Source organism: Acinonyx jubatus, chromosome E1 (genome assembly GCF_027475565.1).
Source record: "Acinonyx jubatus isolate Ajub_Pintada_27869175 chromosome E1, VMU_Ajub_asm_v1.0, whole genome shotgun sequence".
NCBI lineage: Eukaryota > Metazoa > Chordata > Mammalia > Carnivora > Felidae > Acinonyx > Acinonyx jubatus.
In genome coordinates this window covers 19,358,661-19,429,057 of record NC_069397.1, presented here as the reverse complement: position 1 = coordinate 19,429,057, position 70,397 = coordinate 19,358,661, and the positions used below count along the sequence as shown (strand labels likewise).

The window sequence follows — 70,397 nt, the reverse complement described above, 5'->3', positions numbered from 1 at the left end:
TAGGATCATCGCCTAAAATATTTTGGGTCAGAAAAATCTTGTTAACTTAGATTTAAGTTTGAAAAATTCTCAGAAACTATAAATTGTTTGTATACATTTGCAGATCTAGAAATCACTTATTTTTGAAAATCTGGCAGCAAATCAGAAAGCACAAGTAAAAAGTAGGACAAAGCCAATGCTGTGTTAAGTGAACTGAATGGTAAATAAACTATTTTATACTTCGAAGGAGACTAAGTTTATTAGTGAACAAGGGCCAGGAATCCAATTTGTGAAGATAACTGGAGATTATACATATGACTCCTTGGCTCTGAAACACTCTCCTGAATATAATAGGTTCTAGAGGCCTGAAGAAAAGAAAAAAGAAAAATCTTTGTGATCTTCTGATGATTACTAAACCTATGAAATCATGAAATATATGATTTCTGTCTAGCCTATAGCTCATTACATCTTTCAAGTATATTTTTCCACTGCCTTATACTCTAATACCTCCATTTATTTTTCATATTATTTCCATGACATTTCTTCCATTCACATTTGTAAATACTTCACAAACTTAGCAGCATATACTTTAATATTTCCACCTTTCCCATACACTGATAGCTTAAAGAAATCCTTTGTCGGTTCACTCTGAAATTTTTGTCCTTAACCGAATAAACCAGCAGTTTGTTCTGAGGACATCTCTTTTCACTTAAAAAAAAAAAAAGAGAGAGAGAGGGGTGCCTGGGTGGCTCAGTCGGTTGAGCGTCCCACTTCAGCTCAGGTCATGATCTCATGGCTGGAGAGTTCGAGCCCCATGTCAGGCTCTGTGCTGACAGCTCAGAGCCTGGAGCCTGCTTCAGATTCTGTGTCTCCCTCTCTCTCAGCCCCTAATCCAGTCACGTTCTGTCTCTGTCTCTCTCAAAAATAAATAAACATTTAAACAAATTTTTTTTTAAAAAGAGAGATTAGCAGTCTTCAAAATGAACTCTTTTTTTTTACCTTTAGGGCTTGTGATGAGAAAGCATATAATGCTTAACAAAACAAAAATCCCAACCCACTAGTAGACCTAAAACACAAGGAAAGACAAACTGAGTTTTTCCTTGGCAGATCCCCCATGCTGAATTAGTCATTTGCTAGGCATTCCTATAGTACTTGTGCATGGTGTGTGTGTGTGTGTGTGTGTGTGTGTGTGTGTGTGTGTGTGTGTGTTTTACGGTACTTATCACATTCAATAGTATGTAAGTTTTTCTTCTCCTACACTGGGAGTATCTCAAAGAAAGGAAATGTGTATTATTCATCCTTGTATCCTCACTCTCTTGGTTAAAACCTTGCTTATAGCAGATGCCTGATCAATATTTGTTTAATAGACAAGTAGGAAAGGTGGAATGTGAATTGAGGGTTGACTGTTGAGGTTTTCAGTAGGCAGAGAAACAACAAAGAGTTTCACTTAGGGAAGTAATGTGATCAGAACTGTGTTTAAATTACTCTGATTTGATTTTACTATGTTAGGGACCATGATTTTTTACTTTGAAGCAGTAGTTTGCAGGAACTGGCTCCTACCAGTTTGGAAAAACCAATTGTTGATTTTTCAGGAATTTTGCAAGCCATTTGTTAAACACAGTCATTATTAAAAGTTCAATTATATAAAGCTACAATTAAATATATTAAAAACAAAAGTAATAAGTACTAAAAACTTCTCACTTCCAAATTACTCTCCTACATATATTATCTATGTTCTTGAGATTATTTGTCTGTGGTGTGTATATGGTAGAAACACTAATACACTACCATGCCTCACTTCCAAGTCTGCATTCAGTGATGTCATTTGGTAGCTTGCAAATCAACCATGGTGGAAGTATTTACACTATGGAAATGGGCAAACAAGGCTTTTTCCTCCCCTTCTAAGAGCTGGTTGTTAGACATTTACTAGCACACCATTATTTAGAAGACAAAATGGAAAATAGAAGATGAAGAGTTTAGAAATAGAGTTGAGAAAATTTGCAGACAATAAACAGAGCAAGGAGAAGTGAAAGAAAAAACGATTGAGAGGATTAGAATTATTTACAGATCCCAGGATACAAATAACAGGAATTTGTGAAAGTGAGAACAGAGGCACCTGGGTGGCTCAATCAGTTAAGCACTGGACTTCGGCTCAGGTCATGATCTCATGGTTGGTGGGTTTAAGCCTCGTGTCGGGCTCTGTGCTGACTGCTCAGAGCCTGGAGCCTGCTTTGGATTCTGTGTCTCCCTCTCTCTCTGCCCCTTCCCTGCTCGCACTCTGTCTCTCTCTCTCAAAAATAAACATTGAGAAAGTGAGAATGGAAAAGATGGGTGGGCAATAGAATAGGATAGAGCACAGATGTGTAGAGGGGAGAGATCTCATGAAGAATGCAAAGGAAAAATAAAGTAATGCAAGAAATTTGCCAGAACTGAAGGGCAAAAGTTTCTAAATTAAAAGGGTCTGTGAGTGTCTACCAAAATGAATGAAAATATCCATATCAAGGCATATCATTGTGTATTTTCAAAACATCAAAGATAGAAGATAAAGCTTCCAGAAATAGTAATAACAATAGAGTAATACACAAAGGTATATGGGTCATGTACAAAAGTAAGAATTTCATTAGAATTGTCAGCAGTAAAATTGGAAGGTAGAAGACAATTCACGGTTCTAAGAAAAAATGAATTCCAACCTAGAATTATATACCCAAACAAATGATCACATCACTCAAGTGAGGAGGTCAAATAAACATATGTTCAGATTTGCAAAATCTCAACAAAAAAAATCTCCTTTACACCCATTCTCAGGAAGCTACCGGTGGACTGGCTGTACCAAATGACAGAGAAAAACAAAACTCGGGATCCAAGGACACAGGGCTCCCAAAATGAAGCAAGGAAAATTCCCAGGATGATGATGAAGGGAAATCCCAAAACAACAGCTGTGCAGTTGGCCTAGAGAGCAACACTTAAGATTGGAATGGGAGGAATAGTTCCAAGGGGGGAAAAACACAACACACACACACACACACACACACACACACACACACACACAAAAACAGACGTATTACCTGAAGAGTTTGAATGAATGGAAATTTACAGTTATGGTACAGCACTGGGAAAAAAAAATTAGTGACAGATACATAGAAAGCTTACAAAGAATCGAGACAATGATTAACCGCAGGGAAAAGAAAAAGTCTGATGAGAAAGATATCATCGTAGTGTATGACACAGACCCGCTGTACAAAGTATTTTCAAATGCATTCTAACGTACATTAAAAATTGTTCAACCCACATTCTCGAGGACGGTTTGGGGAGGATGGAGGAGGATGAGTGTGTGTAGGGGAGGGGACGGTTGACGAAAGACCAGTGAAAGTATACTACATTTCGTCGAAACAGACAGACCGCCACCCCCCAAACAAAGGAAATTTCCCTCGGAAACTGCTTAAGTCCTGGACCCCCTCAGCCCAATAAAGGACTTAAAGAGGGGTCAGGGGAACGTGGGCGGGGATTGGTGGAGCGGTTTCCGAGGAGCAAGGCTGCGGGAGTGTGGGCCCAGCCCCCCACCTTCGAGAATGGGGGGCGGAGGTGCTCCCAGGCGCCCCAGCCGCGGGAGCCGGGAAACCCGAAGCCCGGAGCCCGCCCCATGCCGCAGGCCCAGCGGCCGCGACCTGGCCCGCCTCCCACCGGGAATCTGTTGCTTGGGGCCGAGGCTGTCGAGTCGCGCTGGGGCTGCGGGCGCCGAGTGGCCGCGGAGAGGAGGCCGGGGCCGAGGTCGGCGCCCGCTCCGCGCGAGTGCTGCCGCCCTGTCGAGCGCCCGCGGTACACTTCCAAAGGGCCGCGGCGGGAGCGCCGGCTAGCGTCCGCTGCCGCCCCCAGAGCCCTGGCCCCTCGGCTAAACCCAGACGGCCTGACGTCCCCCATTCCCCCTCCTTCCTCAACCGCCGCCGCGACCCCGCGACCTCAATCCCCGAGCCCTGGCCGGGACCCGCGCCCGCGCCCCCGCCCGCCGACCGCCACCCCCCTCCCTGACCGGACCCTGCTTCTCGCCCTCCGCACCCACCCCCGCCCCTCGCCCCACGATCGCTACCCTTGCCTCAGGCTCCGGCCCTCCTCCCGAAGTCTGACCTTCGCCCTCCTGACCCCAGCCCTCGCCACCCCCGCACCTCGCCCCTCGCCCTAAACCCCACTTGCTCCCAACTCTGACCTTCGTCCCCTCCCTCCCGGTCCTCGCCACCGATTCTGTCTGACCCCTGACCCCAAACCGGATCCCCCAACCCCGACCCTGGCCCTCTCCCTGCAGCCCAAGTCCTTGCCTGCGACCAGGGCCTTCGCCTCAGACCCTCCTCCCTCACGCCCCAACCCTGGCCCTCGCTCCCCGACACTTGCCCCCCCCCCCCAACCCAGCTGTCACCCCCGGACTCCGACTCTTGGCGTGCGACACGGCCCTGGCCCCGTGATCCCGGCCCGGTGCCTCTTGACCCCGACCCTTGCCTCCCTGGCTCTCGCCATCGCCCCATCCTCGCTCTCAGACCCTGACCGCCGCCCCCGACGCGCAGCCCGAGAAGGGTCTGGGAGGAAGGCCGGGAACCGAGGCCCGGCCGGGCCGGGGGAGGGTGGTTTCTCAGCCCTGGCCAGGCTAGTTACCGCAGCGGTCGTGCTGGAGACTCAGAGTGAGCGAAGAGAGGGGACCCGACCCAGGTTTCAACCTGAGAAGGGAGGGTGACCCGGTGAAGCACAGAGGGACGCAGGGAGTTGACGGTAGAGTGGGGTTTTGGTTACATTGTTAAATCTGCACAACGCACCGGTTATTCATTTGGAAATACAGGGCGGTAAACCAGCAGACCTAGCTTTAAAAAGTTCCAAGTGGTTGCACTGGAGAGTTATAATAGGAGGGAGGGGACGAGTGGGGTAGGGGAACGCTGTTTTTCTTTACAAGTTTTAGAGCACTATTTTTATTTTTAAACTAGTTAACTAAAAAAAAAGGGGTGGGGTGGGAGAGGAACCGTTAGTGACCTTCAGTAACCCCCAAGCCTAGATCTCCCAGCAGGCTCCCCCTCTTTCTAGCTGTGTGACCTTGGGCAAGCCACTTCACCTCTGGAACCCCGGTTTGCTCATCTGTTAAATGAAACTTGACCCACCTAACAAAGTTGCTATGAGGATTAGTGACAAGGTAGGCAAAAGTGCTTGGTCAGAGCCTCTGATGGGTACAAACTAGTTGTTCAATGAACCTTATGAATGAAGTTATTTTAGAATGAATAAAGGAGTTTGTAGCCAAAAGCGGCCTCTCACCCACAATACCTGGGTGCTGAAGGGCTGGAGTGGATGTGATCCAATTTGAATGTGGGTTTTTGAGCAGACCAAGGCTGTAAAGGAGAGAGCAATAATAGAGCTGCTTGTGTGAACAACTTGAGGTCTTTTTAAATGTTAATTTGTACCTGGACAGCTCCCAGGTTGTGGAGGCTTGGGGTGAGATGGGGAGAAAAGAGAGGATTTGCGAAAGAGACAGAATATGCCCTATTTATTATGGGTATTTTATTAGGAAACAGATAAGTTAGGGAGTGAAGTTACTCACTTTACAAAGTGTTCTTTATATATAAAACAGATCAAAAGTCCCTTAAGGCAGAATCTTCTCTGGTGTTTAAAAACGATAATGTATAAACAAAAGCTGAGATATTTCAAGCAATTGCTGTGAAGTGTCAATCTGAAGTTAAGATAAAATAAAATAAGATAAAAACAGAGAGGGAAGCAAACCCTAAGAGACAATAACTATAGGGAACAAACGGAGGTTTGGCGGAAGGGGGGGTGGGTGAGGGGATGGGGTAAATCGGTGATGGGCATTGAGGGGGGCACTTGTAATGAGCACTGAGTGTTATACGCAAGCGTTGAATCAATAAATTCTACCTCTGAAACTAAAATAAAAATAAAAATAAAAATAAAGCAAATTTTCATTTTAATACTTGAAGCAACTCTAAAAAGATGATGGAGCTAGGATTTGAAACAGAATTTGATTCTGAAGCCTCTTTCACTTTTCTTTTCTATGCAATTATTTTATTTAAATAGAAATCACAAACATAATTCATCTTAATACTCAATGGTATACCAATACTCAATTTATACCAATGTAAATTTCCTATTCCACTTCTCAGAGGTGACCACCATGTGAATGGTTTGGTGGGCAATCCTCCAAGCTTTTTTTTTTTTTGCTCATAACACATCTAGACACACATTTAAAATGGATTGTACAATAACTACTGTTCTACAACTTGCCTCTTTTAGATTAACAATGTATAATTCATCTTATTTCATACACTCCTCATTCTCTTTAATAGTTGCATAGTATACCTGTGTACAAATGTACTATAATTTATTTAACCACTTGGCTGATAGGCAGTTGAGGGTCTTTCCAATGTTTTGCTGTTACAAACATTACTTCAGTTACCTTCCTTATACTTCTGTTTGTGCACTTTTGTTAGTACTTCTGTAGGAGAGATTTGTAGATGTCCGATTGCTGAGCCTTAAGACATGTATATTTAAAATGTTGGTAGAACTTGCGAAAATGTACCCAAATAAAGCTGGTGGTCTTAACCGTTGTGCCCCACTGCCTCTGGGAGCAGAGCAGCGAGTGCATTTTGAAATAGCCGGCTTTCTCTGTGGTAGTGACAGCTGTGTGGACCCACAGGGGAGGGCTACTAATGGAGAAGGAAAAAGAAAAAGATTGTGACCAAGTCTTTGAAGCAGAAAGCCCTTTTTCCTTAGGTGCTTTGTGTTTACCGTCGCCAATGGTATTCACTGAAACGTAACAGGGGAACTTTAGGTTTGTGGCTCTCTTTTGGTCCATAAATCCTCACTTTTTCAAAGAATGCAGCATTTGAATTTCCGACAGTATATTGCTTTTGTAATAAGACTGATAAATAAAAGATTGTGAAAAGTGACCGAATGATAATCTATTGCTGTAAATCCAGAGTTTCAAATTTGTTTAAAGCAAGGTACACGCACGCTGTAAGTGGATTCTAGCTTGCCAATAGAGTATGACTTTAAGGGAAACCAAATGGCTCCAAAGAGAACATCCCCCCCCCCCACCCCCAAGCTTCTTAATAAATGCTCAAATCTCCAAGGGTTAATTGCCAAAGGCTTTGAAGAACATGTCAAATCTATCATTTGGTAGAAAATATTCTCACTCTTCTATATGTGACAGCAAGTGTATGAACTAAGAACTTAGTCAAGGTTGAGGGTTGTAAAGAATAGAGACAGTCTCTTAAGGCACCCTAAGCAATTGGGTGTTATTGTAAGTTGATACAGAGAACAAGAAGGATCTTCAAGAGAACTGTATTCAAAACATTTCAAAATGGGACCTCAATTGCATGACTTTGTCCCTCCAAGTTGCTATTATTATTACTACTTTAATCTTGAGAGAGAGAGAGAGAGGGAAAGAGCATGAGCAGGGGAGGGACAGAGAGAGAGGGAGACACAGAATCTGAAACAGGCTCCCGGCTGCCAACACAGATCCTGATGCTCAAACCCGTGGACCGTAAGATCATGACCTGAGCCGAAGTCGGATGCTTAACCAACTGAACAACGCAGGCTTCTCTCCAGTGCTCTTATTAATGGGGTTCAGTGACTATCCATTTTCTCTTAGGTACTGTGTTCCCACCCTACTCCCCCCCTTCACTCTGTGTACCTTTTCCATATTTCCTAGTTTCTGCCTCCTTACCACTTTGCCTTGCCAAGTTCCTCAAGCTTCTATCTCTGACTCATGGATTCTCTTTGGTTTTAACTCATATGTTCACATCACGTAATTCTCTTTTTTCCTCTTAATTCAGAGTCCAAAGAGGGAGAGTTAAGTTAGCCCAGTTCATCTTTTCATGCCAAGTTTTTGACCAGCCAACAGACTGATTGTCTTTGAATCAGGAGCTTACTTATAGTCTGACCAGTAGTGGCAAATTGTCCAGGGTCAGGTGGTAAGAAAAAAAATAGCTGTGGGCAGACAGGTTTCCTTTAAGAAGGGTTCTGGGCACATTAAACACGGTGGGTGACTTTCATACCAGGTGTTATGCATAATGTAGCATTGCTTCTTTTCAGTGAATGTTTATTGAGTACCTAATGTTTTCCATCGCTAGGTCCTAGGGACTTCAAACATAAGTAAAATACTAGTTCTCTCTCCTACGGCAGTCATAACAATATGAAGGCATATAAAAAGACGTAAGTTGCAATACAAAGAAGTGCAACTATACAAACGTTCATTTATTCAACAAATATGTAATGAGCACGTATTGCATGCCTAACTCCAGATTCAGCAGCAAACAATTTCAGCTCCTTGGTGTTTATGTTTTAATGTTTGTGTGAAGAGAGACAATAAACACTACTATATTGTAGATGGTGATCAGTGATATGGAGGGGGAAAAAGCACGTAGAATAAGGGTTGTTGAGGGTGGAAAGTGCAACTTTAAATATGAATGGCGTCCTTGAGAGAGTGACATTTGAGAAAGATCTGAAGGAGTTGAGGGAATGAGCCTTGAATTTATCTGGGATAGAGGATTCCAGAGAGAATTCCGGCCAGTGCAAAGGCCCTGTATTGCCACATTGCCATGCTGAGGGGATACCAAGGAGGCCAATGTATCTGGAGTGGGAAATAAGGTCAGAGAGGAAAGGGAGGGGCAGGGCACCAGACCATATGGGACTTTGTAGGCAGGTGAAAGGATTCTAGTTTTCACTCTGAGTTAAGAAGCCACTGTAGGGCTACGAGCAAAGTGATGTGGTCTGACTTAGATTTTAACTTTGGCTGCTGTTAAGAATAGATTTCTGTTAAGAATAGGCTCAAGAGGGGCACCTGGATGACTCAGTTGGTTGGCCACCTGACTCTTGATTTCAACTCAGGTCATGAGCTGAGGGGTGTGGGATCGAGCCCCATGTCAGGCTCCGCACTGAACAGGGAGACCAGTTGGGGCCATAGCAATAACCCAGGTGAAAATTAACAGGAGTTTGTACTAGGACAACAGCAGTAGCAATGATGGGGAGAAGTCATAGTCTGACTATATTCTGTAGAACCGATAGGATTGCTGACAAATTAGATGTGGAGGCAGGGACAACTCCCAGGCTTTGGCCTGAAAAAATAGAATGGAATTGCCATTAACCAAGATGGAGAAGATAATAGCAGGAGCAGGTTTGGAGGGAGAGCATCAGCAGCTTGGTTTTGCACATACTAATTTTGAAATGCCTGTAAGATCTCCAAGCAGAGATGCTGAGTAGGCAGTTGCATATACTGGCATGAGTCTGGGGTTCAGGGGACAGTTATGGATTGGCGCTATAAAATTGACTGTCCAGGGGCGCCTGGGTGGCTCAGTCGGTTGAACGTCCGACTTCAGCTCAGGTCACAATCTCACGGTTCCTGGGTTCGAGCCCTGCGTCGGGCTCTGTGCTGACAGCTCAGAGCCTGGAGCCTGCTTTGAATTCTGTGTCTCCCTTCTCTCTGTGCCCCTCCCCCGCTCATGCTCTGTCTCTCTCTGTGTCTCAAAAGTGAATAAAGATTAAAAAAAAAATTAAAATTGACTGTCCAGGGGCACCTGGGTGGCTCAGTCAGTTAAGCGTCTGACTTCAGGTCAGGTCATGATCTCGCGATTTGTGGGTTCGGGCCTGGAGTTGGGCTCTGTGCTGACAGCTCACAGCCTGGAGACTGCTTCGGATTCTGTGTCTCCCTCTCTCTATTTGCCCCTCCCCTGCTCACGCTGTCTCTCTCTCTCTCTCTTCCTCAAAAATAAATCCTTTTTTTTTTAAATTGGCTGTCAAATGTGGCAGGCACTAGCTACATGTGGCAATTTAAATGTAACTTCATCAAATGAAATAAAAAATTTAATTTCTCTGTTGCTCTAGCCAGATTTCAAGTACTCAATAGCTTACATGAGGCTCAGGGCTACTGTATTGGACAGTGAAGACATAAATATTTCCACGATCACAGAAATTTTTATTGGACAGCACCTTAGATGACATTTGATGTTATGAGGCTGGATAAGATCACCTAGAGAATTAGTGAGGGGAGGTGGTGAAAGGATTCAGAGACTGAACCCTTTACATAAATGGATATAAGTACACAAATCTGTGGCGATGGTAGGATAGTGAGGTGTCAAGGGCAGGCTTCCTTTTTTTTTTTTTTTTCATGGACTAAATGGGGACTAGGACACAAGACATTCCAGAGTAGGGAATAGTGTATTTTAAAAGAAGTATAAAATAGCATGCGTGGTATGGTGGGGAACTATAAGAAAGCTGGCATTTCTGGAGCAAGGCCATATTATTTTAGTATAGTTAAACACACACACGTACACACACACACACACACACACACACACACACACACACAGAACTCTAAACCTCTTCTTTGCTTAAACAATTTGGGACTGATCATGAGGTGCTGAGGCTAATCAGTTCAGGTCTAATTGGAGGGCAAAATGAGAAGGGTAAAAAAATTTCCTCATCAACTTGTAAATTGTGAGCAAAAATGGATGTGAGAATTAAATTTAGGGAAATGGATATTTACCTCAGAACAGATACTATTTCTTCCAGTGATAAAAAATTAAGTGTGATGTTCACTCTCAATTTTTTGAAGCTTTGTTCGATAAAGACCTGAGAGTTACTTCAGCAGGGAGTGGGTTTCTATCTGGAGTGGGGGCAAACTGAAAAAAAAGTTGACGTACCTAATCAGCTATGGCTTTGATGAAATGTACTCATACACAATCGCCAAGCCCCATCCTGGAAGCCAATCATTTCAGAACATGTTTTTCCAAGATGTCAGTTTGTTTTAATAGTACGTTGCTAACCCCAAACTACCATATTCTTGGTTTTCTTTTTGTTATTCTTTTTTTTTCAAGTTTGCAAAAAGCAATAACTAAGCCACAAGAAAAAACCCACAAAAATGCTGTTCTCCAATTAAAAGAAACTCTTTCCATTTACATGTGTTTTGAACTAGAATAACCTAAAATTAAAAAAAAAAAGATTTCATTAGAATAAAAAAAAAAACTTTTCAAAGTAGACTCTATTAGAATCTCACGTTGTCATTCTATGCTCCTGCAGTTAAAGACTATGTCATTATTTCCATTATACTTACCTCCTAATTTTCAGGGCTTATTAGCCCGGCTGTAAAAACTTGCTCCAGTTGAAACTTGGCAAGCTGACAAGGCTGCGTGCCAGAAGTAATTTACTATCCAGTGTGGTTTGCAAAGTAAAAGAAGCTATATATAATAGAAAAAGAAATGAAAAGTTCCTGGTTCCAAATATTTTAATGTGTGTAATGTGTGTCACCTCAAACTTTTCAGCTTTTGTTGTTAGCAACGTGAGATAACATGAAAGGTTTGAAAAGTACAGATGCTTTGCATTCACATGAAATTGAGGGCTCCGATGTTCTTAGGCATCAAAGACCAGTCTGTGTCTATCACTTCTGCTTGACTTTGAAGTCTACCCAGAGCTCTGTGAGGGGAGAAGCAGGCAGGGGACTTCGAACAAGGTAGGGGGATGGGATTCCAGGTGTCACACCTCTCATTATCACTGACATTAGGTACCTCTCTTTATCTAATAATAATGATCATCATCATAATAATAATGGAAAAAAAAAGAGAGTGTTCCTTTCTTGTTTTTAATCGCTGAGCTGTCCATGAACTTAATCTTCGTGAATATTCTAAGGAATGGATAATTCTAAGGAAAAGTTCAAGTTTATTTTGAAGTTTACATGTAAGTACTTTGGGGACAAGAATAGATGTTTTAACTTGATCTGCAAATTCTGGCTACTGTTCATTTGTCAGAGTCCTTAAGACATTGTCTTGGGACCCTAAGTGAGACACCCTCTTCTCTATTTTCCAAACTGGCTCATAAGCACTGTAATGAGGTCAAATGTTTCTCCAGCATGAGGTGAGTAACATACACCTTTCTGAAATTAATCTTACATGACAATCTGGAAAAAAATCACAAAAGTTTATATTAAAACAAATATTAAGGGCGCCTGGCTGGCTCAGTCAGTAGAGCATGTGGCTCTTGATCTCAGGGTTGTGAGTTCAAGCCCCACATTGGGTGTGGAGATTACTTAAAAAGATGAAATCTTAAAAAAAAGAAATTGTGAACAAAAAAATTAAAAAATAAAATGAATAATAATACATTGTGGGCTAGAATGTAAAATTTGTATGGACTCTTTTGCCCAGGGAGAGGGCTTTGATCATTTGTGTTTCAATATTTTGACCCTGCCACATATATACAAATGATAATTGAAGCTTTTGAAGAGAATGATATCCTCAAAGAGAGGGTCTGCTCATTAATGCTTTCTTTTAAAGTGTAACTTTCATCAAGTGTACAAATCTTAAGTATGTATCTCAATGGATAGATTTCTACATATGCACATATCCATGCATATGTATAATGACAACCCAGGTCAGCCAGGTATAGAACACTTCCAACATTCAGAGGGCTCTCCTGTGCCCCCTCCCAGTTAGTGCCTGTTAATCAATCTGACATCCATGGTGAGTTTTAAAGATCAAATGAAAGAATAAAAGAAATGTTAAGTTTTCCAAGGTGCACCTTAGAGCTCCAGACTCAAGAGCACTTTTTCTCTGGCCTTAGGGTTTCTTAACTAGAAAGTGTGCTCAGCTAAGGATTCTGAGACTCAATGGACATTATTCAAACACAATTTCTTCTGCCTGTACTGGGCTTCCTCTAGCAGGTGTGTTTTTTTGTTTGTTTTTTTACCTTTCAAGAGCTCTTTGAGTTGATATTTTAAAATATTTGTGATCAGAGTGAGTTAATACACAAGGAACTTAGTACACATAGTGATTGGGTACATAGAAGCACTAGATAAGAGATAGCTATTATATTGAGATGTAGAGGAAATAAAAGAAGGCTTTGCCAATATTATTATAATAATTCTTAGAACAACATAAACATAGATGCTAAATTTGAAAATAAGGGAGGAGAGTATAGTTGATTTGAAAATCATAGGTATCTATCAAATTAGCCTTGATATGAAAGATTAAAATCTCTCAGCTGGCTGAGCCCCCTTGGTCCTAAATAAATTTAGCAAATGCCTTTTGTTATTTTCTCAGGCATTTTTTAATTGAGCACTTAATATTTTCTAGGCACTGTTGTAAGCTCCCAGATGTCTTAGTGAACAAAGCAAATATTCCCTACCCATTTGGAGTTTACTATCCAGTGACATTCCTACTCTTACTCCTAACACAGACTGGGGATTTTTCTGTTACAAGGAAATTTCATCTTTATTTTACATCCCTGAGTTTCTTCCCCTCTCTCGTGTCTTAAAGCTGAGGGATCAAGAAATGAAGCTGAAGCCAACCTTTGCCTCACTTCTGAGACCAGTGGGGTAAAGTGTGAAAGGAAAAAAAAAAAAACAGGAAAGGCACAGAGGCGGAACATGGTTACCTGTTAAGCTTATTCCCTTTCATAAATCACAAGGTGCTAATGCAAATGTTGAAATAAACAGGTCTAGCAAGAACTCCTGCTTTGGTTTTTTAAGCATCTTCCAGAACTTAAAAAGAACTGATTCATGTAGTTATTATTTTAGGTTTAGCAATTATACCAACAATGTCGCTTCCAAGCTGAGTTGTCTGATGGTTCCCTTAGAAATGCTAACTAACTTCCTTGGGCAATGGTTTAAGGAGGGTCCATACCTTACTGATTTAGTTTCGTAACTCCCAAACTTTTCAATACCAAACTCCCCTTTTCTAAAAAATATATGTACTTTCTGATACCCACCCAGGGCCATGTGTTTTTGAAAAGATCTTGTCTATAAAGGCGGAATAATTGTTTAAATAATGAAAAGGTCTTCCTATTTTAAAATGAATCAGCCAATTAGAGATTCTAATTGGCAGGTGAAAAACCGGTGTTACCACACTGGTTTACTAACCTAGCCGAAAGCAAAGCTATAGTGTTATGGGTATCTGGTCAGTTTCCCTACGCTTTTCATCACTGACTTTTTGAAACGTTTACTATTGGAAAGCGAAGACATGGGCCCGCAATAGAATAAAAGGAGACAGTATTCTGCAGAAACGAGTTGCACTCCTTTCAGGTAACCCCTCTAGACACTGGGAGGCGCTCTCTCGAACCCCCGCCCACGTTTAGCCCAGGGCGCGTCTAGCCCCGCCCCCACTCTGGCCCCGCCCCTCCACTCCAGTTCACGTGAATCCTCCCGAGCCGGAGGGGTGCTCCGCGGAAGCCCCACAGTCGGCCTCGGAGAGGTGACAGCCGCCGCAAGGGCCGGAGGGCGGTCTCCGACGGCCGAGGCGGCGGAAGCGGAAAAGGCGGGACCTAGGGCGCACGTTACGTCAGCACGTGCGAACGCTAGGGCTAGGTCTCCGGAATAGATGGTGGCCGCTTCGTGCGCGTGTTGGCGGTCGAGAGGCTCGCCGGTGGGCTGTAGAGTTGTGACCTCATGGCGGAGATAATTCAGGAACGCATAGAAGATCGACTCCCCGAATTGGAACAGCTGGAGCGTATTGGATTGTTCAGTCATGCGGAGATTAAGTGAGAAAGAGCTGAGGAAGTGGAAGAGCTGGGGCGGGCTGAAGGGAGGGGGGAGCCTGGGGGGGCAGGGATGCCGGGGCACCTAATTGTGTTTATTTTTTGTAACCTGGCAGAAGCCCATTTTCAGATTTTGTTGACTCCCAGAATTTCTCATTCGTTGCACGGTGGTCTGTTTGTACTGCTCTAGAGATGCAAACTGCAGTGGGTGCCAAGAGATAAATCTTTCTAGTAAGACTTGAAGATAGGGACCATTTAATTCAATTTCGTATTCTACCCCAGGGTTTAGCCAACAACGTCCGGCACGAGGTTGGCATTCAGTAATTTGTTACAATTAAGCCTAATATTTTTTAGTGGTTTTCTGTGACTGTTGCTGCATTTTACAATGGCTGGGAATGTAGTAATGTGACTATGGGGGCCTTGAAGTAAACCTTTGTTAGTGAAATGCAGCATAGTGTGGATTCAAAAAAATTTTCTTTAATGTTTATTTTTGAGAGAGTAGGGGGAAGGGCAGTGAGACAATGGAAGAGGATCCCAAGAGGTTCTGATGCCAGGCTCTAACCCAAGAACCTGTGAGATTATGACCTGGGCCAAAATCAAGAGTCCATTGCTTAACTGACTGAGCCACCCAGGTGTTCCAGCAGTGTGGACGCTCAGTGCGTGTTCAGGAAATGTTACTATTACCATTAACTAGAGCCGGTAATTGACCTCGTACATCTTGCATTAAATTCTCTTAATATACACATGTTGTGTTTTCTCTTTAGCTAAATACAGTCAATCCTTTCCCATGAGTCCTTTGTACTGTTAATAAACCTTTCTAGATAGAGACAGTAGAGACAATCCAGGTGGTTTTTTTTTTTTTCTAGTTTGAGTGTTGGAAAACTCAGAAGTAAGGAATTTAGAAAAGATACTTGGTTATTATTAAAACCCAAGTGACCAGAATTTGGAGGGAAAGAAATCTTTACTAATATCACATACAAATAATGTAAAGTACTTAACATTATTTGCTTTGCTGGTGAGAATGTCAGTGGTCCTGGCAGTTGACTACAAGATGATTTTCATGAAAATTTTAAAATACTGGGCGCCTGGGTGGCTCGGTTGAGCATCCGACTTCAGTTCAGGTCATGATCTCACGGTTTGTGAGTTCAAGTCCCATGTCAGACTGTGCTGACGGCTCAGAGTCAGGAGCCTGCTTCGGATTCTGTGTCTCCCTCTCTGCCCCTCCCCTGCTCACACTCTGTCTCTCTCTCTCATAAATAAACATTTAAAAAAAAATACTGATGCACACACCCTAAGCACACAGAAGTAATCAGAAAACTTGCTTATGAAGGATAATTTAGGAATTTCAGGTTTTGGAAATGTTTTAATATATATATTGTGTTTTAAATATATTAAAATAAACTTAAAACTCCAAAATTATTTAACTTCTGCTTTTTTCAACTGTTATATCTTAAATGGCTTTCTCCTCAGGGCTATCATTAAGAAGGCTTCAGATCTGGAATACAAAATACAGCGAAGAGCTCTTTTTAAGGAAGACTTCATCAATTATGTTCAAGTAAGTGGATAAGTTCACTACTTTTTAGTCCCCTCACAAATTTTAAATCAATTCTAGAATAGTGAGCTTGATTCAGTGTTTTTTGCAGAATTCTAGAATTGATGATTAAACGGGTAATTTTTGAACAGGAATAGAAGTGTTCTGGGAATAACGTTGCCCCAGTAAGGCTTTAGTCCTTGGCAAACCGAAATTTTCTTTTTTCCTTCTATGGAGTTAGTAGACCAGATACTGCCAAAGATACTGTGTATTAGGATTTAAGCAAGAGAATTGACATACTATTTCTTGTGGGGAGACATAAAGGAGAGTGAGTTTGATGATGGTAGATGGTTGGAAAGTTAATATTTATGTGTCTGTAAGTCTGCTACCTTAGAGGGATACTGCAAATTCTTCAGTACTATAAATGAATGGGAGATTTGAGTGAATCTAAAGTTTACATGCTAGACCAATTTTCAGGTAGAGGAGAATAGCTAATATGTTAGATAACAAAATCTGGACTCAATGGTAAGATGTAATATTATAAGACTGGAGGTTTTCTGAGTTTAGATTGGAAAAACAACAACAGGTGAACAAATGAGACCTGGCTACGAATCTTGTACTTGGAAGAGGTTTGGGAGCTCATGGTGGATTGCTATGTGGCAACTATACTTCAGGAATAAACTTGGAAAAGGACAAAAGAGAAAAAATAATGGACCATATTAACAAAAGTAGAGTGATGAGTAAGTTAGCTGAGCAAAGAACACTGCAAACAGTAGCCATTCAGAAGATGTTAGTTTGAAAAAAGGTGTTTTGCACTTAACAGACAGTGTCTGGAGCATTGTATTCGGCTTGAGACTGCATTTTAAGAAGGACTTTGAAAGGTTAGTTAAAGGCAGCCAGGATGGAAACCTTGTTCTAGGAGGAATCATTGAAAGAATACAAATAGACACGTTTAACCTTAAGGAGACCTGAGAAGTGGCAGATAATTCCACTCTTCAAATATTTGAAGAGGTACCTGTGGATTAGGTTGATTAGCTTTAGAGGCCATAACTGAAATAAGTAAATTAAACACACACACACACACACACACACACACACACACACACACTCTCCCACACGTACATACTTTCACTCACATCCCCGCCCTGTGCACACAACTGTCACAACCGTATAAACTTGCTATAAGACGTAAGTGGCATTTTAAATCAGTGAGGTTCTAGTTGTCCGCATTGAGGAAATAAAATTAGACCCCTCTCATATAATAAGCAAAATGAAAATCCTTCTGAATGGAAAAGGTAAATTTGGGGAAAACTTTGTATCTCTACAAGAAATAAGAAAGAATGACTTTGAGGAGTAGGAGAGGTTTTCTTAAATGAGACTATGAAAGCACAATGACAAGAAGATTGATTTGGCCATGTTTAAAATAAGCATGTCTGTGCAAAAAAGGTGCCACAATGTAAAAAGACAAGCCACAAAATGGAGAAAATAATTTCGGTACATAAATATATGTGTATACGCGCGCACACACACACATATATAGACACTTTTTTTTTTTTAAGTTTATTTATTTTGAGAGAGAGTGAGAGCAAGTAGGGTAGGGGCAGAGAGGGAGGGGGGAGAGAGAATCCCAATGCGAGGCTCAATCTCATAGACCAAGAGATCATGATCTGAGCTGAAATCAAGAGTTGGACGCTTAACCGACTGAACCACCCAGGTGCCCCGCAGCACGTATATTTTGAATCTAGAATATCTAAGGAACTACAGATTCAGAAGAAAATGACAACTATGAAGGATAAAAACAACAAAAATATGAACATGCAGTTCACAAAGGGGAAACACCATTCACTGATCAACTTATGAAAAGAATGTTAGCCTTATTAATTAATTTTTTTTTTTTGTTTATTTATTTTTTGAGAGACCGAGACAGAGCATGAGCAGGGGAGGGGCAGAGAGAGAAGGAGACACAGAATCCCAAGCAGGCTCCAGGCTCCGAGCTGTCAGCACAGAGCCCGATGTGGGGCTTGAACTCACAAACTACGAGATCATGACCTGAGCCAAAGTCGAACACTTAACTGAGTCACCCAGGCACCTGCTCATGCTCGCTCGCTCTCTCTCTCTCTCTCTCTCTCTCTCTCTCAAAAATAAATAAATATTAAAAAAAAACACACGCAAAAAAAGCATTCAAGAAAGCATTATAATAAAGTCCAAAGTTTTGCTTCAGAATGATAAATAGTCAAGATAGTCATTTTTTCTGGGGAGGGAAAAGAGTGGAATTAGACATGATACATAGGGAATTTCGAAGCAAGTTTAATAAAATGTAGGCTTTGATGTAGCTGTGTAATAGCTGCTTGGGTGTTCTGTGTGCTTGAATATTTCATGAAGCACTTGTAAAATGAAGCATAGAATCTTGTGAAGCCTTAAGTTTTGTGTCTCTAACAGTCTTCAAACTGAGGCTTAGAGAGGAATTGAATAGTAGTGGTTTTTAGAGAACCTTAAGAGGTTTTAAGTGGTCCTTCAGAGGGTAGGGTAGGGAGAACCAATTAGGCACAACTGTGTCTTTCATTTGCTTATGTTAAGCTAATTATTTTTGCATGGTTAATTTACTCAAAGTTGGAACATGCTGTTGTAGACTAGAAAGTCTGATATTTTGAACCTTATGTCTTTTTTTTAAAGTTTTTCTTTTTTTTTTTTAAAGTTTGTTTATTTATTTAAATAATGTCTATTCCCAACGTGGGGCTTGAACTCATGACCCTGAGATCAAGAGTTGTGTGCTCTTCCGACTAAACCAGCCAGGAGCCCCAAATCTTAGAAATATTATGATTTTAGAAACATACTTTCTTTGCATCTAAGATGTTTATATGCTTGCTAACATATGGATTTATGAGTTTTGTAGATGTAAGGTGAATTATCACTGACTTTTAACAGACATTTACTACAAATTATGCTTGATAGCATATTATCTTCTTTTATAGTCTTTTTTTAAAAAAATTTTTTTTTAAAGTAAGCTCTGTGCCCAGCGTGGGGCTTGAAGTCATGACCCAAAGATCAAGAGTTGCATGCTTTACCGGCTGAGCCAGCAAGCTGCCCCAATCTTGTTTTATATTCTTGATTTTTATTTACTTTATGATTTTAACTAAATGCAGTTCCTGTTATAAATTAAGGTTTATAAATTAAAAGGTTATAACTTAAAAGGTTATAAATTTTATTGTTTTTTTTATATGTTTTTCTTCCATAGTATGAAATTAATCTTTTGGAGTTGATTCAGAGAAGAAGAACTGTAAGTAGATATTCTGGAAATTGGAAAGAATTTAGATTAGGTAGTGTGGCTCTATAGCTAGAACTTGGGTTTGGGAAGCAGTTGGCACTGATAAATTGTGTGGTGCTGTGTTCATAATGGGTGTTTGTAATCATTTGTTTTCTTTATCAGCACCTTCTTAAAAATATTTATTTATTTAGAGAGAGTGCACGCAAGTGGGAAAGGGCAGAGAGAGAGGGAAAGAGAATCTAAGGAGGCTCCACACTGTCGACACAGAGCCTGATGCGAGGCTTGATTTCAACCAACCGTTAGACGATGACCTGAGCGGAAATCGAGAGTCAGACGCCCAACTGACTGGGCCATCTAGGCACCCCTATCAGTACAGTTTAAGATCAAGTAGGAATGTTGTTATGGATAAATGTGATTAAATTGAGGCTTTGTTGTTTTTTTTTTAATGTCACTTTTAAGCGCATTGGGTATTCATTTAAGAAGGATGAGATTGAGAATTCTATCGTACACCGGGTACAAGGTGTCTTCCGGCGTGCTTCAGCAAAATGGAAAGTAAGTGATCAGAGCATCTTTAATTATAAGAGATGTGAAGACATGTATTATATGTATTGTGTTTCAGTATTCAAATGTATTGTTTATTCTTGGGTGTCTCAATATTTAACCTAATAATGGTATTATTTGAAACCACTTATCAAACCGTGAAGAAAATTGATCTCATTACCTTATAGTTCTTCTTTGAGGATGGCACTGAAAAAGGTGGATTCGATACATGGTTAAGGATAGAAATTTGGGATGTATGGATAAATCTCTAAGTGAAGAACACTGAAGACTTGGAGGTGGAAGATAAATGGTTAGAGTAGGGGCAGCACCTCACTAACTTGATGTTCTTCAAGTTGGGCTCTGGGACTGGGAGTACTTTAGATCCTGGGAATGACAAATTTGGGGTTGCTACCCCTGATTGAGACCAGTTAAGAACTGCATTGAGCAAGGGGCGCCTAGATGGCTCTGTCTGTTAAATATAATTCAGGTTATAATCTTGCGGTTTGTGAGTTTGAGCCCCATGTCAGGCTGTGTGCTGATAGCATGGAGCCTGCTTTGAATTCACATTCTCTCTTTCTCTCTCTCCGCCCTTCTCCTGTTCTTCTCTCTCAAAAATAAATAAAATATTTTAAAAAAGAAAACAAAGGGCGCCTAGGTGGCTCAGTTGGTTAAATGTTTGACTTCAGCTCAGGTCATGATCTTGCGGTTCGTGAGTTCGAGCCTCACATCAGGCTCTCTGCTATCAGCATGGAGCCTGCTTTGGATCCTCTGTCTCCCGGCCCCCTCCGCCGCCGCCCCTCCCCCTCTCCCCTCACCATTAAATATAAATACACATTAAAGAAATGAAAACAAAACTGCATTGAGCAAATTGGATAGACAACAAATTTTGTCTTGGAGCATGGTAGGTGAGAACGGGTGGCCAGATGGAGTTAACACATTTAAGAGATCTAAGACCTCAGTGAGTAACAGCCTAATAGGCTGAGCAATGTATAATACATTGGCTTTCCTGAAATTTACCTCTCTTTCTAAAAAAAGTTAATTAGTGCAAAAGTGTATTATGTATTAAGTTCAAATTCGAGCAGCTTACTACATTGCTTCTCTTGCAGGATGATGTTCAACTTTGGCTATCCTATATAGTCTTTTGTAAGAAATGGGTGAGTATTGCGCAGTTGTGTCTTGCTTCCTTGTTCTTTTAGTAAGTCTGCCTTTTAAGCTCTGTGCTTGAGTACTGAACTCCATGTTTTCTCCAAAGTTGTAGGGTTAGTAAATCGGAAAAGACTCCAAGAAGGCTGAACTTCAGTGTAACAACATTTGCATATCTGAAGACTATATAAATGGTTTCTAAGTCAGAAGATGATCTTTGTTGTGTGTATTTATTTAGTAAAGTTAGATTTGTTTAGATACTTAGAATGTTTGCATGTAGTGGTTTAGGTAGAAAAAACTATGAGTGTGTCTATATTTGTTTCTATGTCCCTACGAGAGCATATCTTGCCCCATTGAATTTTGAGTTGGTAAGGAAACAGTACAGATCACTTAGAGATGACTAATAATGAGTTCAGTGTATAGGAAGTAGAATTGCTTTTTCTCTTTTACAGGCCACCAAAGCTCAACTTAGCAAGGTATTTTCTGCCATGTTGGCCATTCATTCAAACAAGCCAGGTATGGTGAGATCCTTGTCAGTTCTTCTACCTTTTATGTAGACTCAAGCTATTTTGGCATTTATTTTGCTTCATAAACTTAAAAGAAATTAGTTTGAGAACTTGAGCATAGGTACTAGGCCTCAGCAGTTCTGGTTTCTGAATAGCTGCCTCTTAGTTCATCCCTGTATATTGTGTATCATTTATTGTGTTGAGTATTGTATCTGTGGGTAAGAAGGACTAAATTTCTTTTTTATTTACTTATTTATTTGCTTATTGATTTATTTATTTTAAGTGTTTTATTCATTTATTTTTAAAGTATGTTTTACTTTATTTTATTGTTATTTTTAAAAATATGCTCTGTGTAGGGCGTCTGGTTGGCTCAGTACGTTAAACCTCCAACTTCGACCCAGCTCATGATCTCATGGTTTGTGAGTTCAAGCCCCATATCGATCTCTGCTGTCAGTGTGTAGCCTTTCTGGGATCCTCTGTCTCCCTCTTTCTGCCCCTCTCCTACTTGCTCTCAAAAATAAACATTAAAAGTTTAAAAAAAAGTTCTGCATGCAACATGAGACTTGAACTCCTGACCCAGAGATTAAGAGTCACCTGCTCTACTGACTGAGCCAGCCTGGCACCCCACTAAGTTTCTTTTTAGATGATGATAAAAGAAACTCTTTGGTCCTTTGAGAGACATTCTATTTGGATGTATTCACATTTAAAGGGCACTTAGAGGGGAAAACTTAAAAACTTAAAGGGGAAAATGTTAACGCAGATTTTGCAAGAGTGCCTGGCACATATTAGGTACTCATGTTTTGTAAGAGAAAGACTTCTCTTGTGAATACTGTGTGAAATAGCACACAATTTTATAGGGGAGGTACTCCAGTGCCTATTCTCAAGTATTAGGCTCAACCAGGTTCATGCTACACAGGCTAAGATAGGCCACATTTGGCACCAGTTAATTCACCAGAGGCTACAGCATTAGGTGAGAGTCTTTAGTAGAGTACTCTTAGCAATTTGGAGGCCAGTCCTTGGTCCCCAAGATGACAGTTCAGGTGTGAGGGAATGAGACCATGTGAATGGGTAGAGGAACAGCTCTGATTTAGAAGTCCTGTGGATGGGCACAGCTTCCAGGGATCCTAGAAAGGACTGTGCTCGATTTCAGGAGTCACATGCTCAGGAAAGCCCAAAGCAGTCGCACTCTCTCATTAATAACCCTTCTAGTCCAGACGTGGTTACTAACCATGAGTCATTTTTACCGAAGGCAGTCTTGTCTGGTAACATAGCTGACTTTTATTAAGTTTCTAGGGAAATAGCTGGAATGTTAACTCGACGTTGATTTCCTGTGTAGAAAGACAAAGGTTTTTGTTTTTAAAGCCTTTATTCCCAACAGGTGTGATAAAAATTTTATTTTTAATGTTGAGCCATTCAAAAGAAATTATAAACTACTTAAATAAAGAAAAAGAGTGAAATATTTTTATTTCATGGATTCTAAGATGCACAATTTCTTCCAGTATTTTTATAGTTCTAAAGTTTATGTGTGACTTATAGGGATGTTGATCTTAGATTGAATGAGGCACATAAGTACCCACAGATGTTATCATTTGCCTCTTCGCTTCAGAATATTCTAATTTTTATTTATTTATTTATTTTTATTTTATTTAAAGTTTATTTTGAGAGAGACAGTACACATAAGCATGCGGGAGGGGCAGAGAGACAGGGAGAGAGAGAATCCCAAGCAGGCTCTGTGCTATCAGCTCAGAACCTGACACGGGGCTTGAACCCATGAACTGTGAGATCATGACCTGAGCTGAAATCAATACTCGGATACTTAACACACTGAGCCACCCAGGTGCCCCAGAATACTCTAATTTTAGGTAAAGCAGCAATACTTTACAAATAACCATTGAAATTCCCTCTCTCCATCCCTTTCCTCTTTTGGGAAGATTAAAAAAAAATTCTTTGAGTATTAAAATTGGAGCATTGATCTTTTTTTTTTAGTCTGACTTGATTGATTTATTGAAATGAAGTCTGATGTTTTTTATTTATATAGCTTTGTGGATTATGGCAGCCAAATGGGAAATGGAAGATCGCTTATCTTCAGAAAGTGCAAGACAACTATTTCTTCGAGCTCTGCGCTTTCATCCAGAGTGCCCAAAACTTTATCAAGAAGTGAGTTGTGTACCTGTAAGGTGAAAGAGTGATGTCTCAGTTTTGGTCCTCTGTAGACTTACATTTTTGATTAAGTTAAAAAGACTTGGATTTGTGGAGGCTAGGGATAAGTAGAGGAGCTGCTGGAAAAGGAGAGCGGCGAAGCTGTTTCTTGGCCAGTATTAGGTGTTGACCCTGTGCATCTTCCAGGTTGTTAGTGAGAGATTAGAACTCTTACTGCCCATTATGGTTGGGAGGGGTGGGGAACTGGACCCTACCTATTTTCGTTGTGGGGCCAGGGTTCAGCCATCTTTATACCTTTGTTGTTTTTTTCCCTTGCATCTACCTTCCCTACTTCTTATCTTCTTTCTCTCCTTCCTTTCTCTCTCTTTTTCTATCTTCTTTTGGCTTCTCTTCATTTTTCCCCACTTATTCTTATTGTCTCTTTTTTCTTGAGATATATCCCTCCTTCCCCTCTTGCTGGACTTAACGCCTTAGAGGGAGGCACTAGAACAGTGATGGCCAGACTTTCAATTAAGAAAAAAACAAGTGCTAAAAATGGTGTATTATTAGAAGCTGCCCTTTTTTGAGGTATTTGTCAGGACAAGGGAGAAACTACTGTCTTGTCTTCAATTGAAAATGAAGCCTTACTTGATGGAAAAAGATGTGGGTCTTTTTTTTTTTTTTTTAATTTTTTTTTTTTTTATGTTTATTTTTAAGAGAGATACAGAGCGCTAGCAGGAGAGGGGTAGAGAGAAAGGGAGACACAGAATCTGAAGCAGGCTCCAGGCTCTGAGCTGTCAGCATAGAACCCAGCGCGGGGCTCGAACTCATGAACCACTAGATCATGACCTGAGCCAAAGTCAGATGCTTAACTGACTGAGCCACCCAGGCACCCCGATTTGGGTCTTTATGCTTGTAGGTTCTGTAGCTGTCCTAACTAGTGATTTTTGGTCTTGTAGTTCTTAAATGATGTTTTATATTGCAGCTCAGCATTTCTTCCCTTGTTTTCATATTCTTTTTGATATCCCTTTGCTACCTGTAGTATTTTTTTTTTTTAATTTTTTTTTTTCAACGTTTATTTATTTTTGGGACAGAGAGAGACAGAGCATGAACGGGCGAGGGGCAGAGAGAGAGGGAGACACAGAATCAGAAACAGGCTCCAGGCTCTGAGCCATCAGCCCAGAGCCCGACGTGGGGCTCGAACTCACGGACCGCGAGATCGTGACCTGGCTGAAGTCGGACGCTCAACCGACTGTGCCACCCAGGCGCCCCGCTACCTGTAGTATTTTGATTGAGAAACAATAAGTATCACTCCTCCCTGCCATTATAAGGTTATTTTATGGAAGTATTGCTTATGTTTTTTGGAAGTTTTCCTATTAGAGGGTGGCTGGGTGGCTCAGTCGGTTTAAGAGTCCACCTTTGGCTTAGGTCATGATCTCACTGCTCGGGAGTTTGAGCCCTGTGTTGGGCTCTGTGCTGACAGCTCAGAGCCTGGAGCCTGCTTCGGATTCTGTGTCTCCCTCTCTGCCCTTCTCTCGCTCATGCTATCTCTCTTTCCTTCAAAGTATAAATAAACTTTAAGAAATTTATAAAACTTTTTTTTCACATTTATTTATTTTGAGAGAGAATGCAAGTGGGGGAGGGGCAGAGAGAGAGGGGGAGAGAGAATCCCAAGCAGGCTCTGCATTGTCACCATAGAGCCCAACACAGGGCTCGATCGCACAACTGTGAGATCATGACCTGAGCTGAAATCAAGAGTTAGTCACTCAACCGACTGAGCCACCCAGGCACCTCCTGATGGTTAATTTTATGAAATTATAATACATATATTAATATCAGGAAATTGACATTGGTCTAATGTGTGCATATGGTTGGTTCTCTGTCATTTTTTTTTTTATTTTACATGTGTAGATTTGTGTAACCACCACCACAGTCAAAATGCAGAGCTGTTCTACCATCACAAGGAACTCCCTTCTTGTCAGTGTCATCTAGTTTCATAACAAAAAATATCACGCTATCCCCAGACTTTCACAGATCTGATATTTATGGGTAAAAAATGGCATCTTATGTATTTCTAATTAAAAAAAATATATTTCCAAAGATTTTCAGTTTATAATTTCCCTTGTATAGTACTTTAGGATGGAGCTGATGCATACTGAGAAACTGAGGAAGGAAAAGGAAGAATTTGAAAAAGCCAAAATGGATGTGGTAAGATCCGAACGTGTCATCACACATTAACAATTAATAGTGCTTTGAGCCTTCTTAGGAATAAGAGACAATTTTTTAAATGTATTTTTTATTTAATGCCGGTTTTGAAACTTTGAGATGAATCTAGAGTTGATTTAATTAAACGGGCTTAGTAATAAAAATGGAATTCTGTGCTTTAAAAATACACATTTGGACTGTTTGAAGTAGTCCTCAAAATAACTTATTATTGATAGAAGGGTAAATGGTTTCCCTAATACTTTATGGTTTCATTAAATGACATACTAATGGGTTGAAGGAGCTTGAGGAAGGTTGTGAAATGTGTGGTTCCTAGCTTTTTATATAATTTTTTTGGTGACGGTAATTTTAAAGAAAAGTTTTAGAATGTTTGAGCTGAAAAAGGAACTTTGCTATCATCTGTTATTGTGGCTTCCAGCTGTGAACTTTTTTATTCAAATAAAAGTTTACCCAGAAGGGTAAACAAGCCATGTAAAACCTGACCTGCTCTGGTCTAAGTAGAGTCAGGCCTTAAGCCATGTGATCTCGCTATTGCTCTAGGAGCCTGAGAGAACACATTGGGAAGGTCAGTGGTCTTGTTCAAGCTGCACATTTTACAAGTGAGGGAAGTGGCCCAGAGAGAGACGTGGTTTGCCAGAGGTCATATGGCACAGATAGTCTAGGGCTGTTAATTTTTATCCTAGTGCTTTTTCTAGTTACTGGCACTGTCTGTTAAGTTATGTTTACTATAATACTCTTTAGGGGAATCTTGATTATCCTGAAGAAATCCTTAAGGGCGAGTTGGCACGGATTATCTACAAAAATTCTGTGAACATAATTAAAGGTACGTATGTTTTGAATATTTATTTATGATGGAAAGTGCAACATTCTATTGATTTATGTTTATTTTGAGAGAGAGAGAATGCAAATATGTGTGGGGAGGGTGTGGCAGAGAGAGAGAGAGAGAGAATCCCAACCAGGCTCTGCATTATCCGTGCAGATAGTGCAGAGCCTGACATGGGGCTTGAACTCATGAAGCTGAACTCATCAAGCTGAAGTTTGATGCTTAACTGACTGAGCTACCCAGTCACCCCACAATGTTCTATTTAAAATGAGGAAGACCGGGGTGCCTGGGTGGCTCAGCCGGTTAAGCGACTGACTTCAGCCCAGGTCATGATCTTGTAGTTTGTGAGTTTGAGCTCTGCATCGGGCTCGGTGCTGACAGCTCGGAGCCTGGAGCCTGTCTCAGATTCTGCGTCTCCCACTCTCTCTGCCCCTTCCTCACTCATACTCTGTCTCTTTCTCTCTCTAAAAAATAAGCATTAAAAAAATTAAAAGGGAAGAAGACCTTTAGCTAATGTTGAAAATTTATGTTAGAAATTCTGTTAGAGTGTATATAAAATTTTATGGGAATAGTGTCCTGTTTCTTTCAGAAAACATTGATAGTCCCTTAGGGTATACTTGAACATTTCAGTAAGTTTATCGAGTATTTAATTCACATGGAGAGTTGGAAAGAAATAGGTGATTTAGAACATTTCTTTATGCTTTTAAGATGTTTAGAAGAAAAGAAGTACTTATGAATACTCTAAAAATATCACTAATGACTTTGCTTGTGTAGTGGGGCCATGGGTGATTTTTTTTTCTGTTTTGTCCTATTTCTCAAATAATACAAAAGAATTAGCTCTAGTACATCAAGAAAGTGGTACTTTCTTGTAGAAGAAAGTGCTTCTTTACAGTAAAATGACACTTGACAGTCTTACTCCCCTTCCCAATTTTTAAAATTTTAGGTGCAGAATTTCACGTGTCACTGCTTACAATTGCACAGCTATTTGACTTTGCCAAAGATCTGCAAAGAGAAATTTATGATGAGTAAGTAAGTTTGTGGAAAGGTGAATATGTCTATTTCCGATCTTGTGGTAAAAGTTTGAGGTTGGGTGTTTAGAAAGAGGGAAAGAAGATACTATGCTAAGTCCTTGGAAGAGAGCAAGGTTTTAGGGCTATTGTATCATAGTAAGTCATAGAAAAGTAAATATCTCTGGAGAACTTGTTTGACTCACTTCTGGGCTTCCCTTGGGAGTTAGTTTGTCTTTACTCAGTGACAAACATATCGTACAGCTGATATCAAGACGTATATTTCTGCTGTGCTGGTATGTCTTTTGTCCATAGAATGAGAGTGGTCCTCATAAAGGTTTGCAGGTGATTGCTGTAGGTTATTTTATTCTTTAATGTTGGAGCATATTGTTTGAGAATTTTTTGCAGCCTGCCTTGTGGGTACATCACTCTTAGGTAGCACCCCTTACTTTCACAGGAGATAAAACAGAACTTGGCTTGTTTGCCCTTTGGATGCCTTCAGAGCTTTGGTAGAGGTTTAGGTCATGCTTTTTTTTTTTTTTTTCTTGCCTCTGTTACAGAAAATCAAGAGCCTGGATATAAGGTTCTCCAGGGCTCGAGGACTGTCTCATCACACATACCTGTTGATTTAACTTTGAGAGCTAACTTGTGAATGAAATCTGAAACATTCTGAAACCTAATAAATGTGCCACAACTCTGATTGATTGACAAAATTTATGCAGTGAGCGTGAAGATCTCTGGAGGGCTTGCTGGGGAATTGTCTCCTGGTAATGGAATTGTTAAAGGGGTGTCCCGAGTGCATTCTTAAATTTTTTTTTTTTTTTTTTTGTTTTAACGTTTACTTTTGAGAGACACAGTGTGTAAGCAGGGAAGGGACAGAGAAAGGGAGACAGAATCCGAAGCAGGCTCCAGGCTTCAAGCTGTCAGCACAGAGCCCGACACGGGGCTCGAACTCATGAACCGTGAGATCCTGACCTGAGCCCAAGTCGGCTGCCCAACCGACTAAGGCACCCAGGTGCCCCTGGGTGCATTTTTAGAGCGTTGGGAACTGTCTGTTTGATATTGAGTTAAGTTTCGTGTCATAGGGCTGATGCCAGCGAACTGCTTTTCAGCCTTCAGGCTCTACACACAGATGACCCTCTCACTTGGGATTATGTAGCACGGCGAGAATTAGAGATAGAGTCACAGCCAGGAGGAGAGCAGCCTGCGACAAAACAAGCCAGAGCACTGGAGGTGGGCCGGAAGGAGGAGAGGTGCTGTGCTGTGTATGAAGAGGCGGTGACGACTCTCCCTACAGGTGAACTTCACCAAACCTTGGGGTGGTGTCGAAGTTAGTATTCACGAATGGGAAGCCGAAGCTTCCGTTCCCGTTACCAACGTCAGTTTTGGGATTCTCTCTGTGCTAGCTTACAGTGTGCCTGCCTTTCCAACTTGTTCTGTGGTGGTCAAAGATGGAGCTTTGATGACCTTCCTCGATAGTAGTAATGGTATCCGTTTGGGGGAAATGGTACATAGGAAATGATAATTCAGAAGATTGTCATTCTCTAATTCTCTTTTCATACAGACTTGCTTCCAAATTTTATATATTGGAGTGTTAATGTTTAATTTTTGAGAGAGAGAGCATGAGCAGGGAAGGAAGGGGCAGAGAGAGGGAGACACAGAATCTGAAGCAGGCTCCAGGTTCTGAGCTGTCAGCGCAGAGCCCGACGCGGGGCTTGAACTCAAACCAGCCATGAGATCATGACCTGAGCTGAAGTTGAACGCCTAACCGACTGAGCCACACAGGCTGCCCTTTACTTTTTATAGTTAAGTCATTACTCAGTATTTGAGATGTTTGATTAGCTGTAATCAGAATAACTAGTTTTTTCCACCGGACTAGCTTAAACCCTTTTTCAGAGGAATTTTCCCTTCAAAGGAAAGATGTATGATGACTGTTAAATGGAGAGAACTAGTGATGTGATCCGCATAATCTGACTTTTCCAGAGGCCATGTGGAAGTGTTACATCACGTTCTGCTTGGAAAGATTCACCAAGAAGACAAGCAGTCAGTTCCTCAGAGAGAAGGTGAGGACCTACGTTACATGGTTATAGTGGCTGACTAGAAAGTGACTGTTTTCTGTAAAAAGAGCAGACACGTGGCTCCTTTGGGGCCTGGGACAGCTTCCAAGAACTTAACCTGAGCTCTTTCCCCTTGTGGTTGACCTGTCATTCTGAAGGTCTGAGCCTGCTGTATCCTTTTTCCGGCCACCTGATTAAGAAGCACCCTGTTACTGGGCTGTGTTTGGTGTAGCTGTTTAGCTGGTCTAATCATAAGGGAAACTACCTCAAGTTCCTTTTCTTTGTTGCACTTGTTCCTGTCAGAGGCCACAGACCCCTGTGGGGATGTTTGTAACGAACTGAGAGATTTTTCTGATTTCAGAGGCTGGAAAGAACCATGATGGCGTTCAGGAAGGCACATGAACTCAGACTTCTACCGGAATTTCAGTACAAGCAGTGGGTAAGGGCACATTCACTGCCAGTAACATGTACTTGATTCCAGTTGGCTCATGATGGTGTCATGTGTTTTAATATATTGTTATGTGTTATGTGACTAAACCCATTTGGATGTTTGGTATGGAAGATGAGTGACATTACATTTGACTCTTGGTATTTGGTATATGCCAGAAATGAAATCTGTACAGTAAAGAAAGGAATGTTACGTGGTGGAAAATAGCCAGAATAGGGAGTCGCAACTTGGGTTTATTTTGTTTACCCATACATCTTGTCCTGAACATCCCTTTCCTGAATATATGCCTAGCCCACATTAAGCATTGGTACAATAAAAATAAAGAGAGATTAGATGTGTTCCTGTGTTTCAGAAGCTGACATTCTAGTAAGAAACCTGTTAACCCAGGCCTACTTTCTGGGGTGGGTGAGGATTGGTATGGAGACCAGGATAATGCGCTGAGGTATTTCTACATTGGGTTTTGTCACTTACTAGCTAGATAACTTGGGCAAACCACTTAACTTTTCTGAGTTTGTTTACTTGATTTTAAAACAGTGTTAGTGAGGAGCATCTGGGTGATTCAGTCAGTTGGGTGTCCGATTCTTGATTTCGGCTCAGGTCATGGTCCCAGGGTTGTGAGATCAAGCCTGGCCTTGGGTTCCGTGCTGAGCATGCAGCCTGCTTAAGATTGCCTCTCTCTCCCTCTCCCTCTTTCTTGCATGCATTGTGTGTATGTGTGTTCTCTCTCTAAAATTAAAAAAAAAAATAGTGATCCTTGTTTTTGGCAGCTCACAAAGTTGTTAACTTACACAAAAATGTTCGTATGTTAACATTTAAAAAATACTTGTTAAGAGTTTATTTTTGTTTTTGAAAAAGATACAAAGGGCAAACGGGGGAGGGGCAGAGAGAGGAGGAGACAGAATCCCAAGCAGGCTCTGCACTGTCAGCACAGAACCCGATGCGCAGGGCTCGAACTCACCAACCCTTGAGATCATGACCTGAGCCAAAATCAGGAGTCAGATGCTTAACCGGCTAGGCTACCCAGGCAACCCTTAAAAAATACTTTTTAAATGTTTATTTATTTTGAGAGAGAATGTGGGGGCAGACATGGAGGAGGGGTAGAGAGAGGGATAGAGAGAACCTCAAGCAGGTTCCATGCTGTTAGCACAGAGCCTGACAGTGGGCTTGATCTCATGAATTGTGAGATCATGACCTGAGTCGGAATCAAGAGCCTGATGCTCAACCAACTGAGCCACCTAGGTGCCCCCAAAATACTTTTTATTTATTTTTTATTATTTATTTATTTATTTATTTATTTTTTAATTTACATCCAAGTTAGCATATGGTGCAATAATGATTTCAGGACTAGAATCCAGTGATTGATTCATCCCCTATGTATGACACCCAGCGCTCATGCCAACAAGTGTCTTCCTCAGTGCCCCCTTTCCCATGTAGCCATCCTCCCACCCACAACCCCTCCAGCAACCCTCAGTTTGTTCTTTGTATTTAAGCATCTCTTAAGTTTTGTCCCCTTCCTGTTTTTATATTATTTTTTCTTCTCTTCCCCCGTGTTCATCTGTTTTATATCTTAAATTCCACATATGGGTGAAGTCATATGATACTTATCTTTCTCTGACTAATTTTGCTTTGCATAATATCCTCTAGTTCCATCCATGTTGTTGCAAATGGCAAGATTTCATTCTTTTTGATCACTGAGTAGTACTCCATTGTGTATGTGTGTCTGTGTGTGTGTGTATATACATATATGCATACATCCATACATATGTACACGCATACATTTCTTTATCTATTCATCCATCGGTAGACATTTGGGCTCTTTCCATACGTTGGTTATTGTTGACAGTGCTGCTATAAACATTGGGGTGCATGTGTCCCTTCGAAACAGCACATCTGTGTCCTTTGGATAAATACCTAGTAGTGCAGTTGCTGGGTCGTAGGGTAGTTCTATTTTTAATTTTTTGAAGAACCTCCTTATTGTTTTCCAGAGAGGCTGCACCAGTTTGCATTCCCACCAACAATGCAAAAGAGATCCTCTTTCTCCGCATCCTTGCCAACATCTGTTGTTGCCTGAGTTGTTAATGTTAGCCATTCTGACAGGTGTCAGGTGGTAGCTCATTATGGTTTTGATTTGTATTTTCCTGATGCTGAGTAATGTTGAGCATTTTTTCGTGTGTCTTGGCCATCTGGATGTCTTTTGAAAAGTGTCTATTCATGTCTTTTGCCCATTTCTTCACTGGGTTGTTTTTTGGGTGTTGAGTTTGATAAGTTCTTTATAGATTTTGGATACTGACTCTATCTGATATGTCATTTGCAAATATCTTCTCTCATTCCATTGGTTGCCTTTTAATTTTGCTGATTGTTTCCTTTGCTGTGCAGAGAAGCTTTTTATCTTGATGAGGTCCCAGTAGTTCATTTTAGAAAATACTTTTTCTGTATAGCTAGGTAATGCATAAACTATATGCTAGCCTGCTGTGTTATACCATGAGTGAGGTACTGTTTTCCCATTATGACATCTGGGAAAAATCCCAGGCTTGGATGAGTTCAGCTGCTCCTGTTTGAGCTGTTGAATACTGGCAAGATAGTCACACCCTGTAAATTTAGAGGGGCCTTGGCAGCCCTGCTGTCTTTCCGTTATTGCTATCTTGTCATCACCACTCTGGCTATTTCAGACATCCTCTCCTTCCCAGATCTCTGATGCTGCCCTTCCTGAGCTTACGACTTCATCACTCTGGTGACTTTGCCTTTAATGAGAGTTCCTCAGTATACTGCCTCTAAACTTAAAATGCTTAGCTGATTTCTGCATCCATTGTTTTCCCAGATTATTCTCTGCAAAATGATCTTCTAAAATTGATGATCAAATTATTCTGTGGCTTCCCATGGTCTTTGGATAAAGCTTGTCAGTGTCCCTAATATGGCCTTGGCCTCACCTGCCAGTTCTCCAGTATACATTCCACTCCTCCAGCCATGTTGAACTTGGATTTCCTTTTGTATCCAAGCTCTCTCTTCAGGTCAGCCTCGTGTGCATGCCAGTTGGGAGAGCCTTCTCTCACAAATCCCTCTTCTTAATCCTTAGCATAAATGGTGTTTCCTGTCTTATCGCTGCCATAGATGGGTGCTTCTGCTTTTTACTCTTACAGCATATGATTCTTTTTCTGTCATGGCAGGTATCAAACTGTGCCTGTTAGAGGCTCTGGGGGTGGTAGAGAACATACCTGATTTCCTGATAATTGAATCTAGCATATATAGTGTGCAATAAAAATGCTTGCCAAATGAGCAGATTACATGCTGCCTTTTATTTGCTCTTCCACAGTTTTAAAAATTGAATTGGTTTTAAGTTTCTTCCCCCCCTGTTAAAATAGTTAAAATAAGCATTTTGAACACATATGATTTCCTTCTGTTTATTTGCTTGTTCAGTAATTTTTTTTTTAAGTTTATTTATTTATTTTGAGAGAGACAAAGACCGCATGAGTGAGGGAGGGGCTGAGAGAGAGGGAGAGAGAATCCCAAGCAGGCTCCTCGCTGTCAGCACAGAGCCCAATGTGGGCTCGAACCTACTTAACTGCGAGATCACAACCTGAGCCGAAACAGAGTTGGACACACACCCCTGAGCCACCCAGGTGCCCCATATTTGTTAAAATAACATTTCCAAGTTTAAGACAGGAGTACTTCCATGAATGTTACATAGTGTCAAATATATTTCAGAAAAATTGTGTTAGTTTATTGTGTGTCCAACTCCATTTGAATGAATAAGCTGAGCCACTCAGGCACCCCTCACAAATACTGGTTTTGTCTACTGATTTTTATATTCTGTTTTCGTGGGTGTGGGGTTTATTATAGTGAACTATATTATTGAAAGTTTTACTTTTTTTTTTAAATTTTTAAAAAAAAAATTATTTTTACATAATCCCTACACCCACTGTGGAGCTTGAACTGACAATCCCAAGACGGAGTTGTAAGCTCCACTGACTAAGCCAACCAGGTGCCCCTAAAAACTTAACTTTCAATCTAAGTTATTTAGACCCTCTACTTTCAACATCGTCTCTGTTTTTTGGTAGCCATTAGGAATAAGAGCAGGCAATGAAAGGAATTTCAGATTGTTCACTTTATGCCCCTTTGGCAGTAATGGTAAAAGGCTTAGTGGAAATGCTGTGGAAATTATCGCCTTCAGTGAGATCTAGCTTTGGTGTCCCTGGGTGGCTCAGTCGGTTATGAGCCATGATCTCATGGTTTGTGAGTTCGAGCCCCAAGTTGGGCTCTGCACTTACAGCATGGAGCCTGCTTGGGATTCTCTGTCTCTCTCTCTGTCTTTCTCTTTCTCTCTCTCTGTCTTTCTCTTTCTCTCTCTCTCTCTCTCTCTCTCTTTCTCTCTCTCTCTCTTTCTCTCTCTCTCTCTTTCTCTCTTTCTCTCTTTCTCTCTCTCTCTCTCTCTCTCTGTCTCTTTCTCTCTCTCTCTCTCTTTCTCTCTCTCTTTCTCTCTCTCTCTCTCTCTCTTTCTCTCTCTCTCCCCTCTGCCCCTCCGTAGCTCATGCTGTATTTCTCTCTCTCTCTCAAAATAAATAAGCTTAAATTATGTTTAAAAAAAAAATGAGATTTAGCTTTCTGCAGTTAATTTTCCAGTAATCCTTTGTCTTCTCTAGATTGAGTTGTTGCTGCATCACAACTTCTTGAAGGAAGCTTTGGAGGTGGCAGTAGCCGGGACTGAATCGTTCAGAGACTCTGTAACGATGTGGCAGATGAAGCTGCAGGTGCTGATTGACTCCGAGAGCCCCGATGTAGCTGTGCTTTTTGAAGAAGCTTTTGCACACCTGAAAGCCCAGGTCTGTGAACTGGGTCCCTTGTACTTCCTCCTGTTTGGGAAACCTTTTGAGACTCGAGGCAGAGATCCTTTGCAGTGTTGCGTGCCTGACAACAGCTGGCTCCAGAGTGCATTTGTGCCCGGGGGTCAGGGGTCAGGCGTGGAAGGGTTTACTTTGATTTACTAGCCTATTTCTAATTCACTATTTGAAAAATGACTAAATCATATGAAAGTCTTCTGTTTTGATATCTTACAAGTGAGAAGTATTAATAGAGAATTATTTTCACTTGCTTCCAAAGATGAACTTAAGCCTGATTTTTATTTTTTTATTTTTAAGCCTAATTAAAAAAAAAAATTTTTTTTTAATCTTTATTTTTGAGAGAGACAGAGACAGAAATAGCGTGAGTGAGGGGAGGAACAGAGAGAGAGACACAGAATCTGAAGCAGGCTCCAGTCTCCGAGCTGTCAGCACAGAGCCTGACGCGGGGCTTGAACTCATCTCAAGATCATGACCAGAGCCAAAGTTGGATGCTTAACCACCTGAGCCATCTGGACGCCCTTAAGCCTGATCTTTAAACACACACACTTTTTTAACGTTTATTCATTTTTGAGAAAGAATGTGCGCACGGGAGGGGCAGAGAGAAGTGGGGAGACAGTATCTGAAGCAGGCCCTGCACTGAAAGCAGAGAGCCCAATGCAGGGCTCAAACTCATGAAACCTGAGCCGAAGTTGGATGCTTAACTGATTGAGCCACCCAGGTGCCCCTAAACACACATACATTCCTAAACCTTAAAGCTTTGCAGTGAATCTTTTTTTGTTTGTTTTTAAAGATTTTATTTTTAAGTCATCTCCTCACCCAACATGGGGCTCCAACTTAAAACCCTGATATCAAGAGTTGCACGCTCCACTGACTGAGCCAGCCAGGTCCTTTTATATTAACAGGCCCTTTTGCACTTGTGTGGCTTAGTTGGTTAAGCAGCCAACTTCAGCTCAGGTCATGATCTCATGGTTTGTGAGTTCGAGCCCCATGTTGGGCTCTCTGCTGACAACTCAGAGTCTGGAGCCTGCTTCGGATTTTGTGCCTCTGTCTCTGCCCCCTCCCCCATTTATGCTCTCTCTGTCTCAAAAATAAATAAATGTTAAAAAAACTTGAAAAACAAATATATTAGCAGGCCCTTTTATGTTAGTAGGAGAAAAGTGTTCTGGAAGTAAAAGTGGGAAAGTAAAAGTGGGAAAAATTCTTAATTATTTTACTGCTCATCGGTGTGTGTTTCTGAGACATGAATGAAGATGAGATCGTTGAGCCTGGATTGGGTAGTACTTGTGTGGTAGGTCCCCAGACAGCAGAGATGTGACCTGGGTAGCTGTGGGTCTGACCAGCTATGGACTCTTCATTGCTTAGTTCAGAGATGCCTGAGGATAGCTGTAGGCAGTGCTGTCCGGCAGAAGGGAGCCAGCTCTGATAGGAGAGTGCTGCCTTGGGGGTCTTGGTCGCAAGTCTGTGTGTGCTCTGGCCTCCCATTCCTACTGGGCACTGAGTATTTGGTCACAGCGAGGACAGACTGGGAGTGCATCCATATTTTACATATTGGTTATCTTAGCAGGACCCTGTCTCTGTGGTGACTAGTTTTCAGAGCACAATGCTAGGCCATCATTTTCTAACTTTTTGTTTTTCTTTTTGTGACCAGATTTGTCTACCATTGTGGATTTCTTGGGCAGAGTGGAGCGAAGGTGCCAAAAGCCAAGAAGACACTGAAGCCATTTTTAAGGTCTAGGCCCCATGTTGTGAGTCTTGTGGTGGGCAGAGAAAATATGCTTTGATATTTATAAATTTCCTCATGCAGTTTGTCTTTTTTTTTTAAATTGTAGAAAGCTCTCTCAGCTGTCAAAGGTGCCGACTCCGTCACTCTGAAGGATAAGTACCTGGACTGGGCTTACCGAAGCGGTGGCTACAAAAAGGCCAGAGCTGTGTTTAAAAGGTACTCTTAGGGGCGCTTGGCTGGCTTAGTCAGTAGAACGTGTGACTCTTGATCTCGGGCTTGTGAGTTTGAGCCCCATGTTAGGTGTAGAGGTTACTTAAAAAAATAACACTCATATTCTTTCATTGCTGTTATTCGTCTCTCCACCCATACTCAGCCCCTCACACCCAGATTGTGTGTGTATGGCAAATAGTATCTGAGGAAGTAATCCAAGAGACTTTCAAAAAGTCTTTCTTTTTTTTTTTTTTTTTAAATGGTTAGTTTTGAGAGAGACAGGGACAGAGCATGAGCAGGGGAGAGGCAGAGAGAGAAGGAGACACAGAATCCGAAGCAGGTTCCAGGCTCTGAGGTGTCAGCACAGAGCCTGACATGGGGCTTGAACTCACGAACCGTGAGATCATGACCTGAGCCAAAGTCAGATGCTTAACCAACTGAGCTACCCAGGTGCCCCAAGTCTTTCTTTTTTTGAACAATAAAAGCAGTTCATGCCTATTGTGGAAAATTTAAAAAAAAGGGTGATAACCAATAACTCATTGTAATCCCATCATCAAGAGAAAAAACACATGGTTAATATATTCTTTAAAGATTTTGTTTTCACTTATTTGAGATTATACTATATTACATTTTGTTGGTGAACATTGCACTGGCCTTTTCAGTAACAATTCTGCATAAACATCTTTTATTAAACATAGTTATGTATATACTGCTCTGTCGCACCATAATTTATTTGGCTTTAGTGAACATTTCCATACAAATATTATTTGTCCATGTTGGAAATTATTTCCTTAGAATATATTGTTAGAAGTGGAATTATCGGTCATCTTCAGAAAAGACTTGAGATGTGGCAGAGGGAACTTTAAACTGTAAAAGTGTGGAAGAAGACAACAGGAAAAACTGGATAGGAAGGAATTTGGTGGGGGTGAGGGGTAACTCATTGGACACTGGTGTTATTGAGTGACTGGTGGTCAAGTCCAGGCCTTGCCCTGCGTCGTGGCCAGGTCTTTATTAAACCATGTGTTGTGGAGGTGCAGGCATATGTATTTATTAGATTCATGGGATGTAAGAGGCTTTGTGTCTTTGTGGAAGGTAACAGTTTACTCCCTTTATTTTAGTTTGCAGGAAAGCCGTCCATTTTCAGTTGATTTTTTCAGGAAAATAATCCAGTTTGAAAAGGAGCAAGTAAGTGTGCTGTCAGTGTGTTCCTTGTCTGGGCAAATGAATTAATGGTTACCAATCTCTGGCAGCATTTCATCATTTAAAAAGCTCTTCTTATGTACATGGTGTACATTTCTGGTCTCTTCATCTAACCATTTTTCAGAGAGATGGCTAAGGAATGGTAAGGAAAAAAGACAAAGTACATGTCTGGAAAGTGGAAAGCTCAGCTGTTACCTCATACAGGAAACTCTCCCTGCCAGGTTGGGAGGTGCTGCTTCCTCCCACCCGAGCATCCCATTTGTCTCTCGTATTGGGTTATGAGGTAGATAGTAGGCACTCAGCAACTGTTGCTGGTGGGTTTTTTTTTAAGTTTTATTTATTTTTTTTTTTTGAGAGAGAAAGAGCATGTGCATGTGTGAGCGAGGGAGGGACAAGAGAGGGAGAGAGAAAATCCTAAGTAGGTTCTATGCTGCTAGTGCGGAGCCGGATGCGGGGCTTGAACCCATGAACCGTGAGATAATGACCTTAAGCCAAAACCAAGAGTCAGATGCTCAACCAACTGAGCCATGCAGGTGCCCCTGTTTCAGGTGGTTTTAACTGAACTTGTAAGTAAGGAAAATTACAAGAAAGTCTCAGTTTAAAAAATAATATAGGAAGGGGTGCCTGGGTAGCTCAGTTGGTTAAGCAGCCAACTTCAGCTCAGGTCATGATCTCACGGTCCGTGAGTTTGAGCCCTGCATCAGGCTCTGTGCTGATAGCTCAGAGACTGAGCCTGCTTCCGATTCTGTGTCTCCCTCCCTCTCTCTGCTCCTCCCCTGCTTGTGCTCTATCTCTTTCTGTCTCTCAAAAATAAATAAATGTTAAAAAAAATTAAAAAAAAAATATAGGAAAATCCAAATGTGTCTGTAATTCTGTCACAATAATGCAGCCAACCATATTTATTTTAATTTTAATTGTTTAACTTTTTTGTTTACACATATACACATAAGATTTTTTTCATACAAGAATTATTTCTGACATACGTGCCATGTGGAGGTTCTTTCTTCTTCTTTTTCTTTTTTCAATATTATTTTGTAAACACATTTCCTGTGTTTTCACATGGTTATCATTTTTAATGGTTGTAGTATTATTCTTAAACCTGTAGTTTTCTTAACCAGTCCATTACATACAGGTTGTTTCCAGATTTTTGATAATGAAAATAAGAGTGATGTAAGCATTTTGTTTATACAGCTTTTTTTCCCCTTTATTCTTTTGAATAATAATTCAGGTTCTTGAGATAAATTTCTGGGACTGGAGATAATAGTTTTTTTATGGCTCTTTGTATACTGCAAGATGGTCCTCCCAAAGAAGTACATTTTTTAAATTTGTTTCTTTAATTTTTTTTATGTTTTTATTTTATTTTTGAGAGAGAGAGAGAGATAGAGTGCAAGTGGGGAGGAGCAAAGAGAGCATAATAATAACCAGGCTTCAGATTAATAACATAATAGTTATGTGTCTTGGGCAATTCTAAACCTTGGCATCCTCTTCCATAAAGGAGGTCATGATACTGGTTTCAGAGACGTGCAGATTGCAAGACCAAAAGGGGGTACCACCAAGAAGGGACTTTGCATTGTCCTTTGCCCGTTATGAGCCTTTAACAAAGAGTGATTGTTTTTCATGCATGTGTATGACATGAAGTTAAGTTGATTTTTTATAAACGAATACAGTGTTAGGTGAAGAGAAAGTTTTTTTAGTTATTTTGAGTGGGGGAGGGGCAGAGAGAAAGGCAGAGGGAGAGAGAATCCCAAGAACCTGCACTGTCAGTGCAGAGCCTGATGTGGGGCTCATACTCAAGAACTGTGAGATCATGAGCCAAAATCAAGAGACAGACACTTAACTGACTGCACCACCCAGGTGCCCCTAGTCAGCATTTTAATTTAATACTTGTAGTTGCTCTAAGAGGTATTATTGTTTTATGGGTGGGGAAACTTAAAGTCAGAGGGTTTAAAAAACTCGCTGCAGGTGATATAATTAGTATTTATATAGGCTTTGCTTTCACATAATAAGTTTTAAGGTGGACATAGCTAATATGTGCCAGAGTCCAGATGCGCCAAAGCTACAGGGAGTAAACCTTCCCAATTTACTTACTTAAATCCTCCTCTTCCCTCAGGTCATTCAGATATATTTTCCTGTGAACCTGCCCGTGTTCCCCCAACTGAGAATTGATCAGGCTTTTTTCCATGCTATCATAGCAAAGTGCTTTTATCACTGTTTGACATTGACTTCACTCTGGTGTCTCCTGTATTTTGACTTTCCTCTGAATATGTTGAGAGCCAGGCTGTGTTCATCCTACATCATGAGCCTTCTCCCCTACAAATACCTAATGGGTGGTAGCTGTTTAACAATGTGATTGAAATGAATTTGTGACATTCTGAATTAGGCTTTTGAGGCAAGATTGTCTGATTATTTTGTTAGGAATCCTGCAAGATGGTGAACTTAAGAGAATATTATGAGAGGGCTTTGAGAGAGTTCGGATCTGTAGATTCTGGTAAGTAAACTTCAGTTACAGACACGTCTGTTTGCATGTGTGGTCTGTAACCCATCAGTGTGGTTAGAACAGTGTTTAACTCTTTGTGGGTCATGGCCCTTTTTGAGAATAAAGATGGTATCCTGTTACTGCCTGCTCCCTTACTTTGTGCATAAATACTTACAGACATAATTTGGCTTATAATTTCAAGTTCACAAGATTAAGAGTCTGTGGGTCTTCTTTTAAGAACTCTGGATTAGAGAAAGATTTGCTGGGTTTGATACTCTTAAAAATGTGGTATTTGTAAAGGAAAGGTTAATGTAGGTTGGAATAAGAGTGGGAGTGATAGCAAAGGTGGAGCGGGATACTAATTGACATTAGTTGTCACTGGCTGTTGCCACATTGTCCTCATTGAGGACCCACAAAACGTATTTCTGGCTGTAGGTATGTCATATAAATCTGTTTACTTATGAAGTCAAAAATATTATATAGTGCTTAAATTTAGATTAAAAAAATACGTTAGCTTTTACAAGGTTTTGAGCAGACTTTCTCCTGGTGAGGTGAATGAAAATGGCATTTTTCATAACCTAAGCAAGTTTTATTAAGCATTATAAGAAGGTTATAATGAATTCATCGAAACTCACTTTCACCTTGAAAGAGACTCAGCAAAATCCTCCCGCTAAAATATTTAGTATTTTTGGTTTATGAAATATGTGGATTGTCTTGATTTAAAATGAAGGTTTTCACTTAAAAAAAAAGTTTTGATACTTCTCAGTGTAAAGAAGCTGAGAGAGGCATTGTTTTACATAGGGCTCTAGGGAGATAATAGCAACAAGTTCAGCTTCTTAGAAATCTTATATTGAATCAGTATTAAATAGTTTATATAATAAAGCTTTATCAATGATCTAGTTGTATGTTTACAGTAATAACATACTGTTTCCCTTTAAAGATCTTTGGATGGATTACATCAAAGAAGAACTGAACCACCCCCTTGGTAGACCTGAGAACTGCGGGCAGATATATTGGCGAGCCATGAAAATGTTGCAGGGAGAGTCAGCAGAAGCATTTGTAGCTAAACACGCTATGCATCAAGCCGGCCATTTGTGACAAGAGGAAGAACGTAGCCCGCTTTGGGAAATAGCATTGTAAGCCCTCTTGGCCAGATTTGTATTAGGAGTTCATCTGCAGTTTGTTGAGAGATAGCAGACAAGATGGCTGTCTGATTTTGGGACATGCTTTTTTAGTTTTGTTAGCGTGTTAATTTTTAATTCCAGAAAAGAGAATTGCTATTTAGTGGCAAGAAGCTACTTGTTAAGGTCTGACCTACTACTGTACGGTCCTAAATGTTTCTCAAAATATATGGAAATCATACAACTGAGTTTTCTTGTTACCCTTGGTCAAGAATGAGTAGCTCTAAACTGTACCTAGGGGCCAGTAATAATGGAGGAGAAAGTACAGTTCCATTTGTTTGTTCTCTCCTTATTAAAAAAGTATACATGGGGCCCCTGGGCGGCTCAGTTGGTTAAGCGTCCGGCTTCAGCTCAGGTCATGGTCTCAGGGTTTGGGAGTTCGAGCCCCGCATTGGGCTCTGTGCTAACAGGGTGGAGCCTGCTTGGGATGCTCTTTCTCTCTCTCTCTGCCCCTCCCCTGAGAGCATGTGTACACCTTCTCTCTCAAAAAATAAACATTAAAAAAAATATTTAAAAAAAAGTATACATGGTGTACATTTGTTGTAGGAAATATAGAGGGAGCAGAGTAATGTGGAGAAGAAATTAAAGCATCCTATAACCTCATCATCTGGAGTTAAACTCTGATTTCCTTTATGACATTGGATTTATACTGTTAGATTACTTATTCATTCACTCATTAAGTGCCCACCATTAGCAGAAAAGAAGGGAAGCTTTTGGGATGGCGGTAGGGTTTGGCGGGACAGCTGGACATCCTGAGAGAGCTTGTTGAAGCAGCAGAAGAGGATGCTGGGTATTGGGAAAAGTCCTTTAAGAGGATAAAGACTTTACAAAAGTGTCTTCTGTCTGGGACTAATCTTCAGAGAAGTGTCTACAGTGGGGAGGTCCAGCAACAAAAGGAGGACGTGGGTAGGGTGTAGATGAGAGCAGTAGAGAAGGCCTTCAGAAGCCAGAGTGGAGGATGGCTTGGAGCAGAGAGGGCATTCTGGTAGTAGGGTAGGCTACTGTTTGAATTTTACATCGTTTAACTTAACACTGTGGTCACTGGGAGAAGCATTCAGGTCACTGAGAGAAGTGTAGTTTTCCTTAGCAGTATGTTTCACTTATGTTATTTTTCTATGTCATTAAATAGCCTTAAAAACATGTAATGAATTTATAACATTCCATTGTATGGATGAGCCATGACTTATTTTACTAATGCCTTGTGGTTGGATCTTGTATATCTGATTTTTTTCTTATAAATGCTGTTGATGATTCTTATAAATCTTTGTTCACATCCCTGGTTACTTCTTTAGGAGTGTGATATTTGCTGGTAGAATTACTGGATTAAAGGGTATAACTTTTAAAGATACTGATATGTACTGCCAGTTTGCAATGTATGAGAATACTTTCATGCAATGTAGGAAAAGGTCAATACTTTACCTGCGGTGGGTATTAATGAAGTTTAATGTATTTTTCTTTGTTCTCTTGTTTTTTTCACGTTGACTATTTTTTGAACTTTTTTCTTACTAATTTAAAAGAATTTTTAAAATATTAAGAATATTAATTTTTAGTTTGTCTCTCCTTTGTTGCAAATAATTTGCCCCTAGCTTTTTTTTTTTTTTGTGGTGTTTTTTGATGCCCAGAAGATGTGTGTGTATGATACCTATTCCTCTTGCCTTAGACAACTCATTTTCTTCCCCCCAACCACTTAACTAAATTTTCTACAACACCATTTGTGGCTAGCCCTTTATCTCTACTGATTGTGGTACTACTTTTATTATATGTTGAGTTCCTAAAGATATGAGAGTCTATTTTAGGGCATTTTTACTTTGAGATTTTGTACTCTAAATGTTGTTTGCTTGTCATTTGTTGTAAAATAAGAACAGTTTCCTCTTTGACCTTTTCATGGAGTCCTGGGAAGTTTAACATTCCCAATCCCGACATGGCATTTTGTTTCAGGAGGGAGATACATGCTTGTAAGAGATGAGAGTGAGGAGGGTGGTGGTTGGCTCCTTAACGCAAGGCGATGAAGGTGGGTCACCTGGGATCATCCCAACACCTAGGTTTGGGGCTCGTTATGCAGGTTGCCAAGGTGCATCTGGCTAGTTCACCTAGACCTGCCATGTGTGGCAATTTACATCTGATGAAATTATTTTCTCATTTACGCTGGCCACATTTTGAATTCTTGATAGCCACACGTTTACCATAGTGGACAGCACAGATAATAGAGCTTTTATTTCTGCCATTGAAAGTTCTATGGGAGAGTGGTGACCTGGATCCAATTAGATTTGGGGAAACTGACTCATGGATCAGAACAGCTCACACATTAGTTGGCCACATTCTTTTCCCTGCAGGAAGGTCTACATAGAGGAGAGAAAAAATACTGTGTATCAGCGGTTACCCTAATTTTTTTGTAGTAAAAACTTTTATTTAAATTTTTAAATTTGAGTGTGGTTGAGACAATGTCAACATTAGTTTCATGTGTACAACAAGGATTCGACAACTCCTGCTGTGTGGCTGTGCTCACCACAGCATGGCCACCATCTGTCACCATACAGGTCCACTACAATACCATTGACTGTATTTCCTGTACTGTATCTTTTATGCCCATGACTTACTCATTCCACTACTGGAAGCCTGTATCTGCCACTTCCCTTTACCCACTTTGCCTCTCCCCCCACCCCCGTAATGCTAGTTTTGTTCAAATGTCTTTTATGGTTTATAAACACATCCTTACAGGGAGATGAAGGAATAAGCTCCCTAATGTCCCGAAAGGTTGTCATAAAGTGGCCTAGTGAGCAGGGAATCCCAGCTTCTAGCTTTTCTATTTCATTCTTAAAATGAGTATCACACCTTGAGCACCGGTATGTTATTAAGAGTTTAGGCAGCGTGGGGAAAGGCAGGGAAGGGTTCCTCCCCAGCTCAGGCCCTGCCGATCTGCTACTGCCCTCAGCTTGTAGAGGGCCAGACTTTGAGCATTAAAAAATTGGAGCCCAGCCAGACTACAGTGACAGCACCAAATGTTTAGGGTTACTGTGACCGTCATACCGTGTCTGGACATCGTTTTCATCTGTCCTGGTTTCTAAGAACTGTCATTAACTTAACGTGGAGAATCACTGAGCTGCTGAACTGTCTCATCCATTTGTGGGTGGGTTATAGCCCAGTTCCAGCCTGAGTTCTACGGAAACCTGTGACAAATGTGGTTGGGTCTAAATTGCATTCAAACTTTTGAGAGCTGAGCTTTGTAGACTATCAGGTAGACTCGGGTAATTGATTAGTCTAACCAGGGATTCGAGATTTGGGGGCTGAGGCACATCATCAGCGCGGTGGGGTAGGGATAACAGCTGGCATTTCAGACCCTGCTAGTCGCCAGCCCTGGGATGTGCACCGGCAGGAGCAGGAGCACGAGGAGCGAGAAGAATCAGAACGCGGGACCCTAGGAAGGGGGCTTGGCTGTCGGGCGCGCCCCGCCCCTCCCGCGCCGCCCCGCCCCGCCCCTGGCTTCCTCGTGACCCGTGTCCCGCCCCGCTCGGCCGGGAGCACCCCCGGCTGATTGGCCCCTCCGCGGCGTATCCTCCGGCTGGCAGCCAGGCGGGCGCGTCACGTGGCCGAGCAGCGTCCAGGGCGCGGAGGCGCGGGCCGCCAGGAATGGACCGTCAGGCCGCCGGAGCCCGGGCGCTGGGGGCCGCCGAGCCGCCTCGGGGGCCGCCGCTGCCGAGCGCGCGGGAGGCGCCCCCCAGCCCGGGGGTGAGCGCGGCCGCCGCCTGCGGCGAGGGGCGGGAAGTTGCGGGGCTCGCGGGCCGGGCCGGGCAGGGCCGGGCGAGGCGGGGCCGGGCGGGGGGCGCCGTTTGGGCGCGCGTTCGCGCTGGAAACGGCCGGGCCGCGGCGGCGCGGGGCCGCGGGGCGGGGCCGCCGAGGGCGTGAGTAGGCGAGCGGGAGCGGAGGGGAGGCTGGCTGTCCCGGGGGCGCCTCCGCCTACTTGCTAAATGGGAAGCGATGCCGTTGACCGAGAGCTGGGGGCCATTGCCCGGGGCCTGGAGCGAGGCCAGGTGAGGGCGGCAAGGAGCCCGCCGTCCCCGCAGGACCTGTGTCCATGGGTGGGGATGCACAGCTCACCCTGAGCACCACATGATGTCTCATGCGCTCTCCTTTTCTGTTTACTGAAACCAAAGGCCCGGCTTGACGCAGGGTTTCCAGAAACTTGTTTTCATTTGCGCGCCAGACAGCTCCTGGTTTTCCAAAGACCGTTATTACGGGCATCACCTGCCCTTGTTTACAGTCAGTAAGTTCTGCTAGATGGCGAGCTCCGTGAGGGTAGGAATCCCCTGGTTACTGCTGTTAACCCCGCGCCTAGCTTAGGGCCCACCACGATAGACAGCTATTAATCGGAGGAAGGAATGGAATGCTTGTTTAAGCATCAAAGATGGTACTAAACCAGAGTAAGATATGAAAGATGTAGCGCTAGTGAAAAAAACAAAAAAACTTCCGCGTGCAGATAGGATGGACTGATTTTATCAGGACGTAGCAGATAGGGATGTGTGCTTTCTCTCCAAGGTGACAGGGTGGGGGTGGGGGTGCCTGCAGAGGTGTGGAGGTGAGGCAGTACCCGACAAATGGCTGGGAGCTGGGGACGCAGAGCCTCAGGGCCAGGGGAGAGAACGGTGCTCAACAGGTCGACGGGCTGTGATGGGGAGGTGGGAATGCCATGGTCAATTTTATACTCCTGCATGGAGGGCTGTTGAAGATTTTTGAGCAGAGTGGCGATTGATGCTGTCAGCTGGGCAGGGGGCTGTGACAGTGGTCCACCCGAAGGGTCCGACCAGCTGACCTGCAGTAGTGACCCCGGGTTGTCATTGACTACAGAAGAGGGAGTTTATTCCTTAAATCTGGGGATGACGACATCATGAGCTAATTGGGGCAGGTGCCAAGTACAGTTTCGATGTAGGGGCAAAGAAGGTGGATTTAAATTCAACAAATGCTACATTCCTGCCCTGTGCTAGGTGTTTTCATAAGTGTTATCCCCTCATAAGCCCCTTGCAAGGTCAGGACGGTCATCTCCGCTTTCCCCAGAAGGAAACCCAGGTATGGTGGTTGAAGTGATGTATCCAAGGTCACACCCTGAATGAATGGCAAGAGCTGGGATTAAAACCAGGTCTTTGGATGCAGGCTGCGAACATTTCTTGTTCCATTTAAAGTGGTCTTGGAAGGGACAGGATTTCAGGAACTTCTGAGTGATGGGAGCAGAGAAGCATATGGTTGGCTGTGGGGGAAGAAGTATTTCCCTTCAGTGACACTTAGGAACTAAAGCTCTGTTGCCCCCATGTATCAGGAGACAGAAGTTGAAAGAATGTTGAGTTACTGAAAAGGTAGAAATGAACATGGAGGTAGCAACTGTGGGGAAACAGCTACCACCGCTAGGGCTGAGGGAACAAAGGAATGAGGTTGGAATGATTACAGTTTACAGGCTCAGGGGCACCTGGGTGGCTCAGTTAACTTCGCATCCGACTCTTGGTTTTGGCTCAGGTCATGATCTCACTGTTCGTGAGTTCTAGCCCTGCGTCAGACTCTGTGCTGACAGTGCATAGCCTGCTTGGGATTCTCTCTGCCCCTCCCCTGCTCGCTCTCTCTGTCTCTCTCAAAATAAATAAGTAAACTTAAAAAAAAAAAAAAAATTACAGGCCCAGAAGAGAGCCTTAGCAGAGCTGAAATTCCAATCTCGGAGGAGGAAGCACAGCCCCCAAGTACTGCTGGGGTCTCTGAGCTTGGAGGAGGGGTCCTGAGGGCCTGGGAGAGAGAGCCCAGTGATGAGGTTGCCTCTGCAAGTGTTGGCAAAGTGTAGACGGGATCGAGCGGAAGGTGCTGCTGCCGCAAGGGCGGAGTGTTGCTGGGGTGGTGTCTGCAGAAGGAGGAAAGGGCGAAGCCCTTGGCTCCCCAGCCTTGCCACATCTATAGGGCAAAGCAGAGATGTGGGTCGCAGCGCCCCAGCCCCACCCTCACAAAGGTGAGGACAGAGGGGTGGGTTTGGGGCTGCAAGGCAATAGCTTAATACTGGGGACACCCCAGATATCCGAGTCCTGGGTAATTGTTTCTTCTTCCTGCAGGCTGGCTTTGTCCCAGCTGACCACTCCGGTCAGGAGAGAGACACTGAGAAGGCCATGGATCGGCTAGGCAAGTAGGCGGTGGAGACTGGGCTGGATGTGGGGGGAGACCAAGGAATCGAGGAGAGGGACAGTCCCTGTGTGTTGTTTACCTTCTCTTCCTGGCCAGTTCTCTTTGCTGCCTTTTCTGCCTAGTGTTTCCGTGGCATCCTCCTTTGGAAGCCCCGCTGGAGCTTCCTGAAGGGAAGGCCTCACCTTGTGACCAAACCCTTCCCTTCTATTGAGAAAGACACCACAATCCTACAATCCTGTCTTCATATTCCAAATGAGGAAACCGAGGCTCAGAGTAAAAACGAAAAAAAGATTGTGGTAAAACACAAATATAAAATTTACCACTTAATAATTTTAAAGCGTACAAGCCAGTGGCGTTTCGTACCTTCACAGTTCTGTGCAACCACCACGCTTATTTAGCTCCAGAACATTTTCAGTACTCCAAAAGGTCACCCTGTGACTGATAAGTAGTCCCACCCCATACCCCCTTCCTTGAGCGATTCCGCCCCCCCGCCCTCCCTGCGCCAGACCATTAATCTTTCTGTGGATTTACTTGTACTGGACAGGCGAATGTGAGTTGCGTGCAAATGGAAGGGTATGCTACGTAGCCTTTTGTGTCTGGCTTCTTTCACTCAGCATGATATTTTCAAGACTCATGTAGCATGAATCAGTACATTCCTTTTTATGGCTGAACAGTTCCATCGTCTGGATATAGTACATCTTGGCTGCTTATTCATCAGTTGATAGGCATTTATGAGTTGTTTATACCCTTTGGTGATTGTGAATGATGCTCTTATGAACACTTTTGTACAAGTCTTGCCTAAATACCTGCTTTCGATTCTTTTGGGTATCCGTTCAGGAGTGGAATTGCTGTGCTGTGTGATGATTTTGTGTTTAAGTTACTGACGAGTCGGTTGAGTACATTTCAGCTCAATCACACAATTCAGAATTGACAGAACTGGGGTTTGGAGCAGGGTAGTTTGGCTCCAGAACCCATGCCCTGACCTATGACTTTTGTGCTTATAGCTGGTATTATTATACAGCGTTAATAGCATGGCTGTTTTTAGGCTGATTCTTTTCCCAGCTCTGACCTGGCATCACCATGTACTTGGGGTCCATTATCCTTCCCCAGACTTTTATTCTATTATCTTGATACCTTTTGAAAATATACCTTCCAGCTCTCCCCAATGTCAGGAGGAGGGGACGTGGTGGCTGCCTCTGTGGCTGATGGGTTCTGCTCTTCTGCCTGCTTTCCTCCCACTGCCCCTTGTCATGTGCTCTTTGATGATGAAGAGAGAAATACACAAGTAAAAATTAAAGTTTGTATTGTGAAAGCTTATCATCTGCCAGATGTGCTTTGCCTCAGTTACCTGTAAACTACTTAAATATATAAACTGTGCTCGATTTGCTTGATTCCCTGTGTACATAAGACCTGACAATTAATGGCCTCGTTTAAGGCAAAAGATTTTATTGAAAAGAAATGATCAATCCTACTTCGAAAAATGTAAACAGAACAGTTTTTTTTAAGTGCTCAGGTGGCTAAAGAACTCTGTATGCTTGTTTTACTCTTGCCCTCTTAGTATGTCTGCCAAACATTTTCCAAGCACATGAGTAGTCCCTGTGTAGTTGCTAGTGGTTTTAAAACCTTCCTTCTGTTGATTTCTTAGCCAGTGGAGCACAGAGCATCCCTAATGGTAGTCCTGCCCATGGTGAGGGCACCCACTCGGAAGAGGAAGACTTTGCCGTGGAGGATGAGGATTCTGATGGGGACCTGAATACCTGGGAGCTGTCAGAAGGAGTGTCCGACTGCCCGCCCAAGGAACAGGCTGCTGATCTTTTTAACGAGGACTGGGACTTGGAGTTGAAAGCAGATCAAGGGAATCCGTATGGTAGGTGTGGTGTTTCTAGGGTCCCAGACCAGGTTACCTACCAGGCTACCCCAAAGGCTGACAGTTTGGATGAAGGACCCACATCTGTGAGCTCAGCCTGATAACCTTTTACAGAGCTGAAATTTCTGTGACAGCTTCTCTTTCATGTTGGGGGAAAAATGCAAATTTCACAGTTGACTTTATAATGCATCAGTTTTAACATGAAAGCAATGTTACTCTCCTAGAAATGTCTGTGTGAATCTAGCTGCTGCAGACAGCAGTGCTCTTCTGCGGTTGCTTCCTCTGCACTAAGAACCGTCCTCTGAGAAGCACAGCTTGGGCATGCAATCCTTGAAGGAGGGCTCTGCCTGTGTACTGAAAAAAAATTTTTAATGTTTATTTGTGTTAGCGCAAGCGCGTGAGCAGGGAAGGGGCAGAGAGAGACGGAGACAGAATCCGAAGCAGGCTTCAGGCTCCGAGCTATCAGCACAGAGCCCGACATTGAGCTTGAATCAAGCACGAGCCGTAAGATCATGACCTGAGCCGAAGTCAGACGCTTTGGCTGAGCCACCCAGGCACCCTGCATGTGTATTTTTAAACAAAGACATGGCTAGTGTCTGTCCCCTAGACATTTTTTGGCTATGTATCTTACCTCCCCTTCTCCTTTTAATCTGTTTTTTTTTTTTTTTTTAATTGCTTGCAGATGCCGATGACATCCAGGGTTGCATTTCTCAGGAGGTCAAACCTTGGGTGTGCTGTGCCCCGCAAGGAGATATGATCTATGACCCCAGTTGGCACCACCCACCTCCGCTGATACCCCACTATTCCAAGATGGTCTTTGAAACAGGACAGTTCGATGATGCTGAAGATTGAGTGTGCAGCTTTTTTGCCTGGGGGGTGGGTGCACCCTCCAGATGAAGGCCTGTCTTCCTTTGTTTGAGGTGAGATGTCATATTTGAGGACACATTCCCAGTGATCCCCGAGTCGGGCACACAGACTGGTGTTAAATTAGGTCCTGATGTCCTCCAGTTCTGCTATTGTTGTTGTTGTTTTTATTGAGCTCCTCCTTGGAACGTGTGAGTGTTCGTGTCTGTGTCAGGAGGAGCTGTGTTCTTTATAAATAAAGGTAGAAAAAATTTGATTTGCTTTTGTCTCCCCCACCCCCCCCCCCCCACCCCTTTAATTAGATACTTAAAGATAAAGCCTTACTCCTTCAGTTAAAGTTACCTGGCTTACATTTTTAAGGCTTGAGGTACTTGGACCCTTAAAAGTACTCTGTACAAGAAAATAATGTTTTGGCCAGGGATTGGAATCCAAGAGACGTTGATGACTTTGTGACTGATTTCTCTTCCTGTTGATGAAAAATTGACCGTTTACTCAGTTAACAAGGGCTTTCTGCAAGTTGGAACACTAAATGGCAAATAAATTAAGCCAGCAATTATATAGCCCTCAATTGGTATGAAAGGATTTTGAACTCTGCTTTCCATTTAATCTTTTACTCTTTATAATTACTTATATGAAGTCACTGTTTTTTTATTTTTTATTTTATTAAAGTTATTTTTATTTTTGAGACAGCGAGTGAGTGAGCGCTAGTGGGGGAGGGACAGACAGAGAGGGAGACACAGAATCTGAAGCAGGCTCCAGGCTCCGAGCTGTCAGCACAGAGCCCAATTTGGGGCTTGAACTTGTGAACCATGGGATCATGACCTGAGCTGAAGTCGGTTGCTTACCTGACTGAGCCATCCAGGTGCCCCTGAAGTCACTATTTTTTTAATTGCCTAATTTTGTTTTATTTTATTTTTTAAAAAGTTTTATTTATTTAAGTAATCTCTATACCCAACATGGGGCTTGAACTCACGATCCTGAGATGAAGAGTCATGTGCTCTCTGAGTAAGCCAGCCAGGTGCCCCTAAGTTGCTTTATTTTAGAGATGAGAAAAAAAAAGACAAAATGTTTGGACTTCTCCAAGATCTCACAGCCAGGAAATGGCAGAACCGTGCCCTAAACCCACACGTGACTTTGGAGTCTGCTTTCCTTGGCTGCTCACCCCTGTGTGAGAACACGCCTAGAGGCGGGATCTGGGGACCATGCGTTGGCAGGTCTGCGATGCACCAGACTAAGTCACCTTTACCTCTCTGGCAAGCTCAGGGATTGCTTCTTAACCTCCCTGCCTCCCTGTTGAAGCTGATTCAAGAACAAGTTTCAAATCTGAAATCTGAGTCAGCTCCATAGCGGTTAAATGAGCATTTAACCATTTACATGATTTTTCAGAGGCCCCACAAAGTGTGTGAGCAAGGCAGAACCTGATGAGGGAAAGCAGTGGCTTTCACTGTGAGGGGCCTCATGACCAAAACTGTCCTAGGGAGAAAAAATGTCCCCTCCACTATCCTTGCTGATGGGACAGTCATAGACCCTGTCACTATACTGCTCTGCCTTGTCTCCTCTTCCCAGTGTCAGAGCTGATTAGACCGGCATGAGAACAAGCATTTCTTTATTCTTTTTAAAAAAAATTTTAAAGTTTATTTATTCTGAGAGAGAGAGAGAGAGCACAAGCAGGGGAGGGACAGAGAGAAGGAGAGACAATCCCAAGCAGGCTCTGCGGTGCACGGCCTGATGCGGGGCTTGAACTCACGAACTGTGAGATCATGACCTGAGCTGAAACTGAGTTGGACACTTAACCGACTGAGCCACCCAGGTGCCCTGCAATGATTTCTTATCAGTGTCCTAAAATGAATAGTGCTTTTAGGTACTCAAAATGAAAAAAAACAAACCCAACAACAAATATCTATCTTTTTAAATCTCTGAATGCTGAGCTGAGAAGTATCAATCTCATGGGGAGAGACTATTAATATTGCTTAGTTTGGCCTTGTACCATGTGCAAGAATCCTTTCTTCTAGTCACTGCCTCAGAAGGGGCCCATCCACTGTTGGCTAGTGGTCTTTGTGAGAAAATTCTCCGTTGTTTTGAGTTGGAATCTACCCCCACATGGTCCTGGTCTGCTCTGTGGTCCTGACTTCCTTTCAAATATAGGAAATTAGCAATCTTTTTTTTTTTTTTTTAAGTTTATTTTAAGAGAAAGAGAATCCCAAGCAGGCTCTGCACTGTCAGCACAGAGCCTGATGTGGGGCTTGAACCCATGAACCCTGGGATCATGACCTGAGCCAAAATCAAGACTCAGACATTCAACCAACTGAGCCACCCAGGCACCCAGAAATTAGCAATCTTATCCTCTCTCTGGCTTTTTGTTTTCTAGCTAAACCGTCAATAGGCAGTTGCATATATGTGTCTGGCATCAGAAGGGACAAGGAGGAGGGCGGAAGGAGAGGGCATGTTATGGGGATTTTTGAGGTTTTGGAAGGTGTTGCAGCATTGACAGGTTGAGATTGTTCTGTGAGGGTGTGTAGTGAGGAGAGGGCTGAGGACAGAAGCTTGCAGTGCATTTGCAGCGAAAGGCTAGATGGAAGGTCGGACCCAGGGCCAGGCTGTGACAGTGGAGGAAAAAGAGAACCAGGTGAGCATAGGTGTCAGTCAAGCCAAATCTAAGAAGAGAGTTTTGTTTTTTTTAATTTTTATTTAAGAATTTGTTTTTCTTTAACATTTATTTTCAAGAGACAGAGACAGAGTGTGAGTGGGGGAGGGGCAGAGAGAGAGGGAGACACAGAATCTGAAGCAGGGTCCAGGCTCTGAGCTGTGAGCACAGAGCCCAACGCGGGACTTGAACTCACGAAATGTGAGGTCATGACCTGAGCTGAAGTCGGATGCTTAACTGACTGAGCCACCCAGCACCCCTAAGAAGAGAGTTTTAAGGAGGGAATGACCATCTTTTACAGAGAGCAAGTAAGATGAAGGCTAAAAAGGGCATTTTGGGATGTAGGAATTAGAAAGTGTTCATATAATGAGGCGCCTGGGTGGCTCAGTCCATGAAGCATCCAGCTCTTGACTTCGGCTCAGGTCATGATCTCACGGTTCGTGAGATGAAGCCACGTGAGCATCGGGCTCCAGGCTAAGAGTGTAGAGCCTGCTTGAGATTCTTGCTCTCCCTGTCTCTCTCTCTCTGCCCCGCCCCTGCTTGCACCCTCTCTCAAAAATAAATAAACATTAAAAAAAAGAAAGTGTTCATATAATGTACTGGCTTGGGGCAGGTGCAGGGGTGGGGGCATGGACATTTCAGGCTAAAATGTTTTGGGGCATGCATGTGGCCACTTGAGCTGTGCCTTTGGCACTGTTGTGTCTCTTGACTGGGGGCAATGGTGACTTCCAGCCAGCTTCTCTTGGGATGTGTGAGCCAGCCTGGGAGGAGGCAGCGATGGGAGAGACAAGAAGGGAACGGAGAGAAAGAAGCAGAAGGAAGCCAGTGGAGAAATGTAGGTGCCTGAGGGACTGTTCGGAGGAACAAGAGAGAAAACTTGATTCTGACCTTTCTTTCAAACAATGTCATTTACCAAGCAAGGAATCACAACTGACCACAGCAAAAATCTTGAGTGAGGGAAAGGAGAGTAAATACGTGTTTATCAAGTGACCAGATGACATTTGTGATATGCCTTTGTTTCTCTCACGCCCTCTCTCCATGTAAGCATGCTGTTCGTTGCCTTAGTGGAGGCATGTGACACGGTCAAAGACAGCCAAGACATTTTTCTATCTTCTGTTTTACAAAAAGGGGCTTATTTTCTTTCTAAATGTTTCTTTTTCTTTTCTTTTCTCCTCCCTCCCTCCCTCCCTCCCTCCCTCCCTCCCTTCCTTCCTTCCTCTCTCCCTCTCTCTTTCTTTCTGTTCTTGTAAAGAGGCAACAGGTTTTGGACCAACAGACTATGTGTCTTGAAGAAAGACAGTCCTCAGTCCCTCTCCCCCAAGCCCCCTGGGTTGTGAGAAGAAAAATGCAGAAGACAGATCTGGGAAGGCTAAGAGCAGGTGGCACATGAGCCCTGCTTCCTGGCGTGTCCTGGGAGGTTAGGTCCTCAGAGCGTGACAGCTGTTGGTTCTCGTAGGCAGTCAGGACCATCTTGCAGGAAGGTGCTCAGGCCTCAAGCGTGCAGAGAACCTGATGGACCCAGAGGGGCCGTGGGACAGGGAGAACCTTTGAAGACGGACATGAGCTTACCTTGTGCCCACTGCCCCCACTTGGTACTGCATGAGGATGTAAGGAGAACCACAGAGGCCCCGGTGGAAGCTCAGGGTTGGAAAGTAAGATGGTCAGAACGTCAGTTTTGCTTCTCGAACGCCGCAGATGCAAGAGAAGCAATATTAACAGAAACTTACCAGATGAGAACAAGTTATTGCTTGGGCCGGGGGATGTAGGTCATCAGCCCGGCAGAGATGGTGTATGGAAAGAATCACTGTGGAGCGGGGGCACCTGGGTGGTTCAGTTGGTTAAACGTCTGAATCTTGATCTCAGCTCAGGTCTTGATCTCAGGGTCATGAGTTCAGGCCTGTCGCTGGGTTCCCTGCTGGGCGTGGAGCCTACTTAAAAGAAAAATTCAAGTATCATGGGTTGATTAATACCAGAGTGCTGGTAATTTTTTGTTTTTATGTTCTGTCTGGATGGAAAGCTTTCAGTTTTGGCACTGAAGCAGAAGAAACAGAACCATGCCATTCATAATTTCTGTAGGTAATTTTGTGGGGGTTTTTGATGGCTCCAGTGTGTTTCTGTCTGTTATGACTTTCTTCCCTTTGGGAAATTCTGAGGGAAGGCACCCTTTCACGCTACCCCTAAATTAGTTTGGTGCTGTGCTTAACGTGGGGACAGTTTGGTCATCATGAGACCCCAGGAGGGTATAGCGGGTGAGTGAGTCTTCCCTCACTTTGTTCTCAAATACCTGAGTGGCTGGGTGGGTTGACCGTAAAGGCTGCAGGCGACCACTCCTACATATAGAAGTGACTGGGTGGACTGAGCAAAGTTCCACTGCACTGAGGACATTTGAGACTGCCTTCCAGGAAGACGGAAGCACATTCATTGGCTAAGTAAATACCTTGGTGCTGCACTGCCCTTGGTTTTCCAGAGTTTACCTTCTTGGACCCAATCTTCCATAAGATGGTTGGAATATGGAGAAGGAGAAAACCCCAGACCCTGGCTGTAGCCTGTCTGGATTCTGCCTCCCAGTTCTCCCAGGCAGACTCCCCACGCAAATAACAGAATGCTGGATCCAGAGGACTGTGTCTGTGTGTGTGTGTACACGTGTGTGTGAGCGTGGCAGGCCAGGGAGAAGAAGTTGGAGGGCGTGACAGGAAGGCAAGCAGCGGGGCTGGCTCCAACTTTGTTGACTTAGTGAGTCTGGCCGCAAAGCGAAGGTCTTTGGAAAGAACGGCCTCTCCGCTTCTGGCAGTTTCTACTGAGCTGGTTCCAGGACTGAGCTAGATCCTGCAGGTGTTTATGGGCAGGAGGACAGTTCAGTTGGGTTCCAGGGCACCAAGATTTTCAGAATGCCGCGAGGGTCTGTACTTGACAATGGCCCGTGGAGTAAACATAGCCATGGTTTCTGAAGAAGATCCTTCCCTCCACCTTACAGGGTTTTTTGGTCCTCCCCTTGGAGTCCAGAGAGAGAACGTTCCCCAGGAGGCACGTTTCCAATTCTGACCATTGCAAGGTGCAGTTGCTTTGCCTTAAAAAAAAAAAAATTTTTTTTTTTTCTGGTGAGATAATTTTGATTTCAGCAGCAATTTCCTCTGACCACTTCTGAGCTGTTGAATAAACGTGGCAGATAGAGAAGTTAGGGCCGTGTGTTTGGCAACCGCCGGCAGGTACCTGAATTTCTCCTGGCTGCTGCCTGTGGCCTTATTCCGATTCTCCAGCTGGTGGCGGTAAAGACCCATCGGCACACTGCCTTCTGCGAGATCCACTGGGCGAGGGTCGCTGGAGCTGAAGCTGAGCTGGCTCAGGGCTACTTACTTTCCTGAGAACGGGCTGCCCGAGGGTTAGCAATCCACTTGTGAATCCAGAGGCAGGATTTACTCCTGATTTTAGAGATGACATCTGTCAGGAAAGATTACTGTGAAATCTAAGGGAAGGGTCATCCTCGTTACGTGCCCCCCAACACCTACCCCAGAGTCTGGCGCATGGTGGGTGCTTAGCATATGCTTGCTGACTTCAAGCAAAGTGTGCACATATGCGAAGGAAAGGAAAACACGCTGTGCTGCCTCCCTGTGCCAGATGATATGTTAGGTGGTTTTCCTTATGAAGGAAGGCTTATTAATTCTCATTTTACATAGGGAGGAGTTGAGGCCCAGGGAGGTGAAATAATTGGCCCTTTGGCCTCACAAAGGTAGGATTTGACCTGTTATCTGGGCTTCTATGTTTGCTCTGCCAAGATGGGAAACACTGAGATTTAAGATTTTTAAAAAATGTTTATTTATTTTTAAGAGAGAGAGAGAGAGAGCACAAGTGGGATAGGGACACAGAGAGAGGGAGACACAGAATCTGAAGCAGGCTCCAGGCTCTGAGCTGTGAGCACAAAGCCCAACGCAGGACTTGAACTCATGAACTGTGAGATCATGACCTGAGCTGAAGTGGGATGCTTAGCAGACTGAACCACCTAGGTGCCCCAAGGAAAACATTGAGATATAGCAAAAGTCTAGGACGAATTTTGTTTCAGAAAAAGCAAGGGAATGCAATGCGGGTTTGATCTTTACTCATTGGTTTCTTTCTTTTTTTTTTCCAGTTTTTTTTTTAATGTTTGTTTATTTTTGAGGGAGAGAGACAGAGTGCAAGCAGGGGAGGGGCAGAGAGAGAAGGAGACACAGAATCCCAAGCAGGCTTCGCACTGTCAGCACAGAGCCCGACATGGGACTCGAACCCACAAACTGTGAGATCATACCCTGAGTTGAAGTTAGATGCTGAGCCGACAGAGCCACCCAGGTTCCCCAATCAGTTTCTTTCAGAGCACCTGCTGTATGCCGTGTGCTGAGGACGGAGAGGTGGGGGACCTGGTTTCTGCTCTTGGGGGGCTCAGAGCCACAGGGCAGGGTGGCAGCACAGGAGGACTGCCCAAGCCCAGCGTGCGGTGGGAACCCAGAAGGGGAGGGCGCTCCAGGTGACCACTCCAAGAAGAGGGCCCCGGGGCTGAGCCCTTGAGGACTTGGCCAGGCAAGTAGTGGGGGCAGAGGCACTGCGTGTGCTTCGAGAGGACTCGTGTATTTGGAGAGCTGGTGAGGGATATGGTGATGGTGATGGCAGGTGATGAGAAAAGGGGCCTGAAACCTATGCCAAGGGGCTTGAGAGGTGTGCAGCAGGAATGAGCCACGGGCAGACCCTCATTTTCAGAAGATCCTTCTAGTTCCCGGTGGAGCATGGTGGTGGGGGCCAAGATGGAAGGCAGGGAGCGTCTGGGAGCTGCAACCTAGTGAGAGAGGGTGGTGACCTCAAGCAGAGTGATAGCTATGGAGACAGAGGGACACTGACAGATCGGAACTGGTTATGGAAGGTAGAGCTGGCAGGAGTGGGGACGGACCGAGGGTGGGAGGAGGGATAGGAAGGAGTCTGGGAGGACCCTGGGGTCCTGGCACAGGCAACCGGGTGGATGCCGTGGGCTCCTCCGTGTGCATGATCTTTGCAGCCCCTGGACACTTGCACACCCACTGTTTGTAGAGGAAGGTTCTCTGTGCTCCACGTGTTCAACTTTGTTCTCAGGGTTTGGAGGATACCATTGGGCGGTGCAGCCCTGTACCTCCAACGTGTGAAGGTCATGCCTCGGAGTACCCTTTGTATTTCCTATGCTTTTCTCTCTCCCAGAGAGAGTCCATCAGATGCTCAGGAGATGGCACTCTGTCTTTACAGGGTGACTGGGGTGGACGTTCTGGTTACCTTTCCTACATCCATCCCTCCTCCTCTTGAAGACCACCCCTTTCTCCTGCGGCCTGTGGACCTTGGGAAAAGCTACCCCCACCCCTGGACGTAGGGGCAGGGCATGGAGTTCAGGCCTAAGTTAACCCTCATCATGGAATCTCTAGTCCCCTGTATTAGTCTCCTAGGCTGCCTAACAAATTGCCATGAATGTGGTGGCTTAAGACAAAAGAAATTTATTTTTTCATGGTTCTAGAGTCCAGAAGTTCAAAGTCAAGTTGTCAGCAGGGCTGTGCTTCCTCCAGAGGCCCTAGGGGAGATTATGTTCTCTGACTCTTTCAGCTTTTGGTGGCTGCCAGAATTCCTTGGCTTGCAGCCACTCACTACAGTCACTGCCTCCTCTCCTTGTGGCCTTTCTCTCCGGGTCTGTCTTCTCTTCTGTCTCTTATAAGGGTGTATGTGTCATTGGATTTAGGGCCCACCCTCTAGTCATGGTAAGATCCTTAACTTAATTGTATCTACAAAGACCCTTTTTGCAAATAAGGTCACATTCAGAGGTTCCAGGGCTTAGGAGGGAGGCATATCTTTTTCTGGTGGGAGGGGGCTGCCATACAACTCAGTGCAGCCCCTGTGGATGGCAAGATAGAATGAAACTGGGACCATGATGACATCATTGAGCCCCTGTCAACCAGCCCAGAAGCCTGTTACTTTAGGACTTCCAGTTATGTTATTCAGTAAATCCTCCTTAATGCTTCAAGCCCATCTTTTTTTTTTTTTTTTTTTAAAGTTTATTTATTTTTGAGAGAGAGTGCAAACAGGGGAGGGGTAGAGAGAGAAGGAGACAGAGAATCCCAGGCAGGCTCTGCACTGTCAGCACAGAGCCCGATGTGGGTCTTGAACCCACAAACTGTGAGATCATGACCTGGGCCGAAATCAGGAGTCACGTGCTCAATCAACTGAGCCACCCAGGCGCCCCGCTTTAAGCCAGCCTGATAGAACCTTCCCCATCACTTGCAGCTGAATGTGCCCTGACTCCTGTATGTGCCCTTCTGTAGGCCGTTGGGTGTGAGGTCACGACAGTTGGAAGTCTCCTCTGCTGGGCTCTATTGTTGTCACTCTGTGTGACTTGGGCGAGTCACAGCCCTGCTGACCATCGGTGTGAATATATAAATGGGGCTCATGTCCCTGTAAAAGGCTCTTCAAAATGGAAGCCACTGCGGTTTCTGTTGTTATGGCCTCTGCATTCCAATAAAGTTGTAATAGAACTGGAAAGGGGCCAGACAGTAGAGTGATGAATGGCTTTTACCACGAGGGCAAGCTCCCCAGTTAGGATTCTTCAGCCTGGAAGAATGAGGGCTGAGGAGGACATGTAATACCAGTCCTTTATATGATCAGGCATATCGACAAGGTGGAACAGCCTTGTTCATTAAATCCCAGGATGCTTAGAAACCTAGGGCGCCACTCCTAAGAGTTTGAGAAGCTATTTCAGGGTGGACAATAGAAGATGCTGCTTTGCGTGGTAGGGAGGTGAACTTGAGGCTCTCGGGCAGCCGGGTGTGGTGCACCTGCAGTCAGGCCGACCAGGTTTCCACTTCTGGCTCCAGCTATGTGAGCGTGGGCAGTCTGCTCTTCTCCCTGACTGTCAGACTGCTCACTGGTGAACTGGGGCCAATAACCACTGCTCCCCAGCTCTGACACTCATGTGACCAGTTTCCCGCTTGTTCCTGCGGGTGGACTGACTGCAGACCCCCCACTCCCGCACGAGACCCCGGGTCCTCTGCCTCACTCAGGGTCCACTTGAAGCAGTTCTCTCCTACCTTTCCCTCGTTGTCTGCTTCCCCCTTCCTTCTTAGATTATTCTTGTGTGCACAAAAACCATGACTGTCTCAGGGGCGCCTGGGTGGCTCAGTCGGTTGAGTGTGTGACTGCGGCTCAGGTCTTGATCTCACAGTCATGGGTTTGAGCCCTGAGTCGGGTTCTGTGCTGACAGCTCAGAGCCTGGAGCCTGCTTTGGATTCTGTGTCTCCCTCTCTCTCTACCCCTCCCCTCCTTGTGCTCTGTTTCTCTCTTTCTCTCTCAAAAATAAACAAACATTAAAAAAACCCCAACAAACCCACTATGATTGTCTCTCCAATCTGAAAACAACCCTCCCTCCGTCCTACTTCCTCTATAGCTCCTGCCCACTTTCTCGGCCCCACTTTGCAGCAAAACTCCTTGAAAGAATTGTCTTTACTTGTCTCTTTGGCTCAATGATTCTTTGCAAGATGGACACACTCATGTCACTACCATACAGGTTTAAAAAAAGGTATATTACCAGCACCCCCCCGGCATCCTGTGCTTCCTCCCACACAGCCCTCTCTATACTCCAAGGTAACCACTATCCTGATTTTAACACGACACATTAGTTTTATCTTTTTTTAGTTGATTGTGGTAAAATACATATAACATTTACCATTTTAACCACTTTTTTTGGTGTTTATTTTTGAGAGAGAGAGAGAGAGAGAGCACAAGTGGAGGAGGGGCAGACAGAGAGGGGGACAGAGGACTGGAAGTGGGCTCTGTGCCAACAGCAGTGAGCAGCCCAATGTGGGGCTTGAACTCCTGAACCTTGAGATCATGACGTGGGCTGAAGTCAGACGCTCAACTGATTGAGCCACCAAGGTGCCCCAGCTATTTTTTTAAAAGTAATCTCTATGCCTAGTGTGGAGCTTGAACTCATGACCCGAGATCAAGAGTCACATGCTCTTCTGACCGAGCCAGCCAAGTGCCCCCCATTTTAACCACATTAAAGCATGCAATTCAGTGGCATTTAGCACACTCATAATGTTGTGCAGCCATCACCATTACCTAGGTCACTTCAGAAAGGAAACCCCATGACCATTAGCAGTCACGCCCCATCCCCCATTCTCAGCCCCTGGCAACCACTCATCTGCCTTTTGTTTCTATGGACCTGCCTGTTCTGGATATTTCATTATAAATGAAACCACACAATATATGGCCTCTGTACCTGGCTTATTTTACTTAGCGTAATGTTGTCAACGTTATCCATGTTGTAGCAGGTACTGAAATTTAATTCTTTATTATGGCTAAATAGTACTCTATCATATCACTATATACCACATGTCTTCATCCACTCATCTGTTGATGGCCATTTGGGTCGTTTCCACCTCTTGGCTGTCACGAGTGGTGCCGCTGTGGACATTTATGGGCAAGTTTTTGTTTGAATACCTGTTTCATCTGCTTTTGAATAAATTGGCCACTGGCTTTTTATTCTCTCTCTGTCTGACTTTATACTCTGCAAAGATTATATTCTGTGACCGGAGATTCATCCACGTGATTGCATAGCAATAGCTTGCTTATGTGCATTGCCGGATAATACATCATTATGTGAATATGTCACCATTGAATCCACTGTGGATGGATTTTGTCCAGTTTAGGGTTATTCTGAGGAATGCCGGCTGGCTTTGAGTGTTCTCCTTCACATCTTTAATTGCTATCAGGCACGCACCTAGGGGTGGAGTGGCTGGGTCACAGATGACACACACGTTTAGCTTTAGTAGGTAACTGACAAAGGGTTCTCCAAGGCGGTTCTGACTTTCACTCCCCTAGGAGTGTTCGAAGGTTCCAGTGGCTCTGCCTTTTCACCAACACTTGACGTCTCCCCTTGAATGTGTAACAGACATCGCAGCCAGCAAGTCCCAAACTTAACTTCCTGTTGTCACCTATAAACCTGCCCCCTATTCAGTCAATGGCAGTTTTGTCCTTCCAGTTGCTCAGGCCAGAAAGCTCGGAGTCATTGTGATCTTTCCTTCGTTTGATACCTTACACACAATGTCAGGAACCTATTTGGCTTCCAGGCACATTCGCAATATGACCTCATCTCCTCTCCTGCTATATCATCCTTACTGGAGCCAGCATCATTTTTCATCTAGATTAGTGGGAATACCTTTCAATTTGGTCTTCAAGCTTTCATTCCACATATTCTGAGCACAGGAGCCAGGGTGATCATTTTTTTTTTTAATGTTTATTTCTGAGACAGAGACAGAGCATGAGTGGGGGAGGGGCAGAGAGAGAGGGAGACATAGAATCCGAAGCAGGCTCCAGGCTCTGAGCTGTCTGCACAGAGCCCGATGTGGGGCTTGAACTCACAAACTTGGAGATCATGACCTGAGCCAAAGTCGGTTGCTCTACCCAGGCGCCCCCAAGGTGATCATTTTTTTAAAAAATTGTGGTAAAATACACAGAATATAAAATTTACCATTTTAATGCATATGGTGCAGTGGCATTAAATACATTCATATTCTTGTGCAGCCATCACCACAGGGCAATCCTTTTATTTTTTAAGTCTATCTATCTATCTATCTATCTATCTATCTATCTATCTATCTGGAGTACACGAGACTGAGCTGGGGAGGAACAGAGTGGGAGAGAGAGAGAATCCCAAGCGGGCTCTACAACGTCAGCTCAGAGCCCCATACGGGGCTCAAACTCACCGACCCATGAGTTCATGACCTGAGCCAAAATTAAGTGTTGGATGTTTAACCTACTGAGCCACCCAGGCACCCCAGGGCAATCCATTTTTTTTAAAGTTTATTTATTTGTTTATTTTTGAGAGCGAGAACACAAGCAGGGGAGGGGCAGAGAGAGAGGGAGGGAGACAGAATCTGAAGCAGGCTCCAGCTCTGCATTGTCAGCACAGAGACCGATGCAGGGCTTGAACTCACGAACTGCGAGATCACGACCTAAGCTGAAGTCAGACACTCAACGGACTGAGCCACCCAGGCGCCCCAGGGCAATCCTTTAAAAAAAAAAAAATTTTTTTTAACGTTTATTTACTATTGAGAAACAGAGAGAGAGCATGAGTGGGGGAAGGGCAGAAAGAAGGGAAGACACAGAATCCAACGCAGGATCCAGGCCCCGAGCTGTCAGCACAGAGCCCGATGTGGGGCTGAGCCAAAGCCAGCCCCTGACCTGAGCCAAGTCAGATGCTTAACCGACTGAGCCACCCAGGCGCCCCCCCAGGGCAATCCTTTTAATGTGTAAATTAGATCACCTCACTTCTTCGCTCAGACTCTTCCAGAGGCTTGGCATTTCAGAGAGTCCACGGTTTTACAGCGGCACACCAGGCCTTGTCCAACCTGGTCTCCTGTTACTTCTGTGACGTCATCTTCTTCTCCTTCCCCTTGGCTGTCTCCATTCCAGGCCCTGAGGCCTGTTCTTGTTCCTGGAACAAGCCAGGCATGGCCCTGCCTTAGGACCTTTGAATTGGCAATTGCCTCTCCCTGCCTGGAATGCTCTGCCCCTAGACAGTCATATGACTAACTCTCCTGCCCCCTTAAAGCCTTGCTCAGTTGGCTTGAGGAGTTTTGCCCACCATATGAATTTAAATATGAGAGCTGGCTTGTGGTTAAAGAATTCTTAGGGTAAAATTTTTTTTTTTCTTTCCACCCACTTGCAGTGTTTACTTAACATGGGCAGTTTTCCTTGCTCCTCTGTGAAGAGTTTTATTTCATGAACTTATTTCTAGCCCACTCCTGTCCTGGAGATAGGGCCCAGCTTCGCAGAAAGTTCTCTGTCAGATTCCCCACCTTGCCGGCGTGAGGCTTTGTCTCCCCTTTCATGTGCCCAACAGGCCTTGAAAACCGAAGCCCAAGGTTGCTTGGCTTTGGCGTGTTTCCTCGGGGAGAAAGCCAGTGTCCACATCCTGTCCGGGTTCCTGCTTTCCCTTCTTTTTTGGCCTCTGACCCTTTTCGCCAGCTCACTTGGTGCCTTTAAAGGAGTGAAACATTTTACCCAGCACTTTTAACGTTTCAGCAGGAAGTAGTTCAGAGTGTCTAGTCGGCTCTATTGCCAGAAACAGAAGTGCATTAAATGTCAGATGCAGGAAGGCAGCACATTATAGGAGAAAAGCCTGGGGTTCAGGAATCCTGGGTCCTGATCTCAGCCCCGCCTTCAACTAGCTATGATCTTAGATGAGTCACATGGACCCTGTGGGCCTCAGCTCCTTACTTAGAAAGGCTTGGAAAGGCCCTTTGCAAGGGCTGAGGGGTGGGTGGCCTCATAGATTCTGTGACTCCGTGTTACTGGGAGACTCTCTGTTTTGATGGAGCTCATGAGGGGGCCAGGGGGCAGAAGCTCCCAGTTCGGGTGGCCTTTCTGTGGTCTCTCAGTGGTCTGCCAGGCCCTGGGTCTGGTTTTGAAGAAGAGGTGTCAAATGTAGAATGTCGGTGGTAAGAAATATGAAATGAAGAGCAATTAATCCATTCTTCCTCAAAGATTGGGGAGGAAGATTTAGGAGGGCAGGGGAGAGACCAACTTATAGTCAGGGCCACTGTTTCTGGGTAGGTGGGCAGCACGAGAACGACAAGAACACGGACGAGGTCGGTCTGTGGTTGAGGATCTGCCATTGTGCTGGTAACTTGCCCCCCTGCCCCCTGCTGCCCCCACACCCCAGGAATGTCCTGAAAACTGAGGCTTAGGGCCTGGCCCACATCCCCTCCCTGTCTCCCCCCCTTCTGTTTTGACACCTTACATTCAATGTCAGGAAACTTCTTTCCCTCAATCCCTTAGTCCCTCTTATCCTTCCTTTACTATATGTGTGTATATATTTAAAAAAAAATTGTGATTTTATATATAATTATATGGATTTACATAGATACACTTATTTATATGTAATTTTAGTTTTTAGAGTTTATTTTTAGATTTTATTTTTTTTAATTTCTTTTTTTTTTTAATGTTTATTTTATTTTTGAGAGAGACAGAGAGAGAGTGCAAGCAGGAGAGGGCCAGAGAGAGAAGGAGACACAGAATCTGACACAGGCTCCAGGCTCCGACCTGTCAGCACAGAGCCCGACGTGGGGCTCGGATCCACAAACTGTGAGATCATGACCTGAGCTGAAGTCAGACACTTAAACGACTGAGCCACCCAGGCACACCTATTTTTAGGTTTTCAGAAAAATTGAGAAGATAGTTCAGAGTTCCCATCTACCCCACACTTAGTTTCCTTCTTTACTAACGTATTACATGAATATGATACCTTCGTTATAATGAACGAAGCAGTGTTAACACATTATGATTAACTGAAGTCTACGGTTTATATAGATTTTCTGCAGTTTTGTCCAATGTCTTTTTCTGTTCCAGGATCCCATCCAGGAAACCACATTACATTTACTTGTCAGGTCTTTTTAGGCTCTGCTTGGCTGCTGTTGTGGTGGTGTCTCATTTTTTATTCCGTTTATTTATTTATTTATTTTTTAAATTGCAGCAAAGGACGCCTGGGTGGCTCAGTCGGTTAGGCGTCTGGCTCTTGGTTTCGGCTCAGGTCATGATCTCACGGTTCGTGGTTTGAGCCCTGCATCAGGCTCTGCGCTGACAGTGTGGAGCCTGCTCGTGATTCTCCGTCTCCCTCTCTCTCTCTCTGCCCTTCTCCGACATGTGCTGTCTCTGTCTCTCTCTCAAAATAAATAAATAAACTTAAAAACATAAAATCGCAGCGAGACACAAAACATAAAATACAACCATATTTCAGTGTATGGTTCAGCAGCATTATGTCCATTCACATTGTCATACAGCCTTCACCACTTTGCCATCATCCCAGAAAAACTCCGTACCCGTTAAACAACACCCTGTTTTCCCCTCCTCCCAGCCCTTGGTAACCTCTATACTAACTTTCTTTCTTTTCCTTCTTTCTTTCTTTCTTTCTTTCTTTCTTTCTTTCTTTCTTTCTTTCTTTCTTTCTTTCTTCCTTCCTTCCTTCCTTCCTTCCTTCCTTCCTTCCTTCCTTCCTTCCTTTTTTAGTTTATTTTTATTTATTTATCTTTTAAAGTAATCTCTACACCCGACCTGGGGCTTGAACTCAGGACCCAGAGATCAAGAGTCCCAGGCTTTCCTGACTGAGCCAGCCGGGTGCCCCTGTACTATTTTCTCTATGAATCTGACTATTCTCAGCACCTCGTAGGAGCAGAATCATGCAGCATTTGTCCTTTTGTGCCTTCTTGTTTTTGTTGACCTTGACGTGACAGTTTCACGGAGAACTGGTCAGGTGTTTTTCTCATGATGAGTCTGGGTATTTGAAGTATGTTTATTACTTTGTGCCAAACAAGATGCTGTTGTGCTAAAGATTCAGGGATAAAAGCCTAGGGTCTTTCTTAGCTTACGCCTCCTATTGCAAGTGACACTTACTCTCAGAGAAGTTTATTCTTTTTATCTTCGTTTATAACAATAATAATAATTATACTTAGGGTTAATTTTGAGAGAGAGAGAGGCAGAGTGCGAGCAGGGGAGGGGCAGAGATAGAGGGAGACACAGAATCTGATGCAGGTTCCAGGCTCTGAGCCGTCAGTACAGAGCCCGACGTGGGGCTCAAACTCACGGACCACGAGTTCGTGACCTGAGCCCAAGTCGGACACTTAGCTGACTGAGCCACCCAGGTGCCCCAATCTCAGAGAAGTTTAGTTACTTGCCCAGAGTCCTGCAGCAACTGGTAGCAAAGATGGCATTTGAACTCAGCCTTCTAACTTCAGACGTGCCCTTTGTCCTCTGCACTCCCTTTCCCTAGGCCAGCCTGCGCCCATACCCTCCCTCCTCTGGGCGTTCACAGTCAGCGGGGCTGGTCAGAGCGGGGCCGGCTGGCCAGTGTGGGGCCACCTCCATTTAACAAGCAACAGCTCACTAATGTGATTTTTCTTGAGGTCTCCTTTTTAAATCTGAAGTATTTTATGTATACACGTGAGTGTATATGTAATACATGGGGTCAGCTCAAAGAAAAAGAATGAAGATAAATACCCAGTGCCCAGCACCTAACTCAGCAAAGACACTATTTCCAGTACTTTCTTTTTTTTTATTAAAAAAAAATTTTTTTTTTCAACGTTTATTTATTTTTGGGACAGAGAGAGACAGAGCATGAACGGGGGAGGGGCAGAGAGAGAGGGAGACACAGAATTGGAAACAGGCTCCAGGCTCTGAGCCATCAGCCCAGAGCCCGACGCGGGGCTCGAACTCACAGACCGCGAGATCGTGACCTGGCTGAAGTCAGACGCTTAACCGACTGTGCCACCCAGGCACCCCTATTTCCAGTACTTTCAAAACACCCTGTGTGTCCCACATTCCACCCTGTCTACTCAGTACCCTTGCAGGTGACCACCATGAATTTTGTGCTCGTCATTCTCTCACTTGTCTGATTTTACAACTTGAGCCTGCGTCCCTAATCAAGATGTTGTTCGGTCTGGAGAGTTTTTTGGACTTCTTCTAAATGAAATCACACCGAATATATTATATGGCGATTTGCTTTATTTTACAATGTGTTTGCAGTGTGCTTATGGGATTCACTTGTTTTCGTGGCTATATAGTATTTCAGTATATGCATAGACTGTATATTTTTAAGTTTATTTATTTATTGGGCAGAGGGAGAGAGAGACAGAGAGAGAGAAAACATGAGCCCGGGAGGGGCAGAGAGAGAGGATCCCTAGCAGGCTGTATGCTGCCTGAGCAGAGCCCAATGTGCGACCCGAACTCACAAACCACGAGATCATGACCTGAGCCAAAATCAAGAGTCAGACACTTAATCAACTGAGCCCACTCAGGTGCCCCATATGTATGTGGGGCCCCAGTGTGGGACTTGAACTCACGGCTCTGAGATCAAGAGCTGAGCTGAGATCAAGAGTTGGACGTTTGACTAACGGAGCCACCCAGGCTCCCCTAGAGTGTACATATTTTTGGTACATTCTCATGTCCATGGATGTTTGGGCCTTTTGTGGCTTTTGTTTTTATGAGGAGCACTCCTACGAACTTTCTGGGGCCCATGTGGTGGAAGGGCTTCTCTGAGTATGTTATGATGGGCAGAGTCACTGTGCCACAGGATGCGTCCCAGGTAACACCAAGCTGTCTTTCAAAGGCCTGGGTCCAGGGTCACTTGTACCAGCAGTGTTTGAGGGTCCCCAATATTCTGTATCCTCAGAGCTCTCTTTGGGGCCGGTCTGTCCACTCAGCTCTGCCCCCAACTCAGATGCCCTCTGACCATTCTCAGGCCTCCCTTGGCCTCTGGCCTGAGTCCCTCTGGTTTGGCCACCCCAAGGCTGACCTGGGCTTCCTGTTCCCTGCGAGAGTTTGAGTCCTATAACGTATTGTTTGCTCAGCCTCTGGGTCCAGGCACAAAGCTCCAGCCTCGTCCTGGATTTCAGGTCCCAGCAGGGCCCTATGGCTCCTGGGGGTCAAGGACGCGCGAGACCTCACTGTCTTTCGCCAAGCCAGGTGGCGCTGGAATTTTCCACCAGCGTTGTCTCTCCACACACCCGAGAACCAGGAATCCTTAAAGAGAGCTTTATCGGCTTTTCTTCAGGCTTTTTTGGCAGGTTAGCATGAGCACTATCAGTGCTGGCAGGAGGGCGTGACATCTGTGCTGGCCCTAGGCCAGGCCACATGGATGTCTCTGCACAGCCCCACTCATCCAGCCTGGGGCCTCAGGTGTGTGGGTGTGCACAGAGCCGGCCCCGCCTGGCCGGGACAGCCCGGGAACCCACCTCCTACTGTGTTCACCTTCCTGCCAGATGCTTCCTTTTCTTGACAGTGGCTGTGCCGGGGATGGTGCCCCATGTTCCCAGGCTCAGAGTGTCTGCGTTTTCCTTGTCGTGGGAAGGCACAAGAGCATCATGGTTACCAACATAGGCCAACTTGGGTCAGAATCCTTGTTCTGCCACTTACCAACTGTGTGGTATGTTGGTCCCTTAAGCTCCCTTAGCTGCTGTTTCCTCATTTATAAAATGAGAACACCATCTATATCTACAGGGTTAATAAATGAAAAAAAAAAGTATATAAAGCATTAGCACTCTTGTGGCACACGCTGGACCCCAAGAACTGTTTTGGGTAGTTATTGTGACATGGTGGGAAGCACTGGGTTTGAGGTGAGAAGGACCTGGGTTTGCTCCTGATGCTGTCACCTCTTCGTTGTATTGTTTAGCCTGCGTCTCAATTGTCCCCATCTGCAAAAATGGTAATAAGAATCTCTACTTCACTGGATTAATCGAACTAAAATATGTGACCACCACTTGGCAGAAGGTGGTTGCGTAATAAATATCAGTGACTGTTATTATTACATGAGGTGAAGGGCCTTTGTTTTCACTAATGGGACATAGAGACTCAGTGACAGAAAGGGTAATCATTTCCTGTGGAACAGCCCAGACTTCAAATTTTTAAGTATTTATAAGTATATCATTTTAACAAAGGATACATTATAAGCATTTTGGAAAAGAGAAAAGGAGAAAAATCCCCAGAACTTCCCCAAGATCCTACCACCTAAATGCAAGTATTGTGACCATGTTGATGTACTTCCTTCTGGGGCTTTTTTCATGGGCATTTTATGAAGTGGTTGTAATGATCTGATCTACGCATGTCCATATATGCGTGTCTGTGTTCTTTTTCTTTCACATGCAAACACTGTAGCATAAACATTTTCCCCTGTTGCCACATGCTCTTCATAATTGTACTTTTTTAATGGTTGCATTCCAGTCTTTTTTTTAAAGTTTATTTACTTAAAATTGTTTTTTTAATGTTCATTTATTTTTGAAGGAGAGAGAGACAGAATGTGAGTGGGTAGGGGCAGAGAGAGACACACACAGAATCTGAAGCAGGCTCCAGGCTCTGAGCTGTCAGCACAGAGTCTGATGCGGGGCTCGAACTCACAAACCGTGAGATCATGACCTGAGCCAAAGTCGGATGCTCAACCGACTGAGCCACCCAGGCGCCCCTATTTATTTATTATTGAAAGAGAGAGAGAGAGAGAGAGCCCTCAGGGAAGGGGCAGAGACAGAGAGGGGGAGAGAGAGAATCCCAAGCAGGCTCTGCAC

The 70,397-nt window shown here is 43.7% G+C and overlaps 2 protein-coding genes across 5 annotated transcripts; both read left to right on the top strand.

The window, feature by feature from the left end:
• Positions 1-14,265: 14,265 nt before the first annotated feature.
• Positions 14,266-43,140, top strand: UTP6 (UTP6 small subunit processome component). Of its 2 annotated transcripts, none has more exons than XM_027034446.2 (19): positions 14,266-14,484; positions 15,952-16,036; positions 19,248-19,289; positions 19,737-19,829; positions 20,924-20,971; positions 21,413-21,476; positions 23,505-23,623; positions 25,736-25,813; positions 26,570-26,651; positions 27,595-27,676; positions 28,744-28,955; positions 29,642-29,721; positions 30,077-30,154; positions 34,801-34,980; positions 36,647-36,727; positions 36,828-36,937; positions 38,050-38,116; positions 40,547-40,619; positions 41,548-43,140. In XM_027034446.2, the coding sequence occupies exons 1-19, from the start codon at positions 14,393-14,395 to the stop codon at positions 41,703-41,705; spliced, it is 1,824 nt and encodes a 607-aa protein (XP_026890247.1). In that variant the 5' UTR covers positions 14,266-14,392; the 3' UTR covers positions 41,706-43,140. The 2 variants fall into 2 exon arrangements, with proteins under 2 accessions (XP_026890247.1, XP_014938089.1); XM_015082603.3 differs by having other exon boundaries at positions 14,268-14,484; positions 28,771-28,955.
• Positions 43,141-45,351: 2,211 nt separating this feature from the next.
• On the top strand, positions 45,352-50,925 carry COPRS (coordinator of PRMT5 and differentiation stimulator). Of its 3 annotated transcripts, none has more exons than XM_027034447.2 (4): positions 45,352-45,514; positions 47,869-47,935; positions 49,584-49,805; positions 50,488-50,925. In XM_027034447.2, exons 1-4 carry the CDS (start codon positions 45,416-45,418, stop codon positions 50,655-50,657), a joined length of 558 nt encoding a protein of 185 aa, XP_026890248.1. In that variant the 5' UTR covers positions 45,352-45,415; the 3' UTR covers positions 50,658-50,925. The 3 variants fall into 3 exon arrangements, with proteins under 3 accessions (XP_026890248.1, XP_053067670.1, XP_053067671.1); XM_053211695.1 differs by having other exon boundaries at positions 47,869-47,939; positions 49,588-49,805; XM_053211696.1 differs by lacking the exon at positions 45,352-45,514 and adding an exon at positions 45,668-45,816 and having other exon boundaries at positions 47,869-47,939; positions 49,588-49,805.
• The last annotated feature ends 19,472 nt before the right edge of the window (positions 50,926-70,397 follow it).

Bases quoted from the DNA above. Each gene is read 5' to 3' on its own strand.
- UTP6 (XM_027034446.2), top strand. From the start codon at position 14,393: ATGGCGGAGATAATTCAGGAACGCATAGAAGATCGACTCCCCGAATTG. The intron at 16,037-19,247 runs GTAAGTGGATAA...TTTCTTCCATAG, and splicing joins ACTTCATCAATTATGTTCAA to TATGAAATTAATCTTTTGGA. The intron at 27,677-28,743 runs GTAAGTAAGTTT...TTCGTGTCATAG, and splicing joins CAAAGAGAAATTTATGATGA to GGCTGATGCCAGCGAACTGC.
- COPRS (XM_027034447.2), top strand. From the start codon at position 45,416: ATGGACCGTCAGGCCGCCGGAGCCCGGGCGCTGGGGGCCGCCGAGCCG. The intron at 47,936-49,583 runs GCAAGTAGGCGG...TTGATTTCTTAG, and splicing joins GAAGGCCATGGATCGGCTAG to CCAGTGGAGCACAGAGCATC. The intron at 49,806-50,487 runs GTAGGTGTGGTG...AATTGCTTGCAG, and splicing joins AGATCAAGGGAATCCGTATG to ATGCCGATGACATCCAGGGT.